This window comes from Schistocerca nitens, chromosome 7 (genome assembly GCF_023898315.1).
Source record: "Schistocerca nitens isolate TAMUIC-IGC-003100 chromosome 7, iqSchNite1.1, whole genome shotgun sequence".
Taxonomy (NCBI): Eukaryota; Metazoa; Arthropoda; class Insecta; order Orthoptera; family Acrididae; genus Schistocerca; species Schistocerca nitens.
Genome location: NC_064620.1, coordinates 21,361,711 through 21,433,799, shown reverse-complemented (window position 1 = coordinate 21,433,799; position 72,089 = coordinate 21,361,711).

Genomic DNA, 72,089 nt, shown 5'->3' with positions numbered 1-72,089 from the left:
ATTTTTGCAAGATCAGTTTCTGAGAAGAACTGTCCTCCCGCTAGCCAATCCTAAATTTCCTCTGTAGGCGGGAGGTGGTAGTAATGAGTTACTCTTTGAATTTACCGTGCGTTTGAAGTCCACCCAAAGACGAATCTTCCCACTCGACGCACGAATATGGGTGATCCCACTTACTTGCTGAAATTGATTTTAAGACACCAACGGATTCCAGTCTCCGAATTTCTGTAGCTACATCGCCGCATAGTGTGTGCGGCAGAGGGCGTGCGCGGCAAAATTTGGGTTGCGCGTCAGTTGTCAGTGTAATTTAAGAGCGAACATCCTAGAGTAACTTCGAACAAATGTTGATGCTGCCAAGAGGTGTTGAATTAGTCGTGTTTTTGTACTTTTCAATTAAGCACCACCTTCCAAGCACTGAAATTCTGTCGCTTTTATAGGCAGTCAGATGCAGGTTTTATGCCTGCAAAGACGATGGGACAACTTTTACATACACTACTGGTCGTTAAAATTGCTACACCACGAAGATGACGTGCTACAGACGCGAAATTTAACCGACAGGAAGAAGATGCTGTGATTTGCAAATGATTAGTTTTCAGAGCATTCACACACGGTTGGCGCTCGTGGCGACACCTACAACGTGCTGACATGAGGAAGGTTTCCAACCGATTGCTCATACACAAACAGCAGTTGACCGGCGTTGCCTGGTGAAACGTTGTTGTGATTCCTCGTGTAAAGAGGAGAAATGCGTACCATCACGTTTCCGACTTTGATAAAGGTCGGATTGTACCTTATCGCGATTGCGGGTTTATCGTATCGCGACATTGCTGCTCGTGTTGGTCGAGATCAAATGACTGTTAGCAGAATATGGAATCGGTGGGTTAAGGAGGGTAATACGGAACGCCGTGCTGGATCCCAACGGCCTCGTATCACTAGCAGTCGAGATGACAGGTATCTTATCCGCATCGCTGTAACGGATCGTGCAGCCATGTCTCGATCCCTGAGTCAACAGATCGGGATGGCTGCAAGACAACAACCATCTGCAGGAACAGTTCGACGACGTTTGCAGCATCATGGACTATCAGCTCGGAGGCCATGGCTGCGGTTACCTTTGACGCTGCATCACAGACAGGAGGGCCTGCGATGGTGTACTCAACGACGAACCTGGGTGCACGAATGGCAAAACGTCGTTTTTTTCGGATGAATCCAGCTTTTGTTTACAGCATCATGATATTCGCATCCGTGTTTGGCGACATCGCGGTGAACGCACATTGGAAGCGTGAATTCGTCATCACCATACTGGCGTATCACCCGGCGTGATGGTGTGGGGTGCCATTGGTTACACGTCTCGGTTACCTCTTGTTGGTATTGACAGCACTTTGAACAGTGGACGTTACATTTCAGATGTGTTACGACCCGTAGCTGTACCCTTCATTCGATCCTTGCGAAACCCTACATTTCAGCAGGATAATGCACGACCGCATGTCCTGTACGGGCTTTTCTGGATACAGAAAATGTTCGACTGCTGCCGTGGCCAGCACCTTCTCCAGATCTCTCACCAATTGAAAATGTCTGGTCTATGGTGGCCGAGCAACTGGCTCGTCACAATACGCCAGTCACTACTCTTGATGAACTGTGGTATCGTGTTGAAGCTGCATGGGCAGCTGTACCTGTACACGCCATCCAAGCTCTGTTTGACTCAATGCCCAGGCGTATCAACGCAGTTATTGCGGCCAGAGGTGGTTGTTCTGGGTACTGATTTCTCAGGATCTATGCACCCAAACTGGGTTAAAATGTAATCAAATATTAAGTTCTAGTATAATATATTTGTCCAATGAATACCCATTTAAGATCTGCATTTCTTCTTGGTGTAACAATTTTAATGGCCAGAAGTGTATGTATCTAGGTTAAGCAACATGACAGTTTACTGGTCCGTGATGGCAGTACCCAAGATCGATTGACAGCGACAAGGGGTCGTACTGTACCAACGTCTCTACGCCGTTACTGCACAGTATCCTGCTGCGCAAAGTACTTAGGCGACCAGTCGACCACCACACCTTTCATTAGGTACAGTTTCTTATTTTTAACTAGAGGTTAAGACTGCAGAACGCTATCTAATTCCAGAAGATTCCAGTTGGAGAGGAGTCTCTGATGACGACAAGAATGTAGCCCGCGCCGCAATCACACTGGCAACGAACCAATCGGACACGAAATCAGCCTTAGTACAATTAATATTCCACCCACCTCAACCGCTGACCATGCAAACAGCCTGTCTCCCAAATAATGGGAACAACACCCTGGGTAGACACGACGCCGAAATCGTACCAAGCCACGATAGAACTGCGAATAATACCTTAACAGTATTCACACGCCAATGATTACTGACGCTAAGCAGTAGCGAATAAATGGGCCTATTTAATGAACCACTCTCGTTGTCTACGATACTGATCTCGTCAGAGCAACAAATTACTTTAATTTCAGTACCTGATTATCTTGCGTGATGATAAATGCGACATCCAACTAGTAATTGTTATCTTTCGTAACGAGCTATTCACAACGCAGTACGTACTCTCTGACATAAACTCGGAACTATTTTATTACTTGTACTAAAATACCAATCTGTCTACCGCCTTGAAATGATTATTCTGTTTATGGACACTTCCATCACTACTGTTAGGGATTAAAACATTTTTAATTCTCCCTTAAATATTTTACCAACTCGACGCAGCGATAATATGTAAGTGATGAGACTTCGCATGCGTCACAGAATAACGAATATTTGTTAGTAGCAAAATCTTTGGCCTTTCCGTAAATAATTCAATTACTTCAATTAATCTTATTCATCATTTAGAAAACTTTTTCCCTTAATTGAAATATTTTCTTTAAATTGAGAAGATCTACTTTCAGTAGCTTATTTATAATTTCATTCGTTCAAGTACCTTTTACCAAACACATTTAAAAAACACCACATTATACGTGATATCGACTCCACTGTATCAATATCTCTAAATTACACTCTTTTATACTTCCGAAAATGATATAGATGTATTCACACTAGGTACCAATTGAATAGACGGGGAAGTTTCCTTTAACCCCAATAAAATTGGATTTATTTTCCTTCTAGGTATCTCAATACACGTTGGTTATTACCAGTGAACGAGTGCCAGCAAATATATTATCAGTCCCCACAATACGGAAACAAGTAATAAAAAAATATCAAACAAAAATCCTAAATGTCACCGCCACTTTTCAACTAACCTTAAGTTACAATTTAAAAGCAAATCTTGACCTCTTCAGGCGTTGACCACACGCGACCCGCTAAGTTCCTTAACATTTAAATCGGCCACTCGTCACCTTGATGAATCAAGTTTTGGTTTAGCTACGTGTAGCTCGTTAAATGCTCCTTCAATTTACTATCGCTTGTCTACTCAGTGATACGTGCACACCATCACCGTATAGTGAAACAGTTTGTCGTTCTATGAGCCATTTCGCTGTCTGCTGCAAGATAGTGGTCCTGAAAATACCAACACGTGTTCGAGGCTTCCCTTCTCGATACACACGCGCACAATACCCAAACCACCTCCATAAAAACGAGAAGCAACTCAATTACCTCTGGGCGCGTCGCGACCACTCAACATACAATGCAGACGGGATATCGGTCACACCGATTCCACAAAACTCAGCACCTAACAAATCAATCTCTCAATAAAATCAGGCTCACGCGGTACTCACCCCAGCAAATTTTGCGAACGAAACTGTTCCCACAACTATAATCGACAAAATTCCGTGCACTCTCCCAAGACTTAGGTGTCAACTGAGTAGCCTCACCACACCACGCAGTCAAACGCTATAAGATCAGACCTGATATACAACACTGCCACCACTTGGTCGGTGAGAGGTCTATCCGGGAACTGACTAACCCTTTTCGTTGTACAATAGGAACCATTTAAAACGAACAAAAACGCAACGCCACGCCAACTTTTATCAATTAATGTAACAATCACCGATGCTGTCGATTCTTCGCAATAGCGGCCGGCTGCTGCGCGTCGCTGAGGCGGCATCTCTGGACGCAGCGAGGGCGATATGGTATATCGCTGCAGTCGCGCATGCTCGCATGTGATAGACGCTCTCATATCATCTAGAACACAATTTGATTTTGGTTTTACCACATCATACGCGTATATTATCGTGACCACCAGGTGTTATCATTGATTTATCACGCAGGACGCTCAGCACCAGTAAGGGCTGACGTACCAAGTGTGTTTTGACACAGCACAACAGAAGCTCCAGTATCTCGTTGAAAAGGTACTGCCTGGTGTCAAATACACTGAAGCGGCAAATAAACTGGTATATAGGCATGCGTATTCAAATGCAGACATACGTAAACGGGCAGAAGGTACTGCTGTCAGTAATGACTGTATAAGACAACAAGTGTCTGGCGCAGTTGTTAGATCGGTTACTGCTACTACAATGACAAGTTATCAAAATTTATGTGAATTTGGATGTGGTGGTGTAGTAGGCGGACGAGCGATGGGATACAGTATCACCGAGGTACCAATGAAGTGGGGATTTTCCCCTGCGACCATTTACCGAGTGTACCGTGAAATCAGGAAACCGGTAAAACATCAATTCTCCTACATCGCTGCTACCAGTAAAATATCCTGCAAGAACGGGACCAACGACGACTCAAGAGAATCGTTCATCGTGACAGATGTGCAACCCCTCCGCAAAGTGCGGCAGATTTCAGTGCTGGGCTATAAACAAGTGTCAGCGTGCGAACCATTCAACGAAACATCATCGATCTTGGCTCTCGGAGCCGAAGGCCCATTCGTGTACCTTTGATGACTGAACGGCCCAGTGCTTTAAGCCTCACTTGGACACGTGAACAACTACATTGGACAGTTGATGACTTCGTCGGACGAGTCTCGTTTCAAATTGAATCGAGCGAATGGACGTGTACGGGTATGGAGACAACCTACATGTCACCAGGGGACTGCTCACGCTGGTGAAGGTTATGCAATGGTGTGGGGCGTGTGAAGTTGGAGTGATACATCTAGATACCACTACGACAGTTAACAAGTACGTAAGCATCCTGTCTGATCACCTGCATCCATACATGTCCAGTGTGCATTCCGATAGACTTGGGCAAGTCCAGCAGAACAATGCATCACCCCACATGTCCACAATTGCTACAGAATGGCTGCAACAACACTCTTCTGAGTTCAGGCATCTCCGCTGGCCACCAAACTCCTCAGACATGAACATTATTGCGCATATGTGGGATGCCTTTCAACGTGCCGTTCAGAAGAGACCTCCACCACCTCGTACCTTTACGGATGTACGGATAGCTCAGCAGAATTCATGGTGTCAATTCCCTCCAGCAATACTTCATACATTAGTCGACTCCATGCCACGTCGTGTTGCGGCACTTCCGCGTCCTCGCGGGGGCTTGCACGATATTAGGCAGGTGTACCGGTTTTTTTGGCTCTGTAGTGTATGTTATGTAAACCAGAGTTTGCGGTGATTTACCTGAATACAATAGTTCGTTAGCTGTTCTTGTTTCGACTTGCGCAGTAGAGAAATTTCGTGAATTTCGAGACTGGGCTAGCCTTTTTGAATTGTGTAGTGTTCGCATTAAAGGTGTGAGAGTGTGCGTTGTCTGCGCCTTCTCCTGTGTGATTTTTGAGTAGGAACTGGCTCAGGTTCTGAACATGAAAACACATTGATTTTCATCCGTTCCTGCTTTGCATTATTCCCGCGCGAAACAGAGGGGCCCTTTCTAAAGTTTTGTAGGCATTTAATATATTTTGTATGGGATCTAAAATTTAAAAACCTCTCTCACACCGGCCTGATTTAGCTTCACTGATCAGGATAGTAAAAACATGCGTATATTAAGGGAATTTTCATTGACAAAGCAGGCTTATCACATTCACACAGTTCAATACTGTTCTATCCTGATTAAATTGAGCTTAACTTAAATTCCATAAGGCAGTGAAGCAATTTCGAAGTCTCGGTGCGACGAAAATTGTCAGTCGATCTCCTGGAAACATTTGTAATAATTATTAACTTTCGGTGATCACATGGGGAAGACCGGAGATCTGCTGGTAAGACCGTGTTAGCCTATTTATTTGAAGTAACTGTATGTCTTGAGCATACAAAACGGCAGGTTCGTCCAGTGTAAATCAGACGTTCCCCACTGATCCCGTGCAACACAGCGTAGTAAGCAGACACTGTCAATAATAAGCAGTTAAATAATACGCGAACACACTTACTTTAGTTTAGTTCATGTATTAAATTCCTTCTCATACAGAATCTCATCAAGATGGCGACTAGCTCAACAATACATACATATACATCCTTCTTTCACGACTAATCGGCAAGAAGTTCCTCTATTCCTTTTCCTCAGAGAAAACATAGATAGCAGAGAAGCTATTCCATGGAGTAAATGGACGCTCCAAGGAATAATTGGGCTTGAAACTATTTTGCCTCGATAATCGGTAAGATAAGAAGAGATATTTCGAGATATGTACTGAGTTTTATGATTTATAAAATATCTGTAAACATCGCGGAGAGACCGCTGCAAGAGACATTACAGGCATAACAAAAATTGCAATCGGTGACATAACATTTCGCTCATGACTTCGCTTTGCGCGCAGCTGGGGCAGTATAATTAGCGTTGCGCCGGCGCAGTAAACGCTACATGTAGTGAGTCCGGTCTTGAGGGTGCTGGGGTCGTGACTGTGGCTGGGGCACGGGTTGTTTGTCTCAAGTCAAGCGATAATTCCTAGACAGAAATATTGCTCTGCTAAATCCTCAACTTCGAGTACAGCGATAACTTTAACCACTTCAGTGAGGCTAGGGTTGCGATGCTTAAGAATTTCTGTCCTCAATCTCTCATGTAATAGATTCTGGACAGCAGCACCGGATAGCTGAAGTTGCACCACAGACACAACTGCTGTTGCAGACTCTAGTCATGCCCTGTAATTCTGCAATCCATTCATTATAGCACTTGAAACGTCCCCTTGGAAAAATTATAAATGACTATGCTGGTAAACCCCTACGTTATTTCAAACAGCTGAACAAAACTGAACGTACTCAGACATTCAGTAAACTGACACACAATATTTTCAGCGCAACGCAGTCTGACTTTCAGTAATCAGTACAAAGGAATGGCCCTGACTAACAATAACCTATACCTTTCATGAATTCTTACCTCACAAAAATCTTCGTTACTCGAACTACTGCAATACAGCGAGCGCCAATACTGCCAGCTAAATATAATATTCAATTTACTGAAGGCACTAACTACTGATAGGCATAGTTAGCAAAAGAAAGATTTTGATAGAGAACAAGCAATGTATTTACACTAACAGTGTTCAAAAGTCATAAAATATATATATATATATATATATATATATAGGGTGTCCCAGCTATCTTGTCCACCCAAAGTATCTCTAGAACAATAACAGCTATTGGAAAACGACTTTCACTGGTATCAATGTAGGGCTGGGGCCCATGAATGTACATATTTGGAAACATTCTAAAACGAAAGCATATGTGTTTCTAAACACAAACTTATGTTTTTTAAATGGACCTCCTATATTTTATCTTCAGTAATCCATAGCATGACAAAGCATATACACGATGGCGTTGATTGCATTGCAATATTCCCATTACATCCCGAGATATTAAGACGCTAAATTGACGCTTAAAACTCCCGACATGCGCTGTTAGCGCACGTCCTGAGGCTCAGGCGTGAACCCCATGCTGCCCGTAATCGCGATGTGATTGACATGCGTAATCACACTTCCATACTTATCAAGAGGTCCGAAACGAATAATACGGTCTGCTTCCATCCTGCATTAACGTCGTACATTCCAGCAGGCATTTATCCCATAGGCTAGGGCTGCTGCGATTCTGTAACATACCTGTGTACCGCAACCTTAGTCACAAAGTTAACTTCGCTTATCGTTAATCCATTACTAAAAAGGTAATGCCGTTCAACGTTAAAACATTACTTTACTGTAGATCTAGCGCAAGTGACAGTTAATCATTCACTCGTAATAGTAAAATTCATGTTGATGGTTTCAGTGAAACGAGCAAGTGGACTAAAAGTTTTACCGTTGTTTAGGTAAAAATGTTTTGATTTGGGAAGTTCAGGTAGGACATAGAAGATGAATGTAAACATGTTTAACTAATTAGTTTTATTATCACATAATTATCAATGTTATGTTTATCTAATGCGTTAAACGACAAATTGTTGCAAACAAATGTTTCTTAACATCACTGGGTAAAATGGCCCTTTGTAGAAACTTCCACTGTGATACCAGCAGTACATACAAAACATGGCGTTCACATCTCATGCTCAAAGTGATGCCCATTGGCTTGCATACATAGGGTCACTCTGTGGATGAAGGATGCCCCACTTCGTGCTACTGTTTCCTCTTGGATGGCTGTACAAGCATCAATAATGCGTTGCTTCATGTCCTCTGGTGTTGTTGGTTCATGTTGGTAAACAGCATCCTTCACTGCTCCCCAAAGAAAATAATCCAGCGGTGTAAGGTCCGGAGATAGGGCAGGCCACGTAACTGGGCCACCTCGTCCAATCCACCTACCAGGGAACTTACGGTTCAGAAGTCGTCGTGCTCGTAAGGCGTTATGTGCAGGGCATCCATCATGCTGATACCACATTACCATTCTCCGGTTCAGAGGTACGGTGTCCTAGAGAATAGGATGATTGTGTCGTATAAATCTGGAGTATTGTCTGCCATTTTGGATGCCATTTATAAAGAAAGATCCGATAATGGTATCTCCAATAATCCCATACCAAATATTAACTTTCCACGGACGTTGATGCTCTACCTGACGGAGCCATTTTGGATTGTCTGCGGACCAATAATGCATATTCCTCATATTGACTATTCCTTTGTTGGAGAATGATGCCTCGTCGGTAAAGAGAACATCTGCAAAAAAATTTGGATTAGTCAGAAGTTTTTGCTGAGCCCACCGACAAAATGTTACCCTATTGCGGAAGTCATTTCCATGAAGATCCTGGTGTAAACGAACATGGAAAGGATGAAATTTATGACGTTTAAGAATACGCTGTGCACTTGATTTCGACACACCAACTTCACGTTCAATTTGACGTGTGCTGATTTGAGGATTCACAGCTATGGTAGCGAGCACAGCAACTTCAGCACGTTCATCTGTGCATGTTCTAGGACGATGTCGAGGTCTTGGATTTAAGCTTCCCGTTTTACGTAGACGAGATGTGAGACGACCAAACATCCGGCGCGAAGGCGATGGCTTGTCAGGGAATCGTCTTCTGTGCAGTCGTTCTGCCTGAACAGCATTTCGTCCACCTGCAACAGGGTACAGTACAGGTATGTAGAGTAGGGTAGAAAACAGACATATTAACTTATTAATAATAATGTTCGTTAACAGTACTATCAACAAACAAGCAATATCATAACGAATTTCCCGTCAACGTACATTCTCCATAGATTAGCAGCATTTCTATCATATCTTCATGTGTGTACATTATACTGTACAGTATAAGTTCCACAACACAACGTTTATTAACAATGTGTACTACCTCCGTGCCGTCACTAGGTTACTCTGATGCACGACTGCACTGGCAAGCGGTGTACTGCACGCCAAAGCAACAACAAATGGGATGCTCGGAGGGTGGTGGGGTACAGGAGTTTGCATGAGTCGCAAATCATAAACAAGGCGAAGTGGTAACTGTGGCAGTAGTGGGAACTACGTTGGACACTTGACTAGGTAGAGCCAGGCCCTGCGCGACAGGCACAATGGGTCATATAACGCATTAGATAAACCTTATTTTGGATGTGCAGGATACATAAGACAACCTGATGGGTGTACACCGATCTGTACTGGTTCATATTGTAGATACGTAGAACGTAGATACGTAAAACGTGCAAGAGGGAAACCATTATGTGCTTATGAGAGTTGATGGCAGCAGACCGTATTATTCGTTTCGGACCTCTTGATAATTATGGAGGTGTGATTACACATGTCAATCACATCGCGATTACGGGCAGCATGGGGTTCACGCCTGAGCCTCAGGACGTGCGCTAGCAGCGCATGTCGGGTGTTTCAAGCGTCAACTTCGCGTCTTAATATCTCGGGATGTAATGGGAATATTGCAATGCAATCAACGCCATTGTGTATGTGCTTCGTCATGCTATGGATTTCTGAAGAAAAAATATAGGAGGTCCATTCAAAAGAACATAAGTTTGTGTTAAGAAACACATATGCTTTCGTTTTAGAATGTTTCCAAATATGTACATTCATGGGCCCCAGCCCTACATTGATACCGGTGATAGTCGTTTTCCAATAGCTGTTCCAGAGATATTTTGGGTGGACAAGATAGCTGGGATACCCTATATATATATATATATATATATATATATATATATATATATATATATATATATATATATATATATATATATATATATATATATATAAGTCCATGATACTCAACATTACAAATTTACTCTTTCTGATGGACACACGTCCAGATCGTCCGCTGTCAAAATTCCGCCATCTCGCTCCCCACATCCACCACTGCTGGGGCCTCACCTCCAACTGTACAACGCTACGCGCTATTCACATCCAGCTGCCCAACACTACAATGGCAGACAACAATGCAAACCAGCCACAGACTGCACACAGCACAGCCAGTGATTTTCATACAGAGCGCTACGTGGCGTTACCAATAAGAAAACCTAAACAGCCTACTTACAGACTGATCATTGTGACGTTGCGTGCAGAAAAATTTGTACCATGTACCTGACTCTCAAAAAATTCGTCTAATCTGATAGTTATGGCCTCTTAAGGCTGGGTTTCACGCTCAATGAAGGTAAATTATTTCACTAGGATGCAGTAGTTGTACACTACTAAACATGAAACGAAAAATGCACAACGTGGTTCATACGTGATGCAATGTTGATGCAGCTGTGTTATGTACTCCTTCCACGTTTCCTTCGCCTCATCGAACTGTCGGAATGGCGGAAGCGGCAGCCGAATTCCTTCTTTATCTCCTGGAGCCTTTTGCCGCTAGGCTACTTGGGCTCTTACGAGGCATAAAACTGCTGACAGCAGTTGTGTTATTTGTGTACTATGAAACTGAATAAGAGATGTTATACACTACTAGATACTTAGACGTTGCTCTCACTGGTTAGCCATGATTCCTTAAATATTTCAATGTTTGTATTCCAACTTACGTATTTCAACATAACATACGCACACACGGGCAAAAATGAATACAATAGAAAGAAAAAAATTGTCCTGCTCTGGTGTCCCAAGTTCCTCGTTCCACTTCCTTTCCTTCGGCGCCAGTCTGTTAAATGTTTCTTTGCACGCTGTGTGGTGTTTTAGTGGATACAGAAGCAAGGAACAGATGCTTTTCATCAATAGAGGATTCAGATATTATGTATTCTACACCTAATATCAAATATGAAAAATAATACATAGCTTCATTGCGGAAGCTGTAGCGTCAGACACTAACAGTCGATATAAATGTTGAGATATATACATCCGCACAAATAATTTACAGTTCAGGCTGTCTTCAGTGGTATGACTACACAGTAAATGACGAGCCCTGGTCACTGTGAAAGTCTGTAAAAGTTATTCAACTGGAAAACACATAAAAATGCGCGAGTGCATAAATGTTCGAACCTTCGACCATAAATATAATCGACTGGCCCTGACGCCATTTTCGTGGTTCCAACATCTCTGGGCTAAAGTCACGTGAGTGTTGGGAAAACATGGTTGTTTCGTGTTGCGCTTATGGCTGTACTCAGCGTTTTGTCGGGGGAAATGACATTACATTTCACGTGTAAGTGTTTCTATGATAGTGCAGATGCGTTTATTGAAATCTGCTGAAGTGACTTTTATATGTTTTTTACACTTGAAATAGAGTATCACGTAAATTAAAGGGTTGAAAGTGATGCCTGTAAAGTCAGACTCATTTTACAGTTTGGAAAGTATCTGTGATAATTCGGTTACAGAAGTAAGTATAACTGTTTCTCGTTCCTACTCATATGTTCCCTAAGGATGAAAACCGATGGCAGCTTTGGATACAGGCCCTGAAACGGAAGAACTTTAAGCCATCTGCACATACGCGCCTTTTTGTATATACAAGTGAGATTATAATAAAGTTGACACATGAAGAGAACTTTTTTTTCTACCTTCTAATACTATTAAATAAATGTAGGCTGCAAAACTATTTTCTGAAACTTTAAAGTCTCACCTTTCATCTAAAATATCGTTTTTTTTAACTGATAGTTTAAACTTTTGTAGAAATAGTAGGAACTGAACCTTTGAAGTGCACCTAAAATTGATACTCTAAAATGGACCTGCTCCAAAAGTCGACAATTTTGGCACCTATAGTTGACATAATTCCCATATCCCATTTTCTTTTATAAGTGACTAGAGCTCAAAACATGGCGAATCCAATGTTTAAAGTTTTGACACGAGCCCACTCTTCCTGTTTAAAAGAATTTTAACGACATTTTACTTTAATTGATAGTTTATAATGATTTCGTCCCGCTGCCCACCAGAGGGGCGTTCGATGTATTTGTTAGATTTTATAAATGGTATTGTGAACAAATCTAGGTCAAATGTAGTTCTGACATAATTTTTCGCAAATAATAAAGTAATTTTTGTTGGAAGCTTTTGGCAGTCAGTTGAGAAATGTACGTAAAATGCGATACAAACTTAGGATGACAGACCACTGATTTGAAATACCGCCACGTTTTGCCAACAGCCACGTGGTTTATGTTGGAGCCACGCCAGCACTATAGCTTCTGCACAGCAAGGCGAGTCTACCAGTACCTATGGTCAAAGGTTAGAACACAAGTACAGCCGCCGATGGAGGTCCGGAGAGGGGATGCTTGTATCTCATTGGCAGCGGTGAAGTCGTTCGTGCTGTCCTGTGGTGGCGGCTGTAGGAAATACGGCGGCGTAAGTGGCAGAGCGCGTATTTGAAAGGGCTGCAGAACGAGCGGCCAGTACCACAGTTTCATCGCTGCTCAAGAATGCCGAACACAATGGTAGGTCTATTTCGTCAGTAAAAATGGCTGTTACGTTAAATGTCATTGAGCCGCGCACGGCTCGCATTTATCCCGTTTATTGTTTGTCACCTTCTATTACCGTACTGCCGCCTCGTTTCCTTATTCCATTTACTGGCATCACTAACTTCGTGCCTTCCCTACTCGTGAGCGGCAGCAGCAGCGCTTATCGATAAGTGCAGTGTCGTACCATCTCTGGAGCGACGGATAGTATTTCCGGGTCGCCGTGTGTCTGGCAGTTAAGGCCGGTTCCCACTAGGGCTGCCGCGCGTCAAAACCGCGCGTCTGCGGCGTGGTTGCCATGGAAACGGCGTCAGCGGCACGGCGCGGCGGGCTCTGCGTCGCGGTTTGCCCATGTCGAACCGATTCCACTGCCGGGTGACGCGCTCCAGGTGCGCGCCGCCAATCACAGAACGCGCTGAGCGTGACGTCAGGTACGGAACCCCGGGCCACACGAACTTTCGCTGAAGCGCTGGCGCGGACGCGGCGGCAGCTATGAAATACTTATCATCCGATTCCAAGAAAACTATTCCGCAGAAAAATTTCATTCTTGGGCATGTTACAGCCCGATATCTTCTCTCGATAAAGGACCGAATTTCTTTTCGTTATTCGTCGTGGTTACTTCTTGTATCGCATTTACGTAAACCTTTACGCGAAATTTTAATGAGTGTGCAGAGGTAAAAACGCATTGCGAGGACATTGCGTACAGTTCATTTTAGGTAATACATTATTGTGTATGAAATTTAGTGAACATATCGAAATTGTTTTTAAAGCTGAGAGCAGATGGATAGCTATCACCGTTCTCGAGATATTGAATGATAAGTCGGCGGACGGGCTGTGCCGTGACCGCGCGCGTGTTGCTCGCGACGCGACCGGTACTTCGTCCTGCTCGTCGTAAGCCATGTGGTTGTATCAACCGCAAATTTCGCAAACGGTTCAAGAAATCGAAACTTGTTTTTTTGCAAACGATAACTTGTGAAAAGTCACGTATTTCGTCGCATGATAAATATCCTAAATCTGTTTCTCTACCGAGATATGAAAGTAACTACAGTTTTTCGGAAGGGATAGATGAATTTTTTTAAACAGCATTTAATAGCATGTGGAATGAGAAGTTAAACCGAAACTAATTTGCTGGGATGTCATAAGATGTAATTTACTAAATATCTACAGCTATTGATTATTTCCTTTGGTAAGTAACAAACTTTTTTTTCTTTATCCAGTGTACTTTACTGATTCAAGACGCATTTCGCCTTTTAATTTAAGGCATCTTCGGTGTAATCTAGAATGATTCAGTTTTGTTTTGATACGTGATACTTGCAAAAATGGTTCAAATGGCTCTGAGCACTATGGGACTTAACATCTGTGGTCATCAGTCCCCTAGAACTTAGAACTACTTAAACCTAACTAACCTAAGGACGTCACACACATCCATGCCCGAGGCAGGATCCGAACCTGCGACCGTAGCAGTCGCGAGGTTCCAGACTGAGCGCCTAGAACCGCGAGACCACCGCAGCCGGCAGTGTGATACTTGCAGATTATAAAACAGTTCACATCTTTTTTTTTACGTGAATGACTGATTACTTACAGTGAATCGAGTTTTTGGCGTACATATACGTTTCCCCTCACCTGGTCACATGCTGGAGGTTGAACTAAAACTTTGATTATGGAACATAAGCACATTTTCATGTTCCCTCTTTTTTTCTTGTCACCAGCAGTAGACGTTTTACCGAAAACTCTGATTTGAGGTCGTAACCACAGTTTGTTCACCTCATGCCCTTCCTGTCTGGTTTGTTTATGTACATGTTGGCAACCTGCAGAATTATTGCTGAAAACTAATGTTTGTTTATTTTTGTTCTCCTTATATCTGTATGTGTGTGTTGCTAGCCAGTGATAGTTATAGAAAGTTGAAAGTGAATCCAGTAGTTGTCAGACAGTGGTTGAAAGATTTGGTGTTCAGCTGATTTCAGTTTTGGTTTAAATGTTTTGTGGAGGAGTGCATGGAAGAGTAAATTCACTGCTTACATTAATAGATAAAATAGTAGAATAGTATTTCAACAGATTATTATCAGAATACTATCACTCAACCCCTTTGTCCTCACTCTTTGACACCCCATAATACGTCCTGTCAAGTAACCCCTATTGTTGTCAAAGTTGTGCCGTAATTTCCTCTTCCTCCTGTATTTAATTCCGTACCTCTTCTTTAGTCACACGATCCTCCTATCTAATCTTCAGCATTCTTATTGATCACCACGTTTTGAAAGCGTCCATTGTCTTCTTGACAGAACTGTTCATCGTCCACGTTTCACTTACATACAAGGCTGCACTCCACACAAATACCTTTGTAAACTAGTATCGAACCATTAGAATTTATATTCGATGTGAACAAATTTTCTTTTTCAGAACGCTTTTCTTGCTACTGACTGTCTTCAGTCAGGTTTGCGTCTGCACCAGGGAAATGCCTTACAATTTAAAATCTGGTTTCGAAAACTCTGTTCCAAATATATATTATTCTTTTGTGATTCTTAAGCAAGGTGCTGGCGATGATTACTATGCTCTGTGGGAAATTCTATGAGGTGGTTTCCACTTTCATCCCTTCCACCTAGCCTTTGTGTTCTTACTGTTTTCGTGTACCCGCTACCGTATCACATTTTAAATTTTTGTCTCGCTTAACTATCTGAATACTCTCTTTTATCGTACATTGTTTCAATGTGTTAGGAGATAGTGAACAATCACGAACGGTAGTCATGATATCTGTTTATGCTGAAGTGAGAAAACACGAATAATGAAATATGTGAAAGAGTACATTGTACAGAAAATGAAAAATTGGAATGTCTTCACCCAACTTCGTCTTTCCTTCACGTAGGTACAAGATATAGTTATTCAAACACACCGGTCGTTTCGGTGGGTCCCACCCCGTACCTCAGTGGCTGTCCGTCATTGGCTACCGCTAGCGTCTGCCGCTTCCAGATGGGAACGACAATTCCGCGAGCCGCCGCGTCAAAGCGGAAAACGCTTGCCGCTGCCGCTGCCGCACGTCGCTCCGCGCTCTAGTGGGAACCGGCCTTTAGTTGGAGACCGACCAGCAGTGCAGTCGCGACGCAGCAGCAGTGAAGTCGGGGACGGAGCGCCGGTGAGGCGCCCACAGCCAGTGCGCGCCGACCGCTGGCGACGCACATGAACTGCCCGACGGAGGGAGATTGGGCCGGGACGACCGTTGGTTGGTCGTCTCATCGGCCAACGTGTATTTGGTCCTTTCACTGTTTCCGGGCCTGGGCAGTTGGTTGGTTGGTGTGGAGCACCGAGGAAGTCTCCATGGTGCGTGTCTGGCTGGGCCCGCTGGCGGCGTTCATGCGCGGTCGGAGTGTGAGGGTCTGCTCCCATTACCAGGTCCATGGCTCACCGATCGCAGACACTATAGTGGAGTCTTTACTTAATCTATCAGCCAGCCCCAACTGCTCACATTGTGTCGTTTGAATTTCGTTGTCGGCTGTTTGGACATTACCGTGAGCAACGACGTGTGCTTTCAAGTTGGCGAAATTCTAGCCGCCCTCCTGTAGGGTTTAACTTAGCTTGACTGTTTTGAAGGGCACCAGCGGAATTTTCTGCCTCGTGGCCGGTAACGTTCCGGTTACCTGCCGTGGCCGTTGACGTAAATTCAGGCAGTGTATTTTCCTCGTCATGTTGTGGCTGTCCAGCACGGTGTGTTGTTTGACAGCTGAACGTGTAATTCGTTTGGGCGCCTATACCTTTTGTGTTGTTGTTGCTGGTCTTCTGGAGCGGAGGTTATCCTGTCGCTTGGTCCGTTGACTGTCTGTCGGTTGGGTTGCCGTCAGATTGAGAATGGTTGGGCCGACTGCCTGTCTCACCTAGGCGAGCGTTAGTCTTCGAATTCCAGACTGACCCTTGCAACCTTCTGAGCGCTGTTTGATGTCCTACATTTTCTTATCTGTCTTTGTTGTTTGTTTCTGTATGGCTTCTATCCGACTTTAAATTAAGGTTGTTTTGCCCTTAAGGCGTGAGATTGATTGGGCTTTCAGCCTGATTTAAAGAAAGTTTAGGATAGGGCCTCCTCCCTTTTAAAATTCTAATAACTGTTTTGAGCCTTAAGTTATTGGCTTTCAGGCGATTTTAAGTTAAAGTTGTTTTGCCCTTAGGGCATGAGATTGTTTGGGCCTTTAGCCCAATTTAGTGAAATGTTTTATGATAAGGGCTTCTGCCTTTTAAATTCAAATTCCTGTTTTGAGTCTTAAGTTATTGGCATTCAACCGGTTTTAAATTAAAGTTGTTTTGCCCTTGAGGCGTGAGATTGAATTGCGCATTTAGCCAGGAATTAAGTTCTAAAATATATGTTTGGTTTGCTCTGTTTTTAATGTTTTATTTACTCCTGTAATGTTTGCCAAATGAATAAAGTAGTATGTTCGAGTGTAACTGACAGCCACTCATTTTGCCCCTTTCCACAAATTAAACTATCTGTCCGGTCCTGCGGGTATAGCAGGGGATCTCAGTCATATCATGTGAACAACCGTGTTTACTAACACCTGAAGAAGTCAGGCCATTTGAGAAGTCAGAACCAATAAAAAAGACAGCAAAAAATGGAGAACTGCAGCAATGCTGACAAACACTCCACGAAGGACACATTATAACGTGAACAACAACGCCCCAAAGAGAGAAAAAGGAACACTTTAAAGAGAAATACAGATGTTCTGCGTAAAAGAGGGTATCCATCATAATAAAGGTCTTCAAATGAAGAGCAGAAAGAAAGCAGGCATTCATTAGAAGGTATTTCAAGATGAGGAAGATGAAGACGAGGATGCCTTGCGACGTAGGGGCCTCCATCCACTTGGTCGCAGGTGATGAATGGGTTCAATGAGAGTTACAAGAGATGGGCACATCTGTCATGTGTAGAAAATGACATGAAAGGACTTTTTCTGAATGTTTGAACTGCAAAGATCGTACCGGACAATCAAACGACTACTGATAAAAATTATGGACGCCCTTTTCTGTCAAACTGTTAAGACTCAGTTCTTTCAGTGCTCTGTCAAACTCTTCACGCAGTATCGTATCTCCCATTTCATCTTCATCTACATCCGATTCTATTTCCATAATATTTTCCTCAAGCACATCGCCCTTGTATAGACCCTCTATACACTCCTTCTAGACGGATATCGTGCCAAATTCTGTCCAATTGGCTCGTTAGATCGTCGACAAAATCCCGCGCTGGTTGGAGAGCCCTGCCCATAATTCTCGGTACGTTCTGAAGTGGGGAGACGTCCGGCGTCCTTTGTGGCCAAGATAGGACTGGCAAGCATGAAGACAAACTGTAGAAACTCTCGCCGTGTGCGAGAGTATATTATCTTGCTTGATTGTACGTCCAGGACGGCTTGTCGTGAAGAGAAATATAAAAGAGACGTAGCATGTCGTCCAAGTACCTCTGTGCTGTACAGGTGCTGTGGATGACAAACAAAGGGGTCTTGCTATGAGATAAACCTGCACCACAGACCATCACTTTCTGGGTGTCGGGCTGCATGGCAGGCCGCAATCATGCTGTTTTCTGGGGCCTCTCCAGACACGTTTTCGGCCAGGAATCTCATTGTCTTGGCTGATGAGTCCTGCTTCGAACTAAAGCCCACTGACATGCGAAGTCATGTCTGAAGACGATAAGGGCAGCGGTAGCACACCAGTCCGACTGCCGCCCGCCATATGGCCCGACAACCAGGACTGTTGATCCGAGGTGCCAGTTGATTTCAGACCAGGACACCTTTGGTTGTCATTCGCGGCACTGTTGCAGCACAACAGTACGACGACGATGCGCTACGTCATTTGGTTGTCCTTCATGGAAAACCAACCTGGGATTACATTTCAGCCAAGATAAATCCCACCTGCACACTGCGAGAGTTAATACTGCCTGTTCCCGTGCTTTCAAAAACCTATCTTTGACACCAAGGTAGCCGGATCTCTACCCAATTCGGAACGTATGGAGAATTAGCGGCAGGGGCTTTCTACCATCTCGGGACGTTAGGGCTCTAACGCGTCACTTAGAAAAAATGTGACACGGTATCCCTCTTGGGGACATCCAACAATACTATCGATCTATGATGAGTAACTGCTTGATAAACGCCAAAGATAGACCACAGGGTTACTTACTCTCTCCATTTGTGAAGCACTTTCTCTTGAATAAATCATCCGATTTCTCTGAAATTGTACTAATTTGTTTGTCCACACATGCACATCACATCTACCAATTCCCGCCGCATTCGAATAATTCCTTCGTGGTGCGTCGCTTTTTCTTCTGTCCTACAGTATATTCAGTTATCTACTCTTCCCAGCTATTTTTATCATTCAACACCCCATCTATTGCCATGCAAGTTATTTCCCGATATCTGAACGTATGTCCTGTCACACTGTCCGCTTTCCATGTCTCTGTTTTCCAGACATACCTTTCCTCGCCGAATCTGTCTCATTTCTGATTCGATTTAAAGACTGACTTTCAAGTGTTCTCTTAAGTTAGGCAAAAGCTATATTTCTTCCTAACTGAATTGTTTTATTGTCAAAATTACATTCCTTGATTTCTTCTTTTGACTCATTCACGTTATTTTCAATGTCTTTTTTCTTGTTGTACTGTGAAGTTTGTCAACGAGGAGATCCCAAATTCGGATTACACAAACAGAAAGTCACTGGACACACCTATTCCAGAAATGCCCAGAAGAGCTGAACAGACTACGTGGACACTGGTCACTTGCTTACATGTAGATAAAGCTTTTGCAAATAAAACGACTGTAACGTAGCTAGTCACATTCCTTCTTCACCGGCAACTGAGCCTTTTGTTTGGAACTGACTGAAAAATTCTACAGTAAAGTGAAAAAGCTTTCATAAATAAATTTTTTTATATAAATTAGCCTTGCAATGTGTGTTTTCGTTGTGGAGTTAAAAATCTAGTTGTGTGAAAAACAATGTCGCTCCAGATGTTGCTCGAAAAGTACGCTTGTCTTCAGGTTCTGCTTAGTACCTTCTTTCTTGAGCATAATAAATAATCTTAACCCTTTGACATACGATTTAAGTCCTCTCATCGTGAGCCGTAAGTGGCTGCAAGATGGGGATGGGCCTTACGATTCCCGGCGCTTACACGCACAAAGGTTGCTGTGCACTACGCCTGTTGGCGTGCGAAGTCGTGCAGACGCCCTCGGGATTTCTAAGTACGTGTGTAACAAGATACCACTAACGTGACATCTCTACAGACATCAAAAATAATGACGATTAGTTGCCCATTGGAAACGAAACATTCATTGTCTCAAACGCAACGATATATTCACAAACGTTTTATTTCCTTTTATAAGCAAACATACATTGATGAAATGCATCTTAATAATAATATTCAAAACAATGCAATGATCTAAGACTGTATAACATTTTGTTCAAAACATTCTGGGACCTGTTACGTAGGCGCGTTGGCAAACATATTTTCAAACGCAACGTCTTCACAATGACGTGTACACGAATTTAATAGTCTTCGATTGTATGATATCGTTCAAAACAATCTGGCAGATGTAATGCAACCCTGCACTTTTTGCTTTGCCACGTTGTTTCGCTGCGTCGTTTAAGCTTTCTGCACACTACACCATCTCTCGCAGAATTTACTTTTCATGGCTTTGGATCAGTATGTTTTGAAAATGTGCCCAATGTTGCGCGTGCAGTCTTTGTGGTATATCGCCGGATCTAATCGTCCCTTCCGATTATATTCCGGTAAAGGTGTAGTTTTCAACAATGATTCTGCAATGTGAATCCTATATTATGCGTAGCTCTGTCGTTTGCCGCAAAGTATTTTGTAATACAAAATGTACGTGTTAAATAAAGCAACATCCAATAGGTAAAAGAATATCTGGCGGTATCCTTCCATACATTTTCTCATCACAGGGAAGAATGCGAGCAGCTGATCTTGGCGATCAATTGCAGTCATGCCTCTATTGTACTCGACGCATTGCGGAGAGGTGTGTCTGTGGCAATCATTTCTGCTGTTGAATGTTTTGTGGAAAGCATATAAACGTCTCGTTTATCTTTCCATTTTAGTGCCAATATTCCATTACAACTCCTCACTGTATATTCTTCCTTCTTTAATTTTTCCTTAAGGAAGTCTGTGGGTATATTTTTTCTGTTTGAGCGCACTGTTCCAATCACATTAGTTTTATTGGTGAGGAGAGTTTTGAAAAGTTTCGCTGAAGAAAACCATTTATCTAAATACAGAGTATGCCCTTTGTGTAATACAGACTGTGATAGTTCTAGAACTACACTTTCAGAGGTACTACCACTAGCTTCACGTTTGTCACTACCCGTGTATATCTTAAAATTATAGCAGTATCCTGAACTTGACTCATACAGTTTATAAATTTTAATACCAAACCTCGCTCTAATAGATGGGTTAAATTGTTTGCAAGATAAGCGCCCCTTAAATTCCATTAATGATTCATCGATGACAATATTCTCTTGCATTGCGTACACTTCCTTAAATTTTTGACTGAACATATCTATGACTGGCCTTAGTTTGTACAGCTTCTCTGTGTTGTTGGCTAAACTGTTATTCGCTAGATGCAGAAATCTACTTATGTGCAGAAATGGCCTGAATGGCATAGTCTTCCTAAATATTGGCGTTTCCATAATGGCTCTCTTAGACCAATACATCTGAATCGACGGTTGCCTTACTTCAGCCATGATTATACATAGCGCAATGTATATTTTTATTTCATTACGGCCAATAGGAGGCCACTTTTTGTCTATTTTTCGTCTCTTCTGTTCATTGTTGAGTACTTCTTGTGCATATCTATTCGTCTCAGTTACGACGTTTTCCCAAAATGTACTAATAAATATTACATAGAAAACGTCTAATTCTCTTATGCTTGTACTCACGTGCTTCCTTTATTCCGGGAATTAGCGTTTACGTCCAGAATGTTGGTTCATTGTCTTCCTTTTGCCACATCCATGACTCTGATTGTTGCTGGTAGGTTTGCTCTTCTTCGTCAGTATCATCTTCAATCACCACCCGCTTAACACCTTTTTCGTACAGGATGTAAAACGTCGCTACCACTGTCACTGCCTCTGTCAAAATATCCTGCAAAATCGTTGTTGGCTGTGCCACCACATGTCTCCCTTTCCTCGTGAACACGTTTGCCACACGTCGGGAACATTTTGAAAGTATTTCTGTAATGTCGGCAGGTCCAAATGCGGCGAAGATTACTTCGTGTATGCCGCGTGTACTCGATCAGCTCCGCAACGTGTCAGAGACGTTCTGTTTACATACATTTGGCGCGGCTGACCGACGACGTCTCTCACACGACAAGCGCTTGTTCGGCGCGGTAAAAGTACCACGTCTCTGATACGTCTCGTTGATGTTTGGCCAGGTCGGCATGCTACGTCTCTCACACGACGTTGTAAGCTAATGGGTTAAACGATTGCAAATACTAATAGATAATACGTCAATGGTTGAGAAAACAGTAACATAAAGATGTAGCCTACTCCCAACATTATTCAATTTGTACAATGAGCAAGCAGTTTAGGAAACCCAGGACAGATTTGAAATTGCAATTAAAGTTCAGGAATACGAAATCAAATACTTGCAGTTTGCCGAGGACATTGAAATTCTGTCAGAGACGGCAATAGACTTGAAAGGGCAGTTGAATTGCATGGAGAGTGCGCTCATAAGAACTGAGAAGATAAAATCGACAAAAGTGAAGCAAAGGCCATGGAATGAAGTGGAATGAAATCAAGCAATGCTGACGGAATTAGATTATAAAATGAGTTACTGAAACTGGTAGATGAGTTTAGCTCTTGATGGTCGAAGCAGAGAGGATTTAAAATATAGACTGGCAATCGCAAGGAGTTTGTTAAAAACTAAAATGGATTTAAAAGTTAGGAAGTCCTTTCTGAAGATATTTTTCTGACATGTAGCTTCAGATGGAAATGAAAGGTGGACGATAAGCATTTCAGGTAAGAACGGAAAACAAACTTTTCAGATGTAGCGCTACAGAATAATGCCTAGGATTAGTTTGGGGTAGGTATTGAATTCAAATAGGGAAGATAGAAATTTGTGGCACAACTTGAAAGAAGAGATCGGTTTGAGGACACATCCTGCGGCATGAAGTAATCGTTGGTTTTGTTATGATGTTATCTGTGGGAAGAAGGGTGGGGGGGGGGGCTAGATAAAACTGTAGAGAGAGACCAAGGCGCGAATGAAATAAGTAGTTTCAAATGGCTGTTTTTGAAGTAGCTGGAGATCAAGATACTTGCGACTGAATAAAATTAGGAAATCATGATATTAATCTTAATCAGTATAAAAAACATTACGTCTGTGGTTTTGCTTCAACTACACTGCCTGCGGCCAGCCTAGCCCCTGGCAGTATGCAACGCGCTAAACATGAGCGAAGGCGTTGGCACGGCTTCGCCGTTGAATCCCCCGCTGTGCGCATGCGTCAGCTCCGTCCACCGGTCGGCCAGACCTTAGCCAGAACGTTGCTCCTTTTGTCAACGATTCGGCGCGTTGCCGGTTGGCTGACAGCTGGTGTGCAGCTTACGTCTTGCGTTTCGCTCGTACGTGAAGCCTGCAGTAGTTTTGAAATCGGTAGTGAAAGCATTGTGCAAAAACTATTACACAATCCTTTTTCGCTGCTATCTTACACCGAGAAAAAACAAGTTATTGATAATGGCAGACCATGTCCTAAATGAACAAAACCAACCTGTGTAAAGACAAAATATAGTCCTACTGGAAAGGGATATGAGAGAAATTTTTGTACAGAGTTGTACGAATTATCCGGCTGGTTTTGGGGCTATAATGTGATGAGCACATTTTGTTGTTGGACTTGTCTGTTATTTGCTACAAAGAAAACTTGTTTTAATAGGCAAGGGTACTGTGATCTAAATCATCTTAATACTGCAATAAACAAACATGATGAGCCTGAATTTCACCTTTCAACTTCTTTTTTTTTTCCATTCAACAAATTTATTGCATGCCCTGCTAGAATTGACATTCTTCTGACTTCTGTACGAAGGGTAGAAATAGAACTGCACAATGAGATAGTAAGAAAGAACAGGGAAATATTGAAAAGTTTAATTAATGGAGTTTGCTCTTCAGCGAAACAGGAACTATCCTTTTGAGGCCATGAGGAAAATTTACAACGTACGAAGAAAGGAAATTACATGTAATTTCGTCTTGCAAATGTCGAATTTGATCCTCGGTTGAATGAGTACGTAGTAACGTCTACGGTTTTTCGTGGCACATCGGCAAGCATTCAGACTGATTTAATAAATGCAATACCTGGTGTTTCAAGATATGAAATCCAAATTAGGAACACGAATTATGTGGCTGTTACGCTTGCAGAAACATAACATGTTGTCGTTGTGGTCTTCAGTCCGCAGACTGGTTTGATGCAGCTCTTCATGCTACTCCATCCTATGCAAGCCTCTTCATCTCCGAATAACTACTGCAACCCACATCCTTCTGAATCTGCTTTCTGTATTCATCTCTTGGTCTCCCTCTGCGGTTTTTACCCTCCACGCTTGCCTCCAGTACATACTTGGTGATCCATTGATGCCTCAGAACGTCCTAGCGACCGATGCCTTCTTTTACTCAAGTTGTGCCTCAAATTCCTCTTCTCCCCAATTCTATTCAGTACCTCCTCATTAGTTACGCAGTCTATCCATCTAATCTTCAGCATTCTTCTGTAGCGCCACAATTAGAAAGCTTCTATTTTCTTCTTTTCTAAACTGTGTATTGTCCAAGTTTCACTTCATTACGTGACTACTATCCATACAAATACTTTCAGAAAGGACTTCCTGACATTTAAATCTATACTCGTTGTTAACAAATTTCTCTTCTTCAGAAACGCTTTCCGTGCCATAGCCAGTCTACATTTTATATCGTCTCTACTTCGACCATCACCAATTATTTTACTCCCTAAATAGCAACACTCATTTACTACTTTAAGTGTCTCATTTTCTAATCTAATATCCTCAGAATCACCTGATTTAATTCGACTACTTTCCATTGTCCTCGTTTTGCTTCTGTTGATGTAGAGTTGATCACATACAAGAACTAAACCACAGTTATCAAATGTATTCCATTACTTTTCAGTACCACATAAAAAATTGTTTAACAGTTTCTTGGGTTTCACAGTGTGAGTGCTGACAGAATTGCAGCAGCTCTTTTTAATCACTTCGATGAAATAATGGAACAATATAATTGTGGGGATAAATTAAATGCCCAAACCCATTATGGTGATGCAGTCATGAGTAGCCACCTCAGTGGACTACGGTGTAAAGTTCTGTAAAAATATGGTAATGCTCTTTTTATGCACTGCTATGCACTTGTAATGGACGTGGTACTACAGCAATCATTAGAATGTAACAAGGACCTCAAAGTATTTTTTTCTGATCATACATCACTGCCTACTTTTTTATCCTTCTGAGAGGTTACATGAGCTTTCAGCATTCATTTCATGGAAACTACCGCCATTACCTAATACATGATGGAACTTTACCTCTAGAGTTATCCATATAGTCTGTGAGAACAAAGAAGTTTTGATTACGTCTCTTGAATATATTCATGTTCCAGAAGTACTTCGGGAACACATTTCTAACAAATATTTTATCTAACTTACTTGCCCATTCAGATCATTTGTTTAGTATATGTCAGTCCAAAACCATTAACATCTTGTGTGCCAGTACAGAAATCAAATACTTTCAAAAGCAACTGCAAAAAGAAAAAGAATTTCGAAGCAGTGTCGCTTTCCGTTCATGGTACTGTGGTAAATGAGTACTTTATTCAAATAAAAAGGAAAAAATCGAACGCTGAAGCACAGCGAGATTATTTCCGGCGAATATATTATAAAATTATTGATCAATCAGCCATCAGTTGCTACTTAGATTTGCATCATTTGGAAAGGTGGAGTATTTTAATTTGAGGAATCCAACGCAGATGGCTCATTTAAAAAAAGAGAGAATTTTCCTAAAGAGTTATTGAATGAAGTGAACAACATTTATGTCAATGTTTTCAACATATGCAAACTCTGGAACCAACTTCGTTTATGGTATGCTTCTAATGAAGGGTGGGGCACAACACCAATTCAGATTGGAAATTTTCTATTGCAGATGAATTTAGTGAGTGAATTTACAGAAACATAAAAATTAGCTTTACTGGTCTCAACAATTTCTTCCACTACGTCATTCTTATCACTGCCGGCCGGAGTGGCCGTGCGGTTCTAGGCGCTACAGGCTGGAACCGCGGGACTGCTACGGTCGCAGGTTCGAATCCTGCCTCGGGCATGGATGTGTGTGATGTCCTTAGGTTAGTTAAGTTTAGTTAGTTCTAAGTTCTAGGCGACTGATGACCTCAGAAGTTAAGTCGCATAGTGCTCAGAGCCATTTGAACCATTCTATCACTGAATATGATACACATCTACGGCCACTCTACTCAAATGCAGAACTGGATGGTTGAATTAATCATATTCCCTTCGAGAAAGAATTACTTGACAGCTTATGAGGTAAGTGCTGGTTTTACGAAGCAGTAACCAAGAAGAAGGAAAGAAGGATGGATTTCACTTACACCATTTCGCTGTCTTCATGCAGCAATGGTACTTCCAATGAAAAGGTGGGGGAAGGCCTATTGTGCATGTGCGTACGTGTGTGTGTGTGTGTGTGTATGTGCGTGTGTGTGTGTGTGTGTGTGTGTGTGTGTGTGTGTGTGTGTGTGTGTGTGCGTGCGTGTACGTACGTTCACGTGCGTGCGTGCGTGTGTAGCGTTTTCCCACTACAATGTTTGTTGAATGTAATGAAAAGCTCGTTTAACTCGTCCAGCAAATATATTTAACTTTCGTATTCTTAGTGTAGCAGCAAATTTGGACTTAAGAGGAATAATCTTGTGTTGCAGTGTTGCAGAACATGGGTGTTTATGCAGATTTTATGTTTTATTTATTTTACTTTCTTTATTTGCATTGAGAGTACGTCCTCGATACAAATAATTCGCTTTAGATTTAGTAGGTCGATTAAGTTTTCAGTGTGTCCATTCTGTACATTCAAGTGTGTGCAAACCGTTTTGCCTTTGTTCTGTTTTATTAATTATACAGTGACGATCAGCGTTAGTGCACTAAAAGGGTCTGACACGCGGTTTACTTGTTGAAACTCATTGTTCTTTATACGTGTTTTCGACAATTTAAACACCACCACGTTAGTTTAATTTAGTTATATATGTGTCCTTCCTTTCGTGACCAGTCTGCACCTCAATTTTCGATCTCCATTGAGTTACGACTCAGGATCAAGTTTTGCTTCTAAGGACAGGAGACGGGAAACCTCCCAGTATTTAACACTATTCAGCCTCGCAAATGACTTTCCTCTGAGTCTCACAAAAAGAGCGTTAATGTGTAAAGCATACTAGATTTTCTTTGTTTGCCAACGCCTAAGATCCAATTCAGGAGACGGCACTGATAATTAGCCTTGAGACCACAACAACCAACAACAAAGATAAGACCGTAGTCATTTTTCTCTTGTTGATTCATTTTCTCTGTCGTCCCCTCTGAGTCATTGTTGTGCTCTTTGAGGAGATGTGTCGCAGAATAGCCACCGGAAGAGGTGCACTTTTAAACGCCCATACATCCAAAGTTGATCTCGCCGACCAAAGTTTGTCACTGTGGGCGTCAGAGCGATTTCAAGATTCTATTCGGTAAGCCGTTACTAATAAGAGTGTAAATACTGAATTAACTGTAATAATTCAGTGTTATACAGGGTGTTTCAAAAATGACCGGTATATTTGAAACGGCAATAAAAACTAAACGAGCAGCGATAGAAATACACCGTTTGTTGCGATATGCTTGGGACAACAGTACATTTTCAGGCGGACAAACTTTCGAAATTACAGTATTTACAATTTTCAACAACAGATGGCGCTGCAAGTGATGTGAAAGATATAGAAGACAACGCAGTCTGTGGGTGCGCCATTCTGTACGTCGTCTTTCTGCTGTAAGCGTGTGCTGTTCACAACGTGCAAGTGTGCTGTAGACAACATGGTTTATTCCTTAGAACAGAGGATTTTTCTGGTGTTGGAATTCCACCGCCTAGAACAGAGTGTTGTTGCAACAAGACGAAGTTTTAACGGAGGTTTAATGTAACCAAAGGACCGAAAAGCGATACAATAAAGGATCTGTTTTAAAAATTTCAACGGACTGGGAACGTGACGGATGAACGTGCTGGAAAGGTAGGGCGACCGCGTACGGCAACACCACAGAGGGCAACGCGCAGCTAGTGCAGCAGGTGATCCAACAGCGGCCTCGGGTTTCCGTTCGCCGTGTTGCAGCTGCGGTCAAAATGACGCCAACGTCCACGTATCGTCTCATGCGCCAGAGTTTACACCTCTATCCATACAAAATTCAAACGCGGCAACCCCTCAGCGCTGCTACCATTGCTGCATGAGAGACATTCGCTAACGATATAGTGCACAGGATTGATGACGGCGATATGCATGTGGGCAGCATTTGGTTTACTGACGAAGCTTATTTTTACCTGGACGGCTTCGTCAATAGACAGAACTGGCGCATATGGGGAAGCGAAAAGCCCCATGTTGCAGTCCCATCGTCCCTGCATCCTCAAAAAGTACTGGTCTGGGCCGCCATTTCTTCCAAAGGAATCATTGGCCCATTTTTCAGATCCGAAACGATTACTGCATCATGCTATCTGGACATTCTTCGTGAATTTGTGGCGGTACAAACTGCCTTAGACGACACTGCGAACACCTCGTGGTTTATACAAGATGGTGCCCGGCCACATCGCACGGCCGACGTCTTTAATTTCCTGAATGAATATTTCGATGATCGTGTGATTGCTTTGGGCTATCCGAAACATACAGGAGGCGGCGTGGATTGGCCTCCCTATTCGCCAGACATGAACCCCTGTGACTTCTTTCTGTGGGGACACTTGAAAGACCAGGTGTACCGCCAGAATCCAGAAACAATTGAAGAGCTGAAGCAGTACATCTCATCTGCATGTGAAGCCATTCCGCCAGACACGTTGTCAAAGGTTTCGGGTAATTTCATTCAGAGACTACGCCATATTATTGCTACGCATGGTGGATATGTGGAAAATATCGTACTATAGAGTTTCCCAGACTGCAGCGCCATCTGTTGTTGAAACTTGTAACTACTGTAATTTCGAAAGTTTGTCTGCCTGAAAATGTACTGTTGTCCCAAGCATATTGCAACAAACGGTGTATTTCTATCTCTGCTCTTTTAGTTTTTACTGCCGTTTCAAATATACCGGTCATTTTTGAAACACCCTGTATAATCCTAATGCGACGGGAACCTGACAACACTGCGTGTGGAACGTGTTTTTAGTGTAGTAGCGATCGAAGGCAGGTCGTAGGCCATTACACATTGTGAAATGCTTTTGTAATTGCATCGAGAGAGTGAAAAGGAGGATAATTAATCACTGACACAACTCCGTTGACAGTATATCATTTTTTACTAAGTACAAAAGAGTCAAAATGCTCGAAGTATTATTTGCAAGGTGCTTGCTAATAAACTTAACACTTTTTCTTACGAGTATAAATGCCGAAATTATTTTCTTTCGCTGATTGTTGTGTGACGTATTAGGACTGGCAAATTACAAAAATGTAAGTCTTTGGGTCAGCAGGATGAGTGCAATACCTCAAGTCCTAATTTAGTTATTCTTACAGGTATTAATTCACTGACAACAATAGTAGCCTGCAGTGGCAAAGTGTCAATTCAGAACAAGACTATTCATGACTCACCATTCCCCAAAACCAGAAGTATGCCTATTGCCATGAGATTTCTAAACTTCAAAACCTGTATAGTGCAACGAATCACTTCAGATCCAGAGTAGAGGAACAAGGAATTCCCCATCTGAGGGATGTAACCGTAAGTTTCTACTCAATACCGGAACCCATTTTAAGAGTAGTTACACAGTTCATTTGTAATAACATTTTATTATTAGTGACAAGAGTAGTATTACTTCTGAGCAAATCTTATTAACTTCATTTGATCTGAATCATATACGAGGTACTTTATCACTTCAGTAAAGTGGGAGATCATGTCCAGTTTCGCCAGTTAGAGATGAGGGGTAGACGTTTAGCCAATTTTTAGCCAATAATCAGCATTGGACGCCGAAGACTTCCGTCATAAGAAGTCACCCTCATTCTGATAAAGGCCGTAAGGGCGGAGGACGGGACGGAGGTTCAGGGCACTCTCTTGCCCTTGCGGTGAGTAGCTGCCGCTAAAGACGGAAGAATCCGAAATGATCAACCACTTGAGGATGAAGAAGGCAATGGAAACCACTTCGTTAAAGGCACGTAATGTATATCCACAGGCCATGTGGCCAGTAACTGTAAAAGTTTCATGATGATCTCTCACTTGGCAAAAGATTCTGGACTTGTCTCCCATTTGGAACTCTGAGAGCCTGCCAAGGGGGAGGTGACCATGAGAAATAAAACTGAATAACCAACAAAAAGATAACCTTCTATAAGTTGGCGTGTGGAATGTCAGAAGTTTGAACATGCCAGGGAAACTATAAAATCTGGAAAAGGAACTGCTGAGACTCAGTCTAGGTGCAGTGACGGTCAGTGAAGTGAAATGGAAAGACGAAAAGGATGTTTGTTCAGATGAGTTTAGGGTAATATCAACAGCAGAGGAAAACGGTATAACTGTAATGAGATTCGTTATGAATAGGAAGGTAGGGCAGAGAGTGTGTAACTGTGAACAGTTTAGTGATACGGTTTTTGTTATCAGAATCGATAGTTAACCAACATCGACACCGATAGCTCAGGTATACATTCCGCCGTCGCAGTCTGAAGATGAAGAGATAAGGGAAGTATATGAGGATCTTGAACGGGTAGCACAGTGCGTAAAGAGAGATGAAAATCTAATATTAATGGGGGACTAGAATACGGTTGTAGGGAATGGAATCGAAGAATGGGTTACTCGAGATATGGGCTTGGTAGCACGAATCAGAGACAAGAAACCCCCCAGGGGGTCCACAACTCTTTTGTGGATACGTGCGTAGCGAGCACGGGACCCCGAGCTAATGTGGCCCTCCTACCTTTCCGGGCTGCATACCCTCCCTTTCCGCATCCTTCCCCGTCCACCATCTTCGCCCCCCCCTCACCTCTGGTTCTTTCCTTCCCTTTCTCCCCCTCTGGGAGTATGGTTTGTGCCTACGTCAGGAGACGGACGCTCGAAACTGTTACAATTTCCTTGCTTTCTATACTTGCAAGTCTTCGTCCTTCCTCTGTCCTTCTCTTTTCCTTCCCTCTTCTCTTTGCCCTTTTCTCCGCTGCGGCGTTTGAGATCCCTCTTCTTTCCTTTCCCTTTCTCTTTTTTCCTCCCTGTGCGTGTCTGAAGGCCAACCCACGCACTTCCATGCGTAGCCGGTGACGGGGTAACGCGTAATTCCCCGCCCCAGGTAGACAGATAGGACACTTGCGTACCCCCTGGTAACGGCCAGGCCCAGGGAGGGGTGATTACCCGAGCTGATACCTTCAGAAAGTGCCGATTGTTCCCTCCGTCCGTTTGTCGGGAGGTGTGACCTGAGGTGTGAACAATCACCTAAGGCGGGAGTGCCCTCAGAGAGGGCCCCCACAAGGGAGGAGCGCGCCATCGGAGATGCCGGTAATCATGGGGGATTCTTCCGCAATGGTTTCCTCACCTTCCACTATGTCTGCTCACAAACGTAAGTTCACTGAGTCTCAACCACAGACAGTTCTTCCATCGTTGCCACAGTTCCTTGTTGTTTCTCGGTCTGACGAAGGTCACGACTTCTCCACGGTCAACCCTTTCATTATTCAGAAAGGTTCGACGCAATTGCAGGTCCTGTAAAGTCTTGTTCCAGATTACGGAATGGCACCCTGTTGTTAGAAACAGTCAGTGCCCTCCAGGCACAAAAATTGCTGCGTACCTCACTACTACACACCTTCCCTGTGCGGGTGGAACCGCACCGTACTTTAAATTCCTCGCGTGGAGTCGTTTATACACGCTCCCTCGATGGATTGTCTGACGAAGACATTCAGCACTACCTGTCTGACCAGGGCGTAACGGCTGTTCATAGGGTTATGAAAAGGGTTGACACGAACATCATTCCAACCCGCACTGTCTTCTTGACATTTGACAAAGTTCAACTCCCATCCAAAATGAAAGCAGGCTATAATTTCCGTTCGCCCTTACGTCCCAAACCCTACGCGTTGCTATCGGTGTCAGCGGTTCAATCACACCAGCCAGTCCTGTTCCAATCCGGCCAAATGTGTTACGTGTGACAAGGATGCCCATGAGGGTGCTTGTCCACCTCCATCCCCTCGCTGCATCAACTGTATGGGTGACCACGCTGCTTCCTCTCCAGATTGCCCCGTTTTTAAGGACGAAGAGCTCATCCAGGAAATTAGAGTGAAGGAAAAGGTGTCGACCTTTGCTGCTCGAAAATTATTCGCCAATCGACAGCCCGCCGTGCCTCAGACAGGAAAATACAGCACTGTCCTTGCTTCTCCTCGGCCAACAAAGGAGGCGGCCACGCAGACTTGCGACCTCACCTTTAGTGCCACGGTCGTCAGATCGGCCGGCGCAAAGATCGCCCGTTCAACCTCACCACTTTCGCCTGCCCACTCTCTGGCTCACCCTTCGTCGGGTTCTGCTAAATCCCGAGCCCAAAAGTCAGACACCAAGACATCGAAAAAAGAGCATACTCGTGAAGATTTTGTACGTACCCCAACTTCACAACCATCGGTTCCTCCTTCTAAACATCATATTTCCAAGAAGGCTACAAAGAAACCCAGTTCATCTCCTTCTCAGCCAAGGCGTGTCCCATCTACAGCACCACCTGGCGGAAATCGCCATCGGCCGTCTTCTGTGTCGCCGATGCGCACTGCTGGCGGCCGACCAACCGGCCAATCGCTGGTGGCAGGAGCTGCTCCTGACCAACCTATGGATCAGGATCTTCTGCCTTCGGCTGAATGCCATTCCATGCTGTCGGTCGCAAGCTCTGAGCAGTCGTTGAGTTGACAGCGACCTTGGTCACATTCCTCCATTTTCTGTTCACCATATGTCCATTATCCACTGGAATATCCGCGGTATTCGAGGCAATGGGGATGAATTGTCGATCCTCTTACGATCCTACTCGCCGGTCATCTTCTGTCTTCAGGAAACAAAGCTGCGTCCCCTTGACCGCTTTGTTCTCCCTCATTTTCAGTCCGTCCGATATGATCTCCCCTCTGTTGAAGGCACTCCAGCACATGGAGGACTCATGATTCTTCTCCATGAAACTCTCCATTATCACCCAATCCATTTAAACACTTCCTTCCAAGCTGTCGCCGTCCGTCTTTCCCTTTCCGGATACACGTTCTCTCTTTGTACTGTATACATTCCATCGTCCACACCAATGGCACGAGCTGATCTCCTTCATCTTCTTGGTCAGCTTCCACCCCCCTATTTCCTGGTTGGGGACTTCAATGCCCACCACCCGCTTTGGGGATCTCCACATCCTTGTCCACGTGGCTCACTATTGCTAGACGTCTTCCACCAAGCGGATCTAGTTTGCCTCAACACTGGGGTCCCCACATTTTTGTCTGCCTCCATGACAAATTTATCTCATTTGGACCTTGCGGTCGGTACTGTTCCGCTACCTCGGCGCTTCGAATGGTTCGCCCTTGATGATACACACTCGAGTGACCACTTTCCATGTGTCTTTAGACTGCAGCCTCAACTGCCATACATGCGCCCGCGACACTGGAAGTTTGCCCAAGCTGATTGGACAATTTTTTCGTCTCTAGCGACATTCGATGACCGTCACTTTCCCAGCGTCGACGATGAGGTCACACATATTACCAACGTTCTTCTTACAGCTGCGGAACATTCAATACCACGCACCTCCGAATTGCCCCGGCGCCCCCCAGTTCCTTGGTGGAACGAGGCATGCCGTGATGCAATACGTGAGCGGCGACGTGCTCTCCGCGTTTTCCGCCACCATCCTACTTTGGCCAACTGTATCCGCTATAAGCAGTTCCGAGCGCGATGCCGTCGTGTCATCCGCGATAGCAAGAAGGCAAGCTGGAAATTCTTTATTAGCTCATTTAACACCTTCACTCCCTCCTCGGAAGTTTGGAGTCGGTTTCGACGGTTCTCAGGCGCGCCTAGTTTCTCCCCGGTCTCTGGGCTCACTGTCGCGCATGACACATTAGTGGACCCCGTCGCAATTTCTAACTCGTTGGGTCAGCACTTTGCTGGGATTTCGAGCTCTTCAAATTACCCGCCAGCGTTTCTCCCGAAGAAACGTGCAGCGGCAGTGCGACCTCTTGCTTTCTCCTCTCAAAATCGCGAAAGCTAAAATACTGTTTTCTCCATGCGGGAACTCCAACATGCACTCTTTTCTTCTCGCTCCTCCGCCCCAGGACCGGATGGTATCCACGTCCAAATGTTGCTGCATTTATCAACCCATAGTCTGCGTTACCTTCTTCGCCTTTATAATCGAATTTGGACCGACAGTACTTTTCCCAGACGATGGCGGGAAGCTATCGACGTTCCTGTTCCGAAACCTGGAAAGGACAAACATCTCCCCTCTAGCTATCGCCCCATTTCTCTCACGAGTAATGTCTGTAAGGTTTTGGAGCGTATGGTGAATTACCGTTTAGCGTGGTGGCTGGAATCCCGCAGTCTTTTAACACCTGCTCAATGCGGATTCCGAAAGCATCGTTCTGCAGTTGACCATCTTGTTGCTCTCTCCACTTATATCATGAACATTTTCCTCGGAAACGCCAAACAGTAGCAATATTTTTTGATCTGGAGAGAGCATACGATACCTGTTGGAGGACAGGCATCCTCCGCACACTGTTCTCTTGGGGCTTTCGAGGTCGGCTGCCCCTTTTTCTTCGCGAATTTATGGCAGAGCGCACATTTAGGGTGCGGGTGAACACTACTCTCTCCCGTACTTTCTCCCAAGAAAACGGGGTACCCCAGGGCTCCGTGCTGAGTGTTGTACTGTTTGCCATTGCCATAAATCCAATTATGGATTGTCTCCTTCCTGATGACTCGGGCTCCCTCTTTGTGGACGATTTTGCGATCTACTACAGCTCTCAACGGACCAGCCTTCTTCAACGACGTCTTCAAGGATGTCTCGATCGCCTCCACTCTTGGAGCATCGAAACCGGCTTCCGTTTCTCACCCAGTAAGACCGTTTGTGTTAATTTTTGGCGACGTAAGGAGTTTCTTCCGCCCTCCTTACATCTCGATCCTGTCAACCTTCCGTTTTCAGACGTCGCTAAATTCTTGGGTCTTATGTTTGACAGAAAACTGTGCTGGTCCTCCCACGTTTCCTATCTTTCGGCTCGCTGTTTGCGATCCCTCAACACCCTCCGTATCCTGAATGGTACCTCCTGGGGAGCGGACCGAGTGGTCCTTCTCCGCCTCTATCGCGCCTTAGTCCGCTCGAAATTGGACTATGGCAGCATAGTCAACTCCTCTGCTCGGCCGTCTATTCTTCGGCGTCTCGACTCTATCCACCACCGTGGATTACGTTTAGTGTCTGGAGCTTTTTACACCAGCCCTGTGGAAAGCCTTTATGCTGAGACTGCTGAACCTCCGCTGTCCAATCGGCGAGCAGTCCTTCTGAGTCGTTATGCTAGCCATCTGTCTTCCATGCCTGCTAATCCAGCCCATGACATTTTTTTCGACGCCTCCTTTGATGTAGGGTATGCAGGCCGCCCCTCCTCCCTACTACCACCGGGAGTCCGCTTCCGTCAACTGCTCCATTCTCTTTCCTTCCGCTTTCCTAAAACCTTGACAACTTGGGGTATAGCACCGCCTTGGCTCCGTCCCCGGATCTGCCTGCTCCGTGACCTTTGTCGATTTCCCAAGGATGGTACCCCTTCACTTGTTTATCGTCGGGCATTTGCTGCTCTATGTGCACAAATGACGGACGCCACATTTATTTACACCGACGGCTCGAAAACATCGTTAGGTGTAGGGAGTGCCTATATTGTTGGCGACACCCCATATCACTTTCGGCTTCCCGACCAGTGTTCGATTTATACTGCGGAGCTTTACGCTGTTCTCCAGGCTGTCCACTACATCCGCCGCCATCAGCGGATACAGTACGTTATCTGCTCAGATTCTCTCAGCTCTCTCCTCAGTCTCCAAGCTCTTTACCTGTGCACCCTCTGGTCCACCGGATTCAGGACTGTCTGCGCTTGCTCCACCTGGGGGGGCGTCTCGGTGGCGTTCCTCTGGCTCCCGGGACACGTTGGTATCTGTGGAAATGAGGCGGCCGATATAGCAGCCAAGGCTGCAGTCTCTCTTCTTCGGCCAGCTATTCAATCGATTCCCTTCGCCGATCTACGGAGCGTTTTATGTCGTCGTGTTGTTCATTTATGGCACGCGCATTAGTCGACACTTCCCCGTAATAAATTGCGGGACGTGAAAGCTATTCCTTGTGCTTGGACCTCTTCCTCCCGAACGCGTCGTCGGGAGGAGGTAATTTTAACTAGACTCCGGATAGGGCACTGTCTTTTTAGCCATCGACATCTTTTAAGCGGCGATCCTCCCCCACTCTGTCCCCACTGCTCTCAGCTGTGGACGGTAAGACACCTTTTAATTGAGTGCCCCTATTTTAATCCGTTACGCTCCCGTCTACAGCTATCGCCTGATATATCGTCGATTTTAGCAGATGACACGCGCTCAGCCGACCGCGTTCTCAAGTTTATTAGTGCCAGTGAAATGACGTCAGTCATTTGAAGCTTTTTTTTGGGGACAACCAACCCCTTTCTGTAGTGGATTTTTAAGCCTTCCTTCTGCTTTTAGTTTCTCCAATTTTATGACTTTCGTTCCCATTGCTGCTGGTTTTCAATTTCGGTTTTTTACTGTTTCCTAAGTCACGGACCGGGTGCTAATGACCATAGCAGTTTTGCGCCCAAAAAAAAACAAAAAAAAAGAGACAAGAAAAAATAATTTACGTCTGCAATAAGGTATAGCTATTAGAAGAATACTCCTCTCTAGAATTACAAGACGAGGAGGTTTACTTGGTAAAGAGCGGGTGACATGGGAAAATTTCAGTTAGATTACATCAGAGTCAGACAGAGGTTCCGAAATCAGATAATGGATTGTAAGGCATACCCATGAGCAGACATGGACTCAGATCACAATGTAGAAGTGATGAACAGTAGGCTGAGGATTAAGCGAGGAATCAGGAAGAATCAATGCGTAAACAGGTGAGATGCTGCTCTCTAGATGCAACAATACGGAATACCTTACTGGCAGTACATCTGAAAAGGAATGGACATCCCTAAAAGAGGAATCACCGAACATGGAAAGAAAAACATTGAGATAAAGAAGATAACTGCAAATATTCCATGGGTAACAGAAGAAATACTTCAGTTGATAGACGAAAAAAGGAAGTACAAAAACGTTAAGAGACATTAAAGGATACAAAATATAAGTCACTGAGAAATGAAATAAACAGAAAGTGCGAGGGAGCTAAGACGAAATGGTTGCATGAAAAGTGGGAAGAAATCAACAAAGTAATGATTGTCGGAAGGTCTGCTCAGCATATAGAAATGTCAGAACAACCTTCGGTGATAATAAAAGCAAAGGAGAGAACATTAAAAGTACAACATGAATTCCATTGTTAAACGCAGAGTAGAGATCAGGTAGGTGGAAAGAGTACATTGAAGGCCTCTATGAGGGGAAGATTTGCAGATGTGATAGAAGAAGAAAGAGAATTCGAGTTGGAAGAGATAGGGGATCTAGTATTACAGTTAGAATTTAAAAGAAGTTTCGAAGACCTAAAATAAAATCAGCCATATGCAATAGATAACATTCTATCACAATTTCTTACTTCATGGGGCAAGTGGCGACAATATGGCTATTTACGTTGGTGTGTAGAATGTATTAGTGTGGTGATATACCACCTGACTTTCGTAAAAATGTCATCCATGCAATTGGGAAGACTGCAAGAGTTATTAGGTGCGAAAACTATCGCACAATCTGCTTAACAGTACATCCATTCAAGTTGCTAACAAGAATAATGTACAGAAGAATGGGAAAGAAAATTTACGATGTGCTAGATGACGATCAGTATGACTTAAGGAACGGTAAAGGTACCAGAGAGACCACTCTGACGTTGCGGTTCATAATTAAGGCATGTTCATAGGTTTTGTCAACCCGGAAAATGCGGTGACAGTGTCAAATTGTGCAAGATGTTCGAAATATTGAGGAAAACAGGGATAAGCTATTAATAAAGACCGTTAATATACAACATACATAAGAGCCAAGAGGGAACAGTAAGAGTGGAAGACCAAGAAGGAAGTGCTAGGATTAAAAAGTGTGTAAGACGGGGTCGTGGTTTTTTTGTCCCTACTATTCAATCTGTACATCGGAGAATAAATGTTGACAATATATGATTTAGGAGTGGAATTAAAATTCAAGGTATAAGAATATCAATGATACGATTCGCTAATGACACTGCTATCCTCAGTGAAAGTGAAGAAGAATTACATGATCTGATGAGTGGAATGAAATGTCATGCGTACACAATGTAGATTAAGAGTAGATCGAAGAAAGACGAAAGTAATGAGAAGTAATATAAACGACGACAGTGTGAAACTTAACATCAGGATTGATGGTCACGAAGTAGATGAAGTTAAGAAATTCTTTAAACTAGTGATCAAAATAACCAAGCGGATGGAACAAGGAGGACATCAAAAGCAGACTGGCATTGGCAGAAATGGCGTTACTTGCCAAGGTAAGTCTACTAGCATCAATCACAGGCCTTAATCTGAGGAAGACATTTCAGAGAAAGTAAGTTTGGAGCACAGCATTGCATCGTAGAGAAACTTGAACTGCGGGAAAACGAGAGAAGAAGAGAATCGAAGCATTTGAGATGTGGTGCTACAGACGAATGTTGACAATTACGTGGACCAATAGCGTAAGGAATGGGGAGGTTCTTCACAGAATCGGAGATGACAGGAATATGTGGCAAACACTGACAAATAAGGGACAGGATGATAGGACGTCTGTTAAGACATCAGAGAATAATCTCCACACTGTAGAGACAGATTGGAGATTGGAATGCATCCAGCAATTAATTGAGGCCGTAGGTTGCTAGTGCTACCCTGAGATGTAGAGGTTGTAACAGAAGAGGAATGCGGAATGTCGCATCCAACCAAACATAAGACTGACGACTTAAAAAAAAATCTGTGCTTCTTATTGCGTAAATAAAAAGATAGTTATTACACTTAAATATCTTCAACATTTCGCGGCCCTGTCAGCAACTGTATAAATATTACTTTTAATTTTAATAATGAATAGTCTCAGTTGCACCGTTTACGAGTACTGCATTCGTGGCTGCCGCATCGCGGTCGTGAAGTGGAACTGAGGCGATGCCAGATAAGTTTTACACTCTGACAACAATTTATGGATTTGTAGTTTTAGCTTGACGATGTCCACTATTCACAAACGATAGATACTGTTATTCTGAAGAAGGTTGGGCTATCCTCACTGAAACGTAGGTAAATTTCTAGGTAAACGATGCAAGTGAGGCTGTTCATTATTAAAATTAAAATTAAGTTATTACATTCTTTCTCAGAGACAAATCTACTTACATCGCTGTTGTTTTCCTATCATAGTTTTCTTCATCTGGTGGGTTATTCAATATCCTAGTTCATACACCTTATGGTATAGTTTTTTGTTAGTATCCTTACCATCTTTAATCGTTCTTTTACTTTTTACAATCAGTCTCTCCATTAATTCAACAGCTAAATCAGCATATTGTAACCTCTCAACCGAAAAATCCGTAACTTTAACTTCATATGATTTAGTAACTCTTTTCCTTAATCCAACTGCCAAGTCAAAATTACGTTTATTCTGTATCAGAACTATGTATTTCAAACAAATCATCATTCTGTAGGATGTGCCCACCAACTACTTTACAATTACTTTTAACCTTTCCCACAAAATTTGCTTAGAAACTTCTCCCAAACGCCACACTGTTGTAGTTAAAAAAATTTAGATTCCATCGGAACCAAATATTTCCAACAAATCATTAATTACTATGTGTACATCAAGTATATTCCAACCAATTTCAACACTCTCACAGGATTTATTGAAATACGAAAATTTAGATACATTGCAAAAACTTATTATTTATGGTCAAAATATTTGGAATATATTTCTGCTCTAAAGTTGAAAACCCATCGGTTTTCTGAAAAATTCCTACAGAAGTAGCATCATTTATTTATTTATTTATTTATGCATTTATTTTACCTGGCAAGATTAGGGCCTTCAGGCCCTCTCTTACACCTAACCAGGCATACTCAGATTCAACAAATTTCAGTTTCTACAGAACATTAAGGACATATTACATGTTATACAGTATTAATGTTAAGAAAAAAAATAGAGATTATAAACGTAGTACAATCATAATTTTAACAATCAAAAATTAATTATAACAATCAAGAATAATAATAATAGTAATAATAATAATAATAATGACTATGTATATGAAAGTAAACATATTTTTCTTTTATGATTGTCAGTCCTATTGCTAGTTGGGAATTTTCTCGTTATATTCTTGCAGCTTGTGAGTTATTCTCATCAAGCAGAGACATAAGACGATAGAATGGGGTGAAAGAGATATAGAAGAGGTAGATAGGTTGGAGGAAGAGAAATAGAATGGTAAAATTCGAAGCTATGATGGAGAGGAGAAAGAAAGACATAAGAGGGGCACAACAATGGTGGCTATACCGTTCCTAATATGTAAGTCTTGAGTTCCCTCTTGAATGTTGAGTGGTTCTGGATAAGACGCAGATCACAGGGGAGCGCGTTCCATAGTCGTATGGCTGAGATGGAGAATGACATGGAGAAAGATTTTGTGTTATGTAAAGGTACAGCCAAGATGCTAGACGTATCCGATCTGGTATTGCGGTTGTGGAATGATGATAGGTGTTTAGTGTGAGAAGATAAGTATTGGGGGCACCAGTGGCTAAGAAATCGATGAAGTAAGCACATGAGATCGCGTGCCTTATGTGGGCGTATCCAACTTAGCTGGGAGTATGAAGGACTGATATGATCATACAACCGTATATTGCATACGTATCTAACGCAAGCGTTCATCACTAGCTCGAGGCGTCTCGAATTTTCACTATTTGTGCCGTGTTGAACTACATCACAGTAGTAAAGATTAGGCAAGACTAGTGTTTGGACTAATTTTTGTTTAACATGGGTTGGAAATATTTTTCAAAATTTCTGAATTGCATGTAGGGAGGAGAGCGATTTCCGGCAAGCTGTAACTGTTTGTTCTTCCCAGTTTAGGAGTTCATCCAAGATTATTCCAAGGTCTTTTATTGTTTTTTGGTATGGTAGTTGGGTACTATTGAGGTGTATTTGAGGGACCGTTTCGTGAAAGTGCCGACTGATTAACTTTGGATGAGATATACGTATGACCTGGGATTTCTTGGGGTTTAGTTTCAGACCTAGGTTCTGTGCCCATCGAGAAACAGAGCAAAGATCCGCGTTCATACTCGCTACTGCGTCAGCAATGTTCTTGGGGCTTGCACTTATGTACAGTTGGATGTCGTCGGCATATAGATGGTAGTTGCAGGAGTGAATCACTGAAGAATTATCATTAATGTACAGTGAGAAGAGTAATGGACCAAGGACGGAGCCTTGGGGAACTCCAGAGCGCACGTTTTTCCATGATGACTTTTCCGACCCACAAATGACTTGTTGACTTCTGTTTTTGAGGTAGCTGTCGAACCAGTGTATTGCGCTGTTTGAGAAATTCAGCTGCTTCATTTTAATTAGTAATATATCAAAGTCAACTGTATCAAAAGCCTTGCTAAAGTCAAGCAGTGTTAGTATGGTAGCTTCACGTCTGTCCATAGCATGTTTAATGTCATCAGTTACTTTGACTAATGCAGTTGCTGCACTATGGTGCTTTCGAAAGCCTGACTGATATTTGTCATGGATGTTATGAGTTTTGAGGTAATCCGTCAGCTGTTCATGGACGATGTATTCTAGGGCTTTAGATGTTGCCGGTAGTATGCTGATCGGCCTGTAGTCACCTGGCAACTTAGGGTTGTCAGTCTTGGGTATAGGTTGAATTAAACTTTGCTTCCACTCAGTAGGATATGTACTGCTCCGTAGGAAACCTTCCCACATGCAGATCAGCCCACATTCCACATTAGCAGAGATAAACGTTGTTTGCTACTGATTCACAACGTTTTAGTACCCTTTTCTTACATTAAACATCACTTTTGACAACAGGTGGACAAATTTTTATGACAAAAATTGTAATTTTTATATTTTCATTTGAAACATCAGACTGACTATGTTAGAATGTATTTCATCTGTCACTGACAAGTATTCTTCATCAGGATTTATATTTTTGATTTCTCTCATATCAACTACCCTATCTTTAAGATTTTAATAACCAGTCTCTGTTCTGCAAGAAGTACTGAATGCTGTCCACTGTTTTCTGCAGTAAATTTAGCTAATTTCTTGTAATGAATTGTAACTGGTTTTTAATTTTTGAAAGATGTTGATTTTTGTCTTTAATATGAGCCTCAACTTCTCAATATAGTTCCTTTCGTTCTGACACCAGTTATGCAAATTGCTTCAGAAACACTGCTGTCGAACATGTGACCTAACCAAATATGATCTTGTGCCCACTCACAACTGATCGTTCGTCTGTTATCATCATGTCTCTGCAAAATAGTTTCACCATGTCATACATAAAGCAAAAAAATAAGTAGCAACACTGCAATATTTAGAAGTGACATGATCGTAATAATTAACTTCATGTGTCCAAGCTCATTGTTGTCATCTGCATTCAGTACTTGCTCCACTATTAGTCACCACTTTGCATATTTTCTAATTCCCTGCTTACACTATTTTCGGACTCATATTCTTTTTACAAATTCATTTAATTAGCGTACGTCGTACGTTAATTTTATTTAGTCCCTCCTAGGTATTCGCAAATTACAACTTCCCTCATACATAGTTATGTTTATTAATGATTAAAAAATTACTACATGTGAAGACCTACTGTAGGGCATAGAACTGACGATATCAATGATGATTTCAAATATTTTCTCCGTTTTTATATGTAGCATGTTCTCCTGCACCTTGAAGGGATAAATGAATTCCACATTATGATACATAACTGGTCTTTCTACTTATCTTAAGTCGTTTTTTCATTAGTTGTCATTCTCGTTTATTGCACAGTTTTCTATGTGATTTCTCACGTCTTCAAAGCCGGTTTTCCGTTTCAAATTCATGCTACATTCCCTTTTAAACGACGTGTAAAAAGCCATTTCATTCGTTTTCTTGCAGCTTTTATTCCTCTTGAGATTTAAATATTATCTCAATACAGTTAACACCACACATGTGAACAAAACTGCCATACAGTACGAGTTGCGACTTATAAATGCAGGCAAACAGCACTATATAGAAAGATTGTACAACAAGTGACATATCAAATAGTAATTTTTCTTTGTGCATATTTCAGTTACTTTTAAGCAAGTTACTAAAATAATTTGTTTTTCTGCACTTTAGAATTTCTGCACAAATATATGTTTGTTTATGGTGAAAAAATTTGGCTTTACTCTGCTAGTACCGATATTAACGTGTTATAAAAACAAAGAAACTTTAATTATACTACATTATTGACATACATCCTAAGCATTTTAGCAATCGCTAATATTTTTTTTACAAAACTATTACAATTTTGTCGCTACATACAGAAATTCCAAAATATATTTCTTACCGTTTTTGTTGTGACCAACTTTTTTCGGTTTAAACATAATCTTTGGTGAAACAGTATATAACCAAAAATGTCGAACATTTTATATCTATATGGGACAGACAAAATTGATAGAACTGTCTTGAGTAATCACTATTTGAATACAGACGACTAATCACTATTTAAATACAGACATATACCATAGTTCTCAAACGTACTTTGTATTTATGCACATTCACATTCAACACGGATAAGTAAGCTAGTAACGAACATTGCATTTCTGACCCATTGTTTCGTGTTTGTACCATCAACGGACTATAGTGTACATCAAAATGGTGTATTGGACTGTGTGCTATCATACCGTCTTGTCTTAAAATAAGTACGACGCGCTGTCCAGTACGAGTCAGACCAGAGATTATATTTTATTGGAGCGCACTTGGAAGTTGCAACACATCCATTAAAAAATCTGTTGACTTCTTATAGGATGTTGCTGTGCAGTATGGGTTGCCGAGCATGTAGGTTTGACAAAGAACATGAAAGAGCAGCTCACTTTTTGTTAACGTAGGATGATAAAGAGATTTTGACTTATAAAAGCTTATTTAAAAAAAAAAGTATTCTCATTGCGGTGAGCAGTTTTGACGTAATTTCACAAGCGTCACTCACATATCGAAATATTTAGTATTCGTCCACATGCATAAGGAGTATTGGCTGTCGCTATAAAATAAATAATGGACATATTTAAGTGTTCATTTCTCGCAAGCGTTTTCGGAAAGTACAGCGTTAGGAAGGGAGTTTAGGACTGGTGCCTGGTGCCTTCTGCCAAGTTCAAGTTACATGTAGATACAGCTGTAGATATAAGTGTACACGTAAAGAGAGATTACAGTAAAATACAACTTGGCTGTCCTCGTCTTTCTAAATACAGTCCCCGCTTTGTCCACGCGATAACTCCACTTAATTGTGACGATGTTGCTGGTAGCCGAAATTTCTGTTTCGCATGCTTTACAGACATTATAGAACTCACTTCACTTTTCCACCACGCTCGTAATGCCAGAATTTGCATACATATTGTCGATCTCTACTACAAAGTAATGGGTACTATTTAAATGGATCGCGCGTTATCGTCGGCTATTACCTCCACTTTACACGTGCGCGTGTAATATAGTACGTACATCAACATTAGAGGACTTTTTACGGATTCCATGGTAAAATTATCCGGAAATTTCGTTAAAATGAGAGTGCTTATATGTGTCAGACTACGGTATATCTGAGTAAGCTTCTAATTGTTGAGTGCACAATGTTGGTTAACAGGTAACAACGGGAATGTCACTGAGTCGTAACAACAAACTATTTCAGTTGCATCAGTTGATAATATCGTCTCGCAACACTTTTAATTTTTCTGTTTACAGTAAATAGGATGTATAATTATGAAGCTGAATAACCAATTAACACTAGCTCAGACTTTCTTCTGTTGAATAAATTTACCAAATAATACATTATGTTGCAGCGTTAACATTGAGCTCCTAAACTGTCGGTCGAACGGCCTGAACCAGCTTATTTATATTATTGAATTTCTTCAGTACCTACAGTTACCGCAGCATCTCACAGTACACTAAGCTTACGCTGTATAACGCAAAGAAGATCCGCTACGTTCACATATCGTGCGAATACAACAGCAAGGTCCAGTAAATAATTTTAATCTCCCTCTATCTCCTTTCGATCATTTAGTCTCCAGGGAGCTGTTTATTTATTTGCATTTCTTTGTTGTCCTTTCCGGGGTTGAAGAAATCATAACACGATCACCGTCCAGTACCACGAATTTTCTACGATGCGAGTTGGCGGCTCGCGCTTTGGAACTGAATAAGCTGCCGGAATTGTATCCCAAATGAAAAAGAGGATTCTGCGGCCAGCCCATTAAAGGGCGACAGGAATTTCTAAACGTTTTCTTTCTGTCCTCGAGTCTGTTGCGGAAGCAAACGAAATTCCATTAAGCGCTCGCTCTAAACAAAAACCCAGGAATTTGGGCGGTGTTTTATATGTGTTTGTGTGTGTGTGTGTGTGTGTGTGTCCGTGTTTCAGAAAGAGGAGGGGGGAGTGGGAGAACGAAACAAAACTCGTGACGAGGCGTTAGGAGCATTCGGCAACTGTTCGTGCGTCGTCCATCCAGAAAACAACGGAGGGACGTTTGTCTCTCGTAGTAACTATTTAAACGCATCTCTTGTTCCAAACAACTTCCCAAAACGAATACGGCGATTCGCCCCTGGTGATAATGGGAATCAAATAGAGAAAAGAGGAAACTTTGCGTCAGGTTGTACAGAAGCGTGGCTCAAAGACATTTCTCCGAATGCACTCTTTCGATTAGACTTTGTCTAGAGATATTTCGAGAAAATTCTGTGAACATGCGAAATTAACCACCAGAGAAGAGAAGGAAAGGGAAGAAAGATGGTCAGGCTTTAAATTTCTATCCACGGCGACGTTAGTTTAGATGAAATAAAATGTCGGATAGAACAGGAAACGCGAGGAAATACTTCACGCCGTTTACAAACCGTAATGACATTAAAAGATTTAACTAACCCATGGAAAACTAAATTCATTATAGCTGGACGGGAATTTTAAACCGAATCCGCGTGCTTTAACCACTGAGCCGTTTCAGTCTCTTTTCCAGAAAAGAAATGGAACAAGATTGTTGTCAGTTAATTGCAAACGGTAAACTCGAGATAATCTCGGAAAGTTGATCAAAAATGCAAATTTTATGTACTTGTCTCTATCTGAAAGGTACAATTATCGACAAAAATGAGTTACTATATCGTATATCAACAGATGCAAGGCATGCTGTTCCACAGCAGATTTTGTTTACAATTTTATTGCCCTGCTTATAGATTACTGAAGGCGATTAGCTAACCCCTTGATCACCATTTTATATTTGATGTACTTCGTAAAAACAATGTTTCATCTATACGTAGGGAGTGGTAAAACAGGAACTAACTGTAGACTTGTAATCTTTAATATAACATGTTGAAAGGTGACTGTTAGTTGGCTCTTTCATTTCCTCTCAACATATTTTACTTCTTTTTCGTGATCTGTAGTATTTATTTTACTACTATTGTTGAAATACTGCAATAAGCAGTTTCAGTATATAGATTAATATACTTTCGCAAGCTCTTTGCTACGCCACTGCATCGGTAAAACGTCTGTGGAGATTCGGTTAGCCATCTACCAATAGGATTCGTTGATGCCACCAAACCAAATGGGTGGCTTTGTTCGAAGAGGTCGGCCTTTATTCTACTGTTTATGCTTAGCTTTACAGTATTCTGAACGTTAAGGCTGAGGGGATGCATGCTGTACTAACGTCACTTTTGTTTGATGGAGAGCTATGTTACTGAACAGTCTGGAGGAATTCTGGTGAGATCAATCCGGTTTATATTCTGTGCCGAAGTGCAGTTTACGGTGTGAGGTTAGCCGAGTTTGATTGTTAGTATTGCTCCAAGAGCTGATATTTTTCCACTAGCTTACACGTAGTGTGATAGGCTCGGAGATGTTGCGAATCATTAAGTCCTTGGAGGCTGGTTACTGCATCATTTATAACTTCATTTCATTTCGTGCAACCTTAAACGCTGCAGTGTGAACTGTTCCGGGATTGTAAGGTTACTTTTGTATTGATAATTTTGGATACATGCTCAACACGAATGTCTTCGTTTTGTAAAGAGAGGTGTAGGCTATGAGTCTGCACATAGTATTCATTGATTTAATCATTAAACGACCGATATAATTTCATATGTTTATTACATGATTTATCAGCTGGTAACTACTATCTTCTGCATTCTGAATCTATGTCTAGAGAACAGGGAAGCTACCCAAATGCACTGCTGGATGCTGTAAGCGAAAAGCTGACTCATGCTCACGCAGCGTGATCCTTTCACGAAACACTTGACTCATGCATAACGTACTATTTTAAAATGTGTTAAGATTTGCAGGCTCTCTTGCTCCTTCCGTTGCGCAGAATTTATTAAAGTGTGTGGCGTGTGATTATCTCATAGATGTTTTCGAATGAGATCGCGTTAGGAACTCATTATTTGGATTATATATTTCATTCCGGTTCTCTAATTCATAATGGACAATTGGGCGAATTCCCTACCTTTTTAGAAGTTTCCTTAGTGGACATTAACGGCGGCAAGAATATAAAGAAGTTATTTGTTTTGTAAGTTAGATCCACAGTAAACTTCCTGCAACCCTCTACCTGATAAACACAATTCTACCCTCCCAAATGTCTTAGCATAACATTAACATTCCAAAACAAATCCGCTTGCTCGAAAACACACACATACACACACACACACACACAGACAGACAGAGAGAGAGAGAGAGAGAGAGAGAGAGAGAGAGAGAGAGAGAGACTGAGGGAGGGTACAAATGAACAGACGTCAGGCTGACAACTGTTGTATCATTTACGTTGGCAATACTTACATAAAAAAATAACAAAACAGGCACAAACACAAATGAACATATAGTCATTACAGAAATCAAATACAGTTCTCGTAAGAAAACATTCAGTGCCTGATCAAGTGTGGTGTTCCACATCAACTAGCTTACGAATATGGAAACTACAAAGCGAACAGATCGCGACCAGAAAATGTGACATTTTAAAAGTGGGATTACAGTGCACCTCTAACTCATGACCAGATGAGAGGAAATGCGGATTCGGCCGTAAAAACAAATAACTTATAAAATTATTAATGTAAACATTGTGATGAGTAATGTTTCCTAATCTACAAGTACCGCATATAAAAACGGAACTGCATTATATAGGACTGATTCCACTGAAAATAAGTTGAAGAGGATTAAATTTACACTGCAACAGGAAAAAGGAGACTGAAATTATAAACCGAAGAGTAATTTTTGAGATTTTTCGCAGCCGCATCATGACACCGATTTTGTCTTTATTAAATTGAACTATAAACATCTTTATTGTAGCCGGCCGGTGTGGCCGAGCGTTTCTAGGCGCTACAGTCTGGACCCGCGCGACCGCTACGGTCGCAGGTTCGAATCCTGCCTCGGGCATGGATGTGTGTGATGTCCTTAGGTTAGTTAGGTTTATGTAGTTCTAAGTTCTAGGGGACTGATGACCTCAGATGTTAAGTCCCATAGTGCACAGAGCCATCTTTATTGTATCATTGGAAAGGAGGACTGAGGTACAACGTGTGTGTAACCTGATCAAACAGTAATAAGGAGTCCCACAAACGTTAGTCTCAGTGTAGCTAAAGTGAGCAAACACTTCCAAAAAATGGCTCCAAGCACTATGGGACTTAACATCTGAGGTCATCAATCCCCTATACTTAGAACTGCTTAAATCTAAGTAACCTAAGGACATCACACACATCCATACCCGAGGCAGGATTCGAACCTGCGACCGTAGCAGCAGCGCGGTTCCGGACTGAAGCGCCTAGAACCGCGCGGCCACAACGTTCGGCAGCAAACACATTACTCAGGTTCGTCTATTTATATACGGTGCTGAAGGCAATCAGACTGCACACTGCTGTTGTAGAGACCAGACGATTATTACGTGACACCCCTCATACTTCCAGCAACGTATACGACACTAAAATAACGGATATGCTTCATGTTTATCTCATACGTCACCAGCTGTTAGAACAGCGATGCGGTTCTATGCTGAAATACGTGCTGATCGCCCCAAGCCTTCACGATCTGCCTTTGTAAAAAACATGAAAAGAAACATTCAGCCGAAAGTGTGACGAATAAGAGAAAATACACCAGCAATTGATGAGAGCAATACAAGTAACATTTTAGCAGCAGCAACACAGAATCAACGTGTGAGTATGAGGCAGCTGCATTGTGCGCTCGGAATCAGTCAGACGAGAGTTCTATGAATTCTACAGTCCAGCTCATTTCATCCGTTTTCACATCTCGCTCCACGAATAGCATCATGGAAATAGTTTTCAGAATCTGTTACAGTGAATCGGCGGTACTATGCAATATTTTGTTCACAGATAAAGCATAGAGTACAAACCGTAGACAGAACAATATTCGTAATATCAGCTGGAAAACCTCGCCGGCCGAGCAATGGATAAATAGTGACCTTCGGCTTTGAAGGTGTAATGCGGGCTTTTCAAGAATCGCTCCACTGATTCTTGTTTTATTGATGGGAAATAGCCACAATCGTCTACTTTTCCTAACAGATATATTACCCCATTTAGTGAATGTTTTTCTATAGATACGAATTATTGAAGTTGCACAGTAAAGCTTAAACAAATTAACTTACCCCATCTGCCGTTATCTTATACGACGCTGTAATTGTTCAACTTTGCTACTGCTGAATTCTTACATTTCACTAAACCTACTACTCCTTTCTCTTTAGAAAACGGTTAGACATAAAATTTCTTCAGTTCGCCGCCCTTAAAGTGCATAGACTTTATACATTCAGACGTTCATTCATGCATACAAACACTCCATACGTAACAGCATCAGATAAACACATAGTAAAACTCAATCATATGAGAACATCGACATTAAAAGCGGGCATTAACGGAGAAACATATGTGTAGAATCTGAAGTTAATATTTCGTAAGGGATTCTGATAATAACTAAATTTATTTTATGACTACCAATGGCTAGACTGCACTCAGACAGAAAAATTAGGCAATGAAATCTCTAACATTTATCGTCAAACAGTACAATTCCAATAAACACACTCGAAATTCTAGTCAGTAATCTGCACATTATTTTATCAGATTTAATCTCTAACGATTAAACTTTCCAAAAGGCGTGAAATACCTAAACTTTGGTACTGGTTTGGCCATTTTTTTTTCTGCGTGTTAATTCTCACCGTATCAGCCAAAATATTTATATTACTTATATCTCCAGTCCCTATCGCTATCAAGTTTCCCTTTAAACAGTTTACTCACTACCTTAAAATTTCTGCTAGAATACAGTTAATTCGAAAAATTCTACTAGAATAATCGTCATACTCACTAGTAACAAGAACGGTAATGTTTTTGAAAGTGCTACCACAAGTTATTCTTCACACGTGATACGTTTGTCACTATCTATCTCCTGTTACCAGCGACGTAATTTTCTTACATCTCTGACGTCACCTGTGGCAGCGGTCAGATGCTGCAAGAGATCTGCCCCTTTCTCATCTTGTTTTTGTTGTTGTGGTCTTCAGTCCTGAGACTGGTTTGATGCAGCTCTCCATGCTACTCTATCCTGTGCAAGCTTCTTCATCTCCCAGTACCTACTGCAACCTACATCCTTCTGAATCTGCTTAGTGTATTCATCTCTTGGTCTCCCTCTACGATTTTTACCCTCCACGCTGCCCTCCAATGCTAAATTTGTGATCCCTTGATGCCTCAAAACATGTCCTACTTACCGATCCCTTCTTCTAGTCAAGTTGTGCCACAAACTTCTCTTCTCCCCAATCCTATTCAATACCTCCTCATTAGTTACGTGATCTACCCACCTTATCTTCAGCATTCTTCTGTAGCACCACATTTCGAAAGCTTCTATTCTCTTCTTGTCTAAACTATTTATCGTCCATGTTTCACTTCCATACATGGCTACACTCCATACAAATACTTTCAGAAACGACTTCCAGACACTTAAATCTATACTCGATGTTAACAAATTTCTCTTCTTCAGAAACGATTTCCTTGCCATTGCCAGTCTACATTTTATATTCTCTCTACTTCGACCATCATCATTTATTTTACTCCCAAAATAGCAAAACTCATTTACTACTTTAAGTGTCTCATTTCCTAATCTAATCCCCTCAACATCACCCGATTTAATTTGACTACATCCCATTATCCTCGTTTTGCTTTTGTTGATGTTCATCTTATATGCTCCTTTCAAGACACTGTCCATTCCATTCAACTGCTCTTCCAAGTCCTTTGCTGTCTCTGACAGAATTACAATGTCATCGGCGAACCTCAAAGTTTTTACTTCTTCTCCATGAATATTAATACCTACTCCGAATTTTTCTTTTCTTTCCTTTACTGCTTGCTCAATATACAGATTGAATAACATCGGGGAGAGGCTACAGCCCTGTCTCACTCCTTTCCCAACCACTGCTTCCCTTTCATGCCCCTTGACTCTTATAACTGCCATCTGGTTTCTGTACAAATTGTCAATAGCCTTTCGCTCCCTGTATTTTACCCCTGACACCTTCAGAATTTGAAAGAGAGTATTCCAGTTAACGTTGTCAAAAGCTTTCTCTAAGTCTACAAATGCTAGAAACGTAGGTTTGCCTTTCCTTAATCTTTCTTCTAAGATAAGTCGTAAGGTTAGTATTGCCTCACGTGTTCCTACCTTTCTACGGAATCCAAAATGATCTTCCCCGAGGTCCGCTTCTACTAGTTTTTCCATTCGTCTGTAAAGAATTCGCGTTAGTATTTTGCAGCTGTGACTTATTAAACTGATAGTTCGGTAATTTTCACATCTGTCAACACCTGCTTTCTTTGGGATTGGAATTATTATATTCTTCTTGAAGTCTGTGGGTATTCTGCCTGCCTCATACATCTTGCTCACCAGATGGTAGATTTTTGTCATGACTGGCTCTCCCAAGGCCATCAGTAGTTCTAATGGAATGTTGTCTACTCCCGGGACCTTGTTTCGACTCAGGTCTTTCAGTGCTCTGTCAAACTCTTCACGCAATATCATATCTCCCATTTCATCTTCATCTACATCCTCTTCCATTTCCATAATTTTATCCTCAAGTACATCGCCCTTGTATAAACCCTCTATATACTCCTTCCACCTTTCTGCCTTCCCTTCTTTGCTTAGAACTGGGTTGTCATCTGAGCTCCTGATATTCATACAAGTGGTCCTCTTCTCTCCAAAGGTCTCTTTAATTTTCCTGTTGGCAGTATCTATCTTACCCCTAGTGAGACAAGCCTCTACATCCTTACATTTGTCCTCTAGCCATCCCTGCTTAGCCATTTTGCACTTCCTGTCGATCTCATTTTTGAGACGTTTGTATTCCTTTTTGCCTGCTTCATTTACTGCATTTTTATATTTTCTCCTTTCATCAATTAAATTCAATATTTCTTCTGTTACCCAAGGATTTCTATTAGCCCTCGTCTTTTTACCTACTTGATCCTCTGCTGCCTTTACTACCTCATCCCTCAGAGCTACCCATTCTTCTTCTACTGTATTTCTTTCCCCCATTCCTGTCAACTGACTATGACAACTCTCGGAAAACACTTTATTGTAAATTACAATTAAAGGTATCATACCGAAATCCCCAGCTCCGGGTCGTCCAAAGCCGCAAAATAAAGTAATCCAAAATAAAGTACTGAATGGGATCAGACAAAACGTTGCACTAGAATCATCAGGTCATCGTAATAAAAAGTATACACCTGCCTGAAATGTATTTCGCGGAAGACGTGCCCATTTATTGGTGAAGTCACTATAGTGGAACCTAGTGCTATTGCTTCACTAATTGTTTGATAACACTAATTACATTGTCATGTCGAATGCACAAATAAAATTTTAACCATCCAGATACACAGATCAATCAGTATTTACATTCAGTTCACACATGATTCTTCCCTTCATAACATTATTAACTCTTGATATTAAAACTTTATTCACACTTGTCCCACTCGTCTGTCTTGGTACAGCGTCCATCATTTACGCAGATTCGTGAATTTCATGAATATGCTACCCGCCATCAAAGTTTGTGAAACTCTTCTGTTCCTTTTCCCTGATGGCAAATATTAACCAGAAAAACATCTCTATCCATTCTATGGTTCCTGTTCCTCTAGTCTGACTTCCATTTATTTCGTCCACTGTTCCCGTGTATAACAAATAAAAGAAGGCTCCTTATAAGGTTCACGGAACAGATCTACTGCTTTCCATTGCGCACCACGACATTTTAAAACGCCTGACGGTTTCTCTCAGAGCCACCCTCACGTTGTACGAAATCGACATGCACTTGGTTTAACGCTCTTTCCCCCAACATCGTCCAAATTGATGGCTTTAATCAAAACCACGAATTCTGGCGCAATTCCATTACAGTTTCCTATTCACTTTCAACTCTCAACTTTACTTTTGCAACGCGGCTTACTTTTAATCCCAAATGACCAATAAACATTCTCTCCTTTAGAACTGATTTGCCGGAAACCCATATATTTGAAAGCTTATGTCGCAAGTAGAAAAACTGTGAAATCTTAGGGGGAACAGGCACCATCGTTTAGGAGCTACAGGACCCACAAGGTATCAGTAAGGTGTGTATAGATGGATGTGTCTATTTCGTGTATGTTCCCATATTTTGCTATCAAGTTCCAACGTATGGTATGCCTTCTTCTTAAATTGCAGATGAATCATGTACTCTCCCCCCTCCTTTCTAATTCCAGTTGCTGTCTACAATAAGCAAAGTCTTTTATGAAAAATTTGAAAGGAACGAAGATTACAAAAAACTTTCTAGTTTACTTATCTTTCCATGTAGAGTTGGCTCCATTTCTTCTTGTCTAGGGGTCTGATTCTTGAAGCTGAAATTTTTACATTTCAGGTCCTCGTGGTTGAATTGATCTAAATAAATCTGAAGAACGTTGTTGCGGAATTATTGTTGTTACGTTAATATATTGTCACATTTTAGTATATCATACAGTCTTTTGAATTTTCACATTAACAAAGCCGAAATTACATTGCTCGTCTAAAATACAAAAATACGTCCGCTTCACTCAGCGGAAATAACAATATTCCAAAGGCTTTACAATTTTTCTTGACAAATGAATTTCTATTAGTTTGGATTATTATTTCATAACTGAAATAAAAAATAAACATAGTAAACAGTACTAGATTGCGTAATTAATAATAGAAATTTTAAGTGTGTCAAATAATTCGTAATTTCAAATATTTCTAAAAAAATAATTTCAACTATATATTCAGAGATAGTACTTATCGATTGTAACATTGAAAATAAAGTAATTTCTTTTCATAAAGTTTATCTTGAAATATAACATATTGTGTATAAAATTATAAGTAAGTTTTCAGAAAAGCAGCTGAGATAATACTGAACTGTCCAAAATTCGAAAAATAATACTGTAATCGACAACTACAGTTGAGGAAAAGTAATTGTAGAGGAGGATGTCCCGTTACAATCCTAATGTAGTCGTGCCTTTCTTGGTCTCCTATTCGGAACAAGCAATCAGCCTCAGGGATCGGACGTAATGAAACACAAATACTCTCCTGGAAAATAATATGGAGATTGTGGAAGAGATCCAATCGTTAGGATTTGCTGGAGGCGAGGAGAAGAATGGGACAAGTAAATGGACTTCGGAGATGGTTGATAAGGAACACCAACAATCGTCGCCACAGCCACCTTTCCCTACCTCGAGTTCGTCGACATACGATGTGTCTTCACTCAAATGGCATGATAGTCCAACGGATACGACAGAAGAGAACTGGACTGCTTAGAAGTAACGCGCTTTAATGTACTGGACTACAGATCCTACGACAGGCGAACCTCGGACTTAACGTCTGTTCCATACATCAGTAATGAGCCATTTCAGTGGAAAAAAAAAAACGTGAACATTATGTACTTTCTGGAGAAAGAAAATGAATACTCCGTCGATCCAAAAAAGTCAGTCAGACTGTCCTGAAGAAATTAAAAGAGAAGGAGAATTTATTCACGACCGGACGTTGCGACTGTGGGCAAAGCAACTTAAGATAGCGATGGATCCGCAAAAAAAATCGATTTTAGAGCTTCCGATTCCTGGGTATACCACTTCAAAAATCGGAATATAATGGCTGACACAGCAATAACCCACACAGTTGGAGGCAAGTGGCAGGACAAGGAAGCAAGTATGTCACAGGCGTGTGATGATTTTCTTGCGAAGATTCGCAACCTCATCGTTTCAGAATACTTTCCACCGACGCATGACCTCAGTGCTCAACACAGAAGATTTGAGTAAGAGTCACATGGCCATCGAATCCTGCGAATCTGAGGAACAATGTTTGTTCGCAGTGTTGTTGAATCAGTCTCTACAACACAGTACAGTTTAACGATTATGCCTGTGATTTCAACGGAAAGAGCAATACTGCGGCCAACGTATGTGCTTGGGTACAAGCCATCTGGAAAATTCCCGGAGTCAAAGCTGACAGATTCTCCGAATATTAGATCCTATGCAGGAAAAACGGCGAACATCTTCACAGCAGATCTCAAATGGCTCTATCGTGGCGCATATTAGCCAAGCATGCATGCTAACGGGAAGAAAATTCTACGTTTAATGGATTCATGGTGCTCCAACGAAAGTCATTCATTGTCTGCTTCCAAAGTATCTGATGGTAAAGTCCAACAAAAACAACCCAAGTCGCTTGTTCGTTACATAACCGAAACAAGTACTATCGAGACACAGGAGCAAATTTCGCATCGCGACAGTTGTCTGGTCCTGCAGTCCTTTTCCCTGTATTTGCTCAGCGCTCCTCGTTTGAAGAACCTGACTAACCACACTTTTTTTAAGGATGGATACTTGGACAACTAACCTGCATTGCACCAATGGATTATTGCTTCAATTCATCGGCAAACGGTGCGTGTGCGAAGTGTGACGCTATCGCTTTTGTAAAATGTGCCGATTGTGAATTGTCTTTCTGCCCGTCTCACTGTTTGTTTGATGAACTGCACATTGACTGAGCCTTGTAACAGATTTTGTTTGACGTCAATAACAAGTCACGTTTTCAACATCCTAGCGTTTATTTTTTCTTTTAAACGAGTTGTTTTTTCCTGTTATCAGTTATCAGTTATCAGTTCATATAAACACGTGGCACGAGCACTTTAGCGACTTCGGTGTCTTGTTTCGAACACTTTACTGATGCTTTGTGGATTCTATTGCTACTAAACGCTTGCCCTCTACTCTTAAGGTTCGACGTTTCTCTGCTTGTGACATAAGCTTTCGGAAAATATATGGGTTTCCGGCATACCGGTATCAAAGGAGTGATTGTTTACTTGTGGGAATGTCACTTTAAAAAATACTTTTCAGTAAGTTATTACATGGTGCAATTTTTTATGGTAAGAACATTTTTACAAATGACTGCTTACACAATGAAATGCTTTCATAAATACTTCAAATCTGTATTGACGGAAATAGGTCAATAAATTATAAAAAAGCATGCACATCCTAAACAAAAGAACAGCAAGTCAATTAGTGACAACGAATCAGAATGGATAATCGCAAGTTGAGCAAACTTTCGCGTTAGTTGGAAGATACGTGACTGGACATATCGCGGTTCTTGTTGTATCAGCATGATGGTTGTCTTGCCCATTTCGCACACATAACTAGAGGTACTCTTCATGAAACAACGTCGACCGCCGGGTACAATCAGAGCTGCATGGCATGCGTCTGTGCTGCAACAACTACAGATAAAATTCAGCGCGCCATCTTGTCCTGAATCAAAGCACAGTTCTCAAAGTCAACATTTTGAGCATTGGGTACGACAGTCATCATAATAAACACACGTATCTTGTTTGAATTAAGTGTTGTTTAGATTTGGTACAGTGTAGAAGCTTTTTGTCGGATATATTCTCCCGACGATCGGACAGTTGCCTGCGACGCTGTTGTTACTAAATGGTCACGTTCCACAACTGTTATGTCGTTAAAGTCTTCGTCAAAGACTGTTTCTAATGCAAGAGTACAATGAATAGGCACAGCTCCGTTACATACAACAGTGTCGGCGTATTTAAGGCAGCCTCTCTTAGCTACCTCTCTTTCTATAGCTGTACATTATACTTCCAGTTTCTAAATCAGCATTACTGTCTCTCTGAATTATAGAGATCGTATAGAATCTCGCTCGATCTGTGATGTTTCTCTTGCAGTGTGGCATCGACATACTTCAAAGCTGTAGCCCACCACTGAGGTAAAAGACACCGCGAACCAATAATGAAAAAACAGGAACACAAAACTTACTATGAATTTCAAACATTATAGGATGAATGACTGAGGATTCGAAGAAAGTACGATCGTAACGAAAACATGCTATTTGACGTTGCTCGAGAACACTGAATAATGGCCTTCAATACACGACAGCCGGAAATTAATTAGCGATATCCACCACAAGCGTTATACACAGCATTTGGAAAATGTGTATAATGTACTGTAATGTTCTAAAGTATGCGAATGGCCTGAATTGCGTTCCGCCTAATTTGTATGCATTCACATACAGTAACTTTCATACAGGTCTAACCTTTTGGCACAGTCATTTCACTACACAGAATGGTTGTTACAAGAGACCACTAGACATCGTGCATGGTCTGTATGGCTATCAGTCGATGTGCAAATTAATACCACGATAACGCAAATGTCAAGAAAAGTGTAATTAGAGATGACACTATCTTTAGCACTTGTAAACTCAAGTTTATTTCAATACATGACATTTCCGGAAGCAATTTTCGTCTTGAATTTACATGACAATTTTTGTAGAGTACCAAGAATTGGAACTCTTGTCCAGCAACTTGTTCCTGTCGACTAACCAGAAAAACCTTAAACTTGGTTCCAATCAAATGTAATAAAGTAAGCGCGTGTTTAAATTTGAAATTACGTAGCTTAAGGCGATAAGAACCCAACATCTAATGCGATTGTAAAATAAAGCCAGTCAAAAGTTAGAAATAGAAAGAGAAATGGTTATCGGAGAGACTGACTCAGCATACAGAAAAGTCAAAACAACATTCGGTGAGAGTAAAAGCAAGGGTGATATCAATATGATCGCAAGGGGAATTTCACTGTTAAATGCAGAGGAGTACTTCGAAGGCCTCTATGAGGGGAAAGATTTGTGATTGAAGAAGAAGCAGGACACGATTTGGAACAGACATGGAATCTAGTATTAGAGTCAGAATTTAAGAGTTCTGGAAGATTTAAAATCATGTAAGGCAGAAGTGATCGATAACATTCCATCAGAATTTCTAAAATAATTTAGTGAAGTGGCAACAGAACGACTATTCACTTTGGTGTGTGGAACGTGTGAGCCTGGCAACATACCATCCGATTTTCGGAAAAATATCATCCACGCAATTCCGAAGACTGCAAGTGCCGTCAAGTCCAGGATTATCACACAGTCAGCTTAACAGCTCATGCATCAAAGTTGCTGACAAGAATAATATACAGACGAACGGAAAAGAAAACTGAGGATGTGTTATATGTCGATCTTTTTGGCTTTAGAAAAGGTGAAGAACCCAGACAAGCAGTTCTGACATCGCGGTTCACAAAGGACGCAAGACTAAACAAAAATCAGACACATTGAAAGGGTTTGTCGAACTGGAAAGAGTTCGACAATGTCAAATGGTGCAAGCTGTTGTAAGCTCCAAGCAAAGTATGGTTAAGCTATAGGGAAAGACGGGTAATGTACAACATGTACAGGAGTCAAGAGGGAATAATAAGAGTGAAAGAGGAAGAATAAAATGCTCGACTAAATTAGGTGTAAGGCAGGGATGTAGTCTTCCGCCCCTACTCTTGAATGTATACATCGAAGAAGCGATGATGGAAATAAAACAACCAGACTGGAATTAAATTCACCGATGACATTGCTACCCTGAGTGAAAGTGAAGAATTATTACAGTATCTGCTGAGTGGAATGATCTACTGAGTACAGAATATCGACTGTAAGTAAATCAAAGAAAGACGAATGGAACGAGAAGTAGCAGAAATGCGAATAGCGAGAATGTTAAGGTTTGGATTGATGGTCACGGAGAAAATGAAATTAAGAAATTCTGTTACTTAGGCAGGAAGGAGGACATCAAAAGCAGACTATCTCTGGAAAAAGGGGCGTTCCTGTCCAAGAGAAGTCCACTAGTATCAAATACAGGCCTTAATTTGGGAAACAAATTTCTGAAAATGTAGGTTGGGAGCGCAGTATTGTATGGTAATGAAACTTATGTTGTACAGACGAATGTTGAAAATTAGATTGATCAATAAGGTAAGGAATGAAGATGTCCTCCGCAAAATCGGCGAGAAATAAAGAAGGAGCAGGAAGAGAGGACATCCGTTAAGACAGTAGGGAATGACTTCCATGATACTAGAAGGAGTGGTAGAGGGTAAAAACTGTAGAGAGAGATTGGAATACATCCAGCAAATAGCTGAGGTCATAGTTTGCCAGTACTGCTCTGAGATGAAGAGGTCGGCGCAGGAGACGAATTCGTGGCCGGTCGTATAAAACCAGACAGAAGACTGATGACTCAAAAAAAGAAAGTAATGTGCTGGAAACTGAAAAAAGTGGGTTGATGGAAACTGAAATGAAAAGAGAAAAACGTTTTTGCTTACCGGTGTCGAACCAGGCACCTACAGCCGTCGTCTTCAAGTCATAAATAGACGTTAAACCGATTTAGTTCAACAGTACTAGATATGCCATACCTGAATGGGAAATAACCTGACGAAACGTACTCGCACATTAGCAAACTCTACACGAACAGACTTTCGCCTGTAGTGCATGTCTGGATTGAAAAGAACGTGACGAAAATTTCCATGTGTCGTTGGAAGTCAAACACCGAAACCAACAGTTATTGTTGACAACACATGATTACTTTTGTCTTTAGTGTGGTGTGCTCAAGCTAGTGTGAAACGAGACGATGGAAATTTTTGTAGTAGACCAGGATTTGAACACAGGCAAGCACCTATCATGGGGACCTTGAGGGGCTTCAGATCTAGAGGAACCTACAGCTACATCTACATCTACACCATACTCAGCATGCCACCTAATGGTGTGTGGCGGAGGGTACTTTCGGTACCACTATCTGATCCTTCCAACCCTATGCAAATCGCGAATAGTGAATCGGAAGAATTATTGCCCGGTAAACCTCTGTATTAACTCTAATTTCTAAAATTTTCTCCTCATGGTCAACACGCGAGATGTATGTGTGGGAAGTAATATGTTGTCCGACTCCTCCTGAAAAGTGCTGTCCCGAAATTTCGATAGTATATCTCTCTGTGATGCACAACCCTCTCTTGTAACGTCTATCAGTGGAGTTTGTTTGGCACCTCCGTAACGCTGTCTCGCCAGTTAAACGATTCCGTGACGAAAGGCGCTGCTCTTCTTTGGATCTTCTTTATCTCCTCTGTCACTCCTGCCTTATAGGGATCCCAGACAGATGAACAGTACTCAAGAATCGGGTGAACAAGAGCCTTATAAGCCATTCGTTCGTAGATGAGTTACATTTCCTTAAGATTTTTCCGATGAATCTAAGTCTGGTGTCTGCTTTTCCCACTATCTGTTTTAAATGGTCATTCCATTTAAGGACGCTCTGGAGAGCCACGCCTAGGTATTTTACGGTAGACGCTGTCTCCAACTGTTTGTCGTCAATAGTGTAGCTTTACACTAGTGGATTTCCTTTCCTGTGTATGCGCAATATGTCATATTTATTTACGTTCAGGGTCAATTGCCAGAGTCTGCACCATTCATCAATTCTCTGCAGGTTGTTTTACAAATTCTTACAATCTTCGGGCGTTGCTACTTCTGCACAGACAACTGCATCATCTGTGAATAGCCTTAAAGAGGCTCCGACACTTTCCACTACATCATTTATATACACTCCTGGAAATGGAAAAAAGAACACATTGACACCGGTGTGTCAGACCCACCATACTTGCTCCGGACACTGCGAGAGGGCTGTACAAGCAATGATCACACACACGGCACAGCGGACACACCAGGAACCGCGGTGTTGGCCGTCGAATGGCGCTAGCTGCGCAGCATTTGTGCACCGCCGCCGTCAGTGTCAGCCAGTTTGCCGTGGCATACGGAGCTCCATCGCAGTCTTTAACACTGGTAGCATGCCGCGACAGCGTGGACGTGAACCGTATGTGCAGTTGACGGACTTTGAGCGAGGGCGTATAGTGGGCATGCGGGAGGCCGGGTGGACGTACCGCCGAATTGCTCAACACGTGGGGCGTGAGGTCTGCACAGTACATCGATGTTGTCGCCAGTGGTCGGTGGAAGGTGCACGTGCCCGTCGGCCTGGGACCGGACCGCAGCGACGCACGGATGCACGCCAAGACCGTAGGATCCTACGCAGTGCCGTAGGGGACCGCACCGCCACTTCCCAGCAAATTAGGGACACTGTTGCTCCTGGGGTATCGGCGAGGACCATTCGCAACCGTCTCCATGAAGCTGGGCTACGGTCCCGCACACCGTTAGGCCGTCTTCCGCTCACGCCCCAACATCGTGCAGCCCGCCTCCAGTGGTGTCGGGACAGGCGTGAATGGAGGGACGAATAGAGACGTGTCGTCTTCAGCGATGAGAGTCGCTTCTGCCTTGGTGCCAATGATGGTCGTATGCGTGTTTGGCGCCGTGCAGGTGAGCGCCACAATCAGGACTGCATACGACCGAGGCACACAGGGCCAACACCCGGCATCATGGTGTGGGGAGCGATCTCCTACACTGGCCGTACACCACTGGTGATCGTCGAGGGGACACTGAATAGTGCACGGTACATCCAAACCGTCATCGAACCCATCGTTCTACCATTCCTAGACCGGCAAGGGAACTTGCTGTTCCAACAGGACAATGCACGTCCGCATGTATCCCGTGCCACCCAACGTGCTCTAGAAGGTGTAAGTCAACTACCCTGGCCAGCAAGATCTCCGGATCTGTCCCCCATTGAGCATGTTTGGGACTGGATGAAGCGTCGTCTCACGCGGTCTGCACGTCCAGCACGAACGCTGGTCCAACTGAGGCGCCAGGTGGAAATGGCATGGCAAGCCGTTCCACAGGACTACATCCAGCATCTCTACGATCGTCTCCATGGGAGAATAGCAGCCTGCATTGCTGCGAAAGGTGGATATACACTGTACTAGTGCCGACATTGTGCATGCTCTGTTGCCTGTGTCTATGTGCCTGTGGTTCAGTCAGTGTGATCATGTGATGTATCTGACCCCAGGAATGTGTCAATAAAGTTTCCCCTTCCTGGGACAATGAATTCACGGTGTTCTTATTTCAATTTCCAGGAGTGTATATTGTAAACGGCAACAGTCCTATCACACTTCCCTGTGCTACTGCGGATATTACCTTGACATCTGTCGATTTTATTCCGTTAAGAGCGATGTGTTGAGTTCTATTTGCAAGAAAGCCTTGAGCCGAATCGCAAATCTGCTCCGGTAGTCTGTAAGCTCGTTTTTTTTTTTTTTTCATTACATGGCAATGCGAGACAGAGTCAAATGCCTCACTGAAATCAAGGAACACGGCATCAACCTGAGCGCCGTTGTCCACTGTGCTGTGGATGACATGGAGGAACACAGCGAGCTGAGTTTCAAAGGATCTCTGTTTGCGGAATCCATGTTAATTTTTATAGAGGAGATGTTAATTTTCCAAAAACATCTTAATTCTTGATCATTAAATCATCATCATCATCATCAGCCAATTCAATCATTAGATGATGTGGCCTCTTCGAATTGTGGATTCAGGTAGGCTTTCAGCAGTCTTCTCCAAGTGGGACGGTCTTGGGCAGTTCTCTGCCAGGTGTTACCAGCGATCTTCTTGATGTCTTTGTCCCATCTGTCTGGGGGTCTTCCTCTAGGCCTCCGGTGCTCTCTCGGACTCCACTCCAGTACAAGCTTCGTCCATCTGTTGTCTTTCATTAAATATGTTCCATAATTCTACAACAGACTGACGTCAACGATAATTGTGTGGATATGTATTACGGCCCTTCTTAAAAACAAAAGGGAATGACCTGCTCTTTTTATCGAGTCGTTAGGTACCTTTCATTGCTCAAGCGATCTACAATAAATTATCACTAGAAGGAGAGCAAGTTCTTTCGCGCAATATTTATAGAATCTTATAAGTATCTCATCTGGTCCTGACGCCTTTACTTTACTAAGAGATTGTAGCTGCTTTTCAGTTCCGCGATCGATTATCTCAATATCTGCCATTTCGACGTTCGCACAACGATTGATAGAAGGTCAGTGTTACGATCTTCCGCGGCGAAACAAGTTCAGAAGACCGAATTCAGCATTTCAGCCTTCTCTGTGTTATCTTCCGTTTCGGTGTCGGTGTGATCGCTGAGAGTATGAATAGATGATTTTGACCCACTTTATACAAAGGACGTAAATCTCTTAGCATTTTTACTCAGGTCGGTTGACAACGTCTTAATTTCAAAATCATTGATCGCTTCTTTCATTGGGCTCCTTACGCTCATTTTCGCTTCGAGCTTTTATTTGTCAGCTAGTGTTTTACTTCTCTTGAATTCGAGATGAAGTGCTCTTTGTTTACATAGCCCTTTTCTAACATCGCTATTAAATCATGATGGATCTTTCCCATCCACTAAAACCTTACTCGCAACGTGTTAGGACATATTGAACGATGCCTTTGAAGTTATACCATTTGTTCTCCACATATTCGTCCTCATCACCGAATTTTTTATGCTGAATGCTGAGACATTCTGAAATTTTTATCCTCTCTCCCGTGCTGAGCAAATATATCTTCCTACCTTTCTTAACATTCCTTAAGGGGCTCCGGAACGCCCTATACTTGCAATGTTAAAATAACGCTTATAAATTACATCTTTCCTCACAAAGTATTTGAGGTAGGAAGTTGAACTTTTTACAGATTATTTATTGGAATATGGGCTACAACTTAACACAGGGATTTTACAAAATTTTAGTTCAGTTATTAAAGATGATTTTTTTTCAATTGTAATGAAAATTCACAACATTTTTCTGCAATTTTTTATTTATATATTCAAAAATATAGTTTTTTGGAAAAAGGCTGTGTTAAATTATGCAGAAGGTACTGTGTAACATTTACTGAACTTTTGAAACAAATATGTTTGGAAGATACTTAGAAAACATGTAATTAGTATGAGAAAATAAAAGTTTTGGGAATCGAGCGACAAAGATTGGATTAACTTTTTAGTGCATTCCAGGTCCATAGGATGGATTATCTTCATCATCTGCAAACTCCTCCACCAGCTTCCTCTTGTTCCTCCTCCTGTTTACTCTTGCTTGTATTTCTAGATTCTTTACAGCCCTGTCTGCAGCCCGAAGGCGTTCCTTGTCTAAAGCAAGCATCGCTCGTACCATGTTAGAACCTATCTTCTTTCCCATATTTCTAAATACCTTGCACCTTACAATGTTGCCATCATTGAAAGTCGCAACAGCATTATACACACCAAAGTGAAGTGTTTCTATTCCAACAAATACAGTCTTGGGGATTGTCGACCATATAACACTATTTACACTTTCATTGGGGGTTTTGAGTTTTTCCGTGAATACACTTTTCAACAGTTCAGGTGCTGCTAAGTCTCTGAAAATAGGTTTTATCACCTCCATTATTGCATGAGGCAGACTATGCTTATGAGTGTACACTTCACCAGTTAGCAATCCTTTGTTATATTTACACCAACTGTCTTCTTCTTTGGGACACAAGCTATGTTGGGGATTTTCATCGTCTTTATTGTTTACAGTAATAACACATACCTTTGGCTTTCCAACATTTCTCCTTTTCTTAAAAGCCTTCAGAGGATTTCCAATAACTTTACTTTTACTCATTATTATACTTCATCAAAACAGAGACTCAAGAAACAGAATTAATTACGAATATTTTCGAGATAACGACAGAGTAAATAAACATGAAACAATCAACAATCACACCAGCGATATATATTGAACCATCACAGGTTAGCCACAACACATACTTTATCTCACATCACTAAAATGTACCTGATGAACACGGACGTTAATAATAACACTATTTGACAGCAGTTTAACAGCGCCACAGTGGGTCACGCCCATGTAGAACACATTTCAAAAAAAATTTTAAAATAGTTGTAGTCTCCGGAATTGAATAAATTAGATATCTATTAAAAGTAAAAATTGAACTTTTCATGATTTTGAGCCTTTCCGGAGCCCCTTAAAGGACCCGTTGTCGTAGATGCTGTCACAGCCTTATGATCACTGATACCTTCATCTACGTTAACTGAATCGATAAATTCAGGTCTGTTTGTTGCCAGGAGGTCTACGACGTTACCCTCACGAGTTGGTTCTCTAACTATCTGCTCAAGATAATTTTCGGACAAGACATCCAGAACAATGCCATATTGACCCTGAATAAGGAAAACTGTGAAGTTATTCACATGAGTACTAAAATAAATCAGCTAAATCTCGATTACGCTATAAGTCACACAGATCTGAAGGCTGTAAATTCAACCAAATACTTGGGGGTTACAATTACAAATAAGCTAAATTGGAATGATCACATTGATATTATTGTGGGTAGAGCAAACCAAAGGCTGCGTTTCATGGACAGAACACTTAGAAGGTGCAACAGCTCTACTAAAGAGACTGCTTACACCACCCTTGTCCGCCCTATTCTGTAGTATTGCTATGCGGTGTGGGATCCGCATCAGGTGGGACTCACGGATGACATCGAAAAAGTACAAAGAAGGGCAGCTCGTTTTGTACTATCGCGATGTAGCGGAGATAGTGCCACAGACATGATACGTGAACTGGAGTGGCTATCATTAAAACAAAGGCGTTTTTCGTTCCGACAGGATCTTCTCATGAAATTTCAATCATCATTTTTCTCCTTCGATTGCGGAACATTCTGTTGGCACCCATCTACATAGGGAGAAATGATCATCACGATAAAATAAGAGAAATCAGGCCTCGCACAGAAAAATTTTTGTGCTCGTTTTTCCCGCTTGCTGTTCGAGGGTGGAACGATAGAGAGACAGCTTGAAGGTGGTTCATTGAACCCTCTGCCAGGTACTTTATGTGAATAGCAGAGTAATCACAGTAGATGTAGATGCAGATATGAATCCCTGTCTCTGGCACCAGTTCTGACGGCAGAACACTCCCAATCTACACCTGGTAAGTTGAAGTCACTTTTGAACTTTCGTAAATTTACATTTTTAAAACAACAAAAACTTTAAAACTCTTATATGTTTTTGTGTCCGCAGCTCGTGGTCTCGCGGTAGCGTTCTCGCTTCCGGAGCACGGGGTCCCAGGTTCAGTTCCCGGCGGGGTCAGGGATTTTCACCTGCCCTGACACAACTGGGTGTTGCTGTGTCGTCTTCATCATCATCATTCATCCCCATTACAGACGGAGGAAGGCGACGGCAAACCACCTCCATTAGGACCTTGCCCATTATGTTCGTGAGTGTTTCCCGTATCATTCGCCTACGCTCTGTCCAGAAGCATGGGACTTCAGTTGCATATATTTTTGTGGCGCGCGTAGATAATTTAGCTTTAGGTATTTTTCTGTCCATGAGTGCCAACTCGCACATCCATGCCACTCTTTGTATTGTTTTTATCAATTTTTTCTCACATATAAATTACTCCAAGTCCGAAAGCACGGCCATACGGGCCCCTGCCAAGCTTCCAGTCGGGTTTTTCCAAAGGCGCGTAAACGGTAGCCGTTCGCCACGGCCCCATAGCAACCGCCAGCCACGTGCTCTAAGGCGAAAAGCTGCCGCTCTGATCTCCTGCCGCAGCCAGTACGCTCACAGGGACCAGTTTTGATGCGTAACACTCCTTTTTATTCTTTTAGTTATCCGCCCGTTCGCGGACCTAATTAGCAGCCCAGAATTAGATAGTTAATTAATGTGACCGTGTACCTAATGGGCTAGCAATCGGATTGGACTGCTCAGGAGGTGTTACATTCCGTACTGTCCTCACAAATATGGTAATAATTATGGTTTGGTGATAATGAGGACAGCAAACACAGTTTCATAAACAAAACCTATATTCTTAGCAAAGCACAAAATAAGGAGACAGCCACTGCCGTCGTCAATACACTGTTAATGACGGCTAATCTCATCACAGGTCGCTACAATTATTGTTAATCGTCACACGCAATATCCAATCACTGTAATCCAATTAATGCCGGCGCGGTAGACGCGGAAGTATAACAGCGGCACTCAATCTCACTGAAATCACTTTATAATAAAACTTTCTCACTTTTCCGCATAACTGATGCAAAGGGGTTAAACCACGGCGTTGGCCACTCCCTTTGCCGGTAGATTGCGATAATTTCTGCTGGCTTTTTGCACAGCTTTGCCCGCCTCGCGGGAACCTACCACACCTGGCCTCGGCACTCCACACACTAACTTCGCACTGTCCTCCGCCCAGTTATTCCCGCCTAGCGGGAATCTACCCAAGCCGTCCACTCGGCACTCCGGGGAATCCCCTCTAGTTCGCGCGTCCTGCACACACTACTCGATATCTGCCCTATCGACCTGTGTGAGCGCAAGTTTTAATAGTAAGGGCCTGCGGACCCCTTACATCCCCGCCCTCAAAAACTTCTTTTGAACCGCAGGTGAAAAAGAATCGGCTAGTGATGTAAAAACATAGTTACATTGAATCAAAACATGCAATACAAATCATTAATGAATTTACGATTTGTCAAAATAATCCTGGACTCCGGTAGTGGGCTGCCTCCACAACAATTTCTACAAAAAGGTTATTACATCACATAAATGGCATTATCCAAAATTACAAATTTTCAGTTCAACCAGCAAGTCGTCTGTGGTCCAATATCAAAATGAAAACATACACAGCATATATACACAAAAATTCACTACCTAAATACAGAACATATGGATTATTATTACAACATAGTTATTACAAGTTTTACACTCATTCTTTAAATAATCTTTGACATGAAATATGCAACTCTAATTGAAATACATCACAAACACAATATAAATAAACACTTCCCTCTTTCCAAGGTCCATTTTACAGCTAATTGTCCCTAATATATCCTACGCCACTACTTCAAGGAGTTTAGACACTCTCAGTTCATACATTTGCCCTAGTCGAGTTCCTCCTCCTCACCTGGGTTATTTCTACTCTCGTGCGAGTAGTACCTTTTTATGTTTTCCACATGCTCTTTGCCATGCACTCTCTTTGTCCGTGCATATTCCAATTCCACAGTGTTAGGATGACTAATTTTTATAATCCTATATGGTCCTTTGTAGACGTGGTTAAACTTATGTATCTCAGAGTTTATTTTCTTTGACTTAGCATGCACCTTTACTAAGACAAGATCTCCCACTCGGTAAGTTATTGGTTTCACTAGTTTGTCGTGTCTCTCCTGTCTTTTTCTGGCCTTCTCCTTCATACTTAATTCCACCAGTTCCAATTTCTTCTCCCACGTCAATGAACTCCCTGGTGGGTAGACTACCAACTCGCGAAAAATACTATCGGGTTCCTGATTGAGCAATACTTCACATGGTGCAAACCCTGTGGAATCATGTGGGAGATGATTCCTAACCCGCTCAAATTCTTCCAGATATTCCTTCCATGAACCATGCTTCCTATGACAGTAGGTGCGGCATAAACGGTTCAACTCTTTCATGGTTCGTTCCGCTGGGTTAGAAGCGGGCCTATATCTAGAAATGGCAATTTGTTCTATTCAGTGCTCCCTTAACATATCTGTCCATTCCTTTGATCTGAATTGTGACCCATTATCACTCAATATTCGCTTAGGAATACACACCTTTTGAAAATAGTCCTTTTCAAATTGGTTAATGATGGCTCTACTAGTAGCTTTCTTCAACGGGTAAAATTTTATGTACTTGGAAACCAGTTCTTCCGCTACTAATATTTGTGTATAATTCCCTCGTGAGGCAGGAAGTGGCCCAAGTAGATCCACTGCAACTATGTCCTTAATCGCTGTTGGTACAATTGGATGCATATATCCTTTGTGTTGTACTGTGGTCGTCTTAGATTTTTGACAGGTGTCACATGTACTCAGTATTTTACGTATACGCCTTCCCATGTTGTTGAATGCACAATCTAATTTCAATTTTTCCAGGCACTTTTTCGGTCCATAATGCGCATTACTGTAGTGCGTATACCAAATTAATTTTTCTACCACATGCTCTGGTATATAGAGTTTCCAGTTCTCTTCACTCTCCTTGTTTCTTTTATAGAGTATTCCATTGTGAATATAATAGAATGTTCGAATCCTTTCTTCTCCCGCACACCTGTATTTGTTTTTAATTGTCTTTAATTTCTCGTCTTCGTTTTGTTCCCTGCGCACATTCCTTAGGAACTTTCTTACAAACTCTTCATACTGTACTCCCTTCATCAGGTTGATTCTAACCCCTTCTCCTTCCGGCCTGTCCAACAACATTCCTCTTGAGTCGGCTGGTAATCTTGACAAAGCATCAGGTATTATGTGTGTTGCTCCGGGTTCATAAATTATTTCGAAATCATAGTCTTGCAATGCTAGGGCCCAGCGCGTTAGTCTGCTATGCCTTAACTTGCTTGTAGTCAGAAACGTAAGGGCCTTGTGGTCAGTCACGACCTTCACATGTCTCCCGGCCAAATAATACCGGAAACGCTTAAATCCCCACACAATTGCCAGTGCTTCCCTTTCAGTAATTGAATACTTCCTCTCCCAAGCATTTAAACTCCTGCTACCGAATGCTATTGTTCTTACTCTCTCCCCTTTTTCACTCCTCTCTACTTGGTATAAATGTATTCCTAGTCCATAGTCCGAGCTGTCTGCTCCTAAATAAAAATCCTTGGAAAAATCTGGGTGGTACAAGATATCTGCATTATATAGTGCTTCCTTAATATTCTCAAATTCGGTTTGACATTCCGCATTCCAATGCCACGGCATCCTTGCCTTGGTTAATTCTCTCATATTCGGTGCATTAAGCATGGGTCCTTTGATAAACTTCCTATAAAACTCACACACCCCAAAGAATGCTCGCAACTGTTTCTTACTATGGGGAGCCGGAAAATTCCTAATAGCCTCCAATTTACTAGGATCAGGATAGATACCCTCCTCGGATATTATATGGCCCAGAAATTTTATCCTTGGTTTGCCAAATTCCGACTTATCCAGATTTACAGTTACTCCTGCGGTTTCAAAAGCTGCCAAGATTGCATCCAGTCTATCCAAATGCTCTTCCCATGATTCGCTTGCTATCAAGAGATCATCCACGTAGACAGTGACTTTTTTAAGTAATTCTTCACCTAGTATCTTATCCATCGCTCTTATAAACTCAGACACTGATACGTTAAGTCCAAATGGCAACACTCTAAATTGATAGCACCTTCCTCCATAAGTAAATGCTGTATACTGGCGAGACTCTGTGGCTAATGGTATCTGCCAGTACCCAGCAGTCAAATCGATACTACTCAGCACCTTTGCTCCTCGGAATTTTTGAACCAGTTCTTCTATGGTTTCCGGTTTGTCCCTCTCCGGTTCGATGATTTTGTTCACCGTCTGGGCATCCAAAACTATCCTTACTTTTCCATCTTTCTTATTGACAACAAATAGGGGGTTGTTGTATTGACTATTGGCCCGTTCGATAACCCCAAGGTCCATCATCCTCTGTATTTCTTCATCTACTGCTTTTCGTTTTGCCTGGGGAATGGGATACTGTTTTATATTGAATGGTTTATGGTTTCTTATTTTTAATTTACATTCCACTCCTTGCATGATACCTGGCCGTTGAGAAAATACTCTACAATGCTTGTATAATACTGCAGCTAATTTCTTCTTAGCCCCCTCATCTAGGTGCGTCATTTCCTCCAATTTTCTTCTGATCTTGTCTTCTCTATGTTTATCTTCTCGTGCTAGTCCCTCAAGGTATATCAATACTTCCGCTACTGGTTCCTCTTCCCCGTAACCCGTGGTGGGTTCCTCTTCGTGACACAAATTTATTCTTCTGAATTCTTCCTCTTCTTCGATCGCATTCCCCTCAGCAAATTTCAACCTCTTTTCTTCGCCCTTTCTTCCTTTAACTTTGATAGTACCTTCATCAAAACTCACTACTGCATCAACTTCATTTAACCAATCTATCCCTAAAATAATCGATGTGTTCAATCCGGTAACTACCAAAAATGTTGCTTCATATTCTTCTTCCTCTATCTCGAATGTAATTAATACTTGTTCTTTAATAGGTTTACTCTTTGCACCTACTGCGTTCACGATCCTCACTCCACTCACTGGGAAACTAGGCAAGTTAACCTTCGCTTTTAGTATCTGTTCATATAACCGTTTGGATATTGCACATGCTTCACTTCCTGTATCAACTAATGCTTCGATGTTCAGCCCACATAACTTGATTCCTATCATGGGTAACCTGGGTTCTTTAGGAATTTCACTTCTTTCCTCTAGTAGATCTTCTCTGAGGTCTCCACCATCGTCATGTCTCAGTAGGTTTATTCTGGTCCTCGCAGCTCTCACTCCCGATCGGACCTCATCTGGAGTGTCATTCAGTTTTCCGGTCTCTCCTCTTCTTCTATACGCATCGTGTCATTCATTCGCCTATCCCATCTTCTTTCATGA